The 55,562-nt window shown below is 42.5% G+C and overlaps 1 protein-coding gene across 8 annotated transcripts; it reads right to left on the minus strand.

Annotated features, from left to right (window-relative positions):
- Positions 1–20,447: 20,447 nt before the first annotated feature.
- On the minus strand, positions 20,448–55,174 carry pdpr (pyruvate dehydrogenase phosphatase regulatory subunit). Of its 8 annotated transcripts, none has more exons than XM_078400525.1 (18): positions 53,837–53,916; positions 51,552–51,638; positions 51,346–51,496; positions 49,569–49,650; positions 48,172–48,335; positions 47,130–47,251; positions 45,346–45,463; positions 42,862–43,011; positions 41,822–42,014; positions 41,101–41,225; positions 39,928–40,083; positions 36,670–36,803; positions 32,579–32,727; positions 31,554–31,666; positions 30,072–30,166; positions 28,480–28,569; positions 24,583–24,765; positions 20,448–23,591 (listed from the first exon to the last, which is right to left on the minus strand). In XM_078400525.1, the coding sequence occupies exons 3-18, from the start codon at positions 51,404–51,406 to the stop codon at positions 23,187–23,189; spliced, it is 2,340 nt and encodes a 779-aa protein (XP_078256651.1). In that variant the 5' UTR covers positions 51,407–51,496; positions 51,552–51,638; positions 53,837–53,916; the 3' UTR covers positions 20,448–23,186. The 8 variants fall into 8 exon arrangements, with proteins under 8 accessions (XP_078256651.1, XP_078256643.1, XP_078256645.1 ...); XM_078400517.1 differs by lacking the exon at positions 51,552–51,638 and adding an exon at positions 55,052–55,174 and having other exon boundaries at positions 20,449–23,591; positions 51,346–51,479; positions 53,837–54,178; XM_078400519.1 differs by lacking the exon at positions 51,552–51,638 and adding an exon at positions 55,107–55,162 and having other exon boundaries at positions 20,449–23,591; positions 51,346–51,479; positions 53,837–54,178.
- Between the last annotated feature and the right edge of the window lie 388 nt (positions 55,175–55,562).

Below are 55,562 nucleotides of genomic sequence, written 5' to 3' on the forward strand. Positions count from 1 at the left end.
ACAGTTAAAGTACATTTTAATCATCTTAATCTGAAAGTTTAAGTGCTTCTGGCAGGGACAGGACAAGGTTACATGCTCAGTCCCCTGCTCTACTCTCTCTATACCCATGACTATGTAGCAGACCGTCATTGGATAAATGACGAGTTAGAGTACAGAAAGGAGATTGACAGCTGGTTGAGTTGTGCAAAACAACAATCCTGCTTTTATCATTAACAAGATATTGGAACTAATTTTTGACTTCAAAAAGAGAAAACTGAATGACCATGCACCTATTTTCAATGGCAGGACAGCAGTGAAGATAGTCAACCACTTCAGGTTCCTGGGTATGCACATTTCCGATAATCTGTACTGGATCCCAACACATAGATGCAATTTCAAAGAAAGCTCACTAATTGCAGAATCCTCTATCAAATGTCTATCGTGAAGGGCCAAAGATGATCCTTTTTTTTCAATTCTAGTGGATGATGACCTTGCGAAGTTTGAAGCATCTGGAAGGAACTCTGGTGTTGATATTGAGTAAGTGAAAAAAACCTTGGTGATATGAAATTCTCCTCCTGAAGAAACTCAGTTAATAGTGTTGAGCATGAAACACTAAAGAAGGGAGAGATGTTCCCAAACCACCACGGGCTAAAAGCTGACTCCATGCTAACACAATGCAATAATTAATGAGCTCGGCACACTAACCATGCCAAAAGGGAAAGGGAAGAAATGTGCAAAAAGAAAACATAAGCAAGTATCCTTGGAAATGCACTCAGCAAACTCATCAGTGCAAAGTAATGGAATGTGTGCAAAAAAGAATGTTGCTACATTGACCAGATCCCTCAGTTGTCACTTATTGAGTGAAACGAACAACTTATTTTTCAGTAGCTCTGCCTGTTGTGTTGATGCAATGACTTAAATGGACTTGAGCCGAGCCTCATGAGGAATTATCTATTGGTGACTGATGTGGTCTTTATTACCATGAAATGTAGACTGTGAGTGCATTTCCCGACCCACTGAATACCAATCTGATCAATATAATAAGTGTTTCCCCTGCTGGATAAACTCGATTTATAATGAAAATAATTTGAACGGCTATCTAATCAGGTCTCCCAAGGTCAACAGAATATAAGTTTAAGTAGTGAGAAAAGCAGCAAACTATCCTGCTATATTCTTAGTTTGACTAAGACTGTTCTGCAGTGGTAGTGTGGAGCTCTGAGGTCCAATTCATGTCGGTATAGATGAAAATGGGTGTTTGATATCAAGTGATGTTATTAGATGTGTGTCTTACACCAGGTCCAGGCACACTACATGGAACTACCATTGTCTTGCCCAGACCAATTTCCCAACCAGCATAGTTTCACTCAGAAACTACCATTATCACAATCCATTCAATGTAAACTTAAAATTGGATCTCAGTGCTGAGAAAAGCAGGTGCTATGCAATTCATTTTCTACAGTTAAATATTTTAACTGTATGATTTTTAGTAGACTTTGTAATGCTGGTGAATATCATTTATAACGGTTAAATGTCTTATAACTTTGACCACTGTTTAGCCTGGGAAAATATTTTAATCGGTTAAAACATTAATGGCAATGGGGCTTACTGATTTCATCAGCAAGACCTTGTCCTGCATTGGGCCTTGCAGATTGAGAGCCAATTTCAAGGATTGCATTGTCGATCCCAATAAAGAGCATAGAATCAAACAGTAAAACTGAGGTGAGAAAAAACTTTTTCACCCAAAGAGTTGTGAATTTGTGGAATTCTCTGCCACAGAAGGGAGTGGAGGCCAATTCACTGGTTGAATTTAAAAGAGAGTTAGAGCTCTAAGGCCTAGTGGAATCAAGGGATATGGGGAGAAGGCAGGCACAAGTTACTGATTGTGGATGATCAGTCATGATCACAATGAATGGTGGTGCTGGCTCGAATGGCCAAATGGCCTCATCCTGCACCTATCCAAAAGATCCAAAAGGCTAAATCATGCATCATAAATTTAATTGACCTTTTTGACAAGGCAACAGATAGTAGACATGGCTTGTATAAGCTTGACAATAACTTGGATTTTCAGAAGTCCTTTAAGGTTATACACAAGTCTTGTAACAAAGTTAGTGCAATCTGGACAACTGACGTTAAAGTGATTTGCCTAAATAAAATATAAAACAATGAAGGATGGGCATAGGGTTGTTATTCAGATTGGAAGCAGGAGAAAACCTGTATCACAAGAATCAATGTGAGGAACACTGTTATTCATAAATTACACTTAATAAGTTAGATTCAAGAACAATGAATCAAAATCTATATGTAATGACTCTCAGTGAGGTTAATATTAACACTAAGGAATACAAGAGAACCGTTGACTGACAAAAGAGACATACAAGAAAAATGTGTTTAATAAATTTGGTAGAAAAGATAGACACATCAGCTACACCTTAGAAAATGAAAAGTCAAATGGAGTGAAAGAGCATGAAGGCTGAATATCCATTGTGCTGTAAATTCTGTTACTTTAACAAACCCAGAGGTAAATGAAATGAATGAAAATAAAATGAATAAGGAGGGACAGACAGGTTATGCGCAAAAACAGTGCTATCCAAAGCTGGGATCCATTTAGTCTTCATCAGCTTATTGTCTTCAATACATAGTTAAACTCTGGAATAACAATGTTTAAACAAATAGCTGACTTATTTTTACAGATTTCATGAATCATGCAGTGAAGTCCGTGTTCTCCAGGACATGGTGAAAGAAATGGGCAATGTGGAGGATGTATATTGGCAACTGAAGAAACAAAACTTTTGGCTGGTCAGTACTAGAATAGAATAATATAAGAACCAAACAGGGACAAAGAGATCAGAAACAAAGTCATCCTGGAAAATGGGACAAACAGTAAGAAGAAATTAAATATTACACTAAGAAAGATGTATAACAGCCAACGGATTTGGAACAATAGAAAAGGATGATACAGCCAGGACATTAGGTATTGGGCCAGATGAAGAGACACTCAGACTAAAACAATTGAGTAGTGATTTACAATACTTTGAAGTTCAGATGTATGACATTTGGCCAATCAGACTAGAATTATATGCGTTCTGATGAAGGCCTCATTTGTATCTCTGAGGTGATGTTAGTAAGTGAAATATACTAGTGATGGTAACATTGGATATGCAAGAAATTGTCCTGCCATTGTAGAATTTTCAGATTGTAATCAAAACACTTCATTTGCTGTTGGTTCACTGGAGGGAGTGAGGACATATTTAGACAATGGGAATTAACCATAAGCCTTTTAACCTTGGGCAGTAGTGCATCATGGACAGAAATTGTAGACAAATTGGATAAGACCAGCTAGTTAGGGCTTTGAGATGGTTTTCATATCCCATGTAAGGACAGGAAAACGATCTTCCAAGCTGCGGCAAATGCATTATCACATAAAAACATCTTATTTTTATTAGATCGTTAATTTATCCGTAATTGCCAATTTTTTAAATTAGTCATAAACTGGCACTAATGATCTACAAGTAATTGTTTATATTTGTTCATTCACAAGGGGATGCAAGTATCACAGGTCTGGCTCTTATTTAACACCCACCCCTAATTGCCATCAGCAAGATGGACCAGAGCTCGGGATCCATGATTCTGACTCTGCAATAGAATGGTGGTGTATTTTCCAGTCTGCTCAAACACTAGGTTAACTGTGATTTGATTCTGCAGCTTTGATTCAGTCTGTGAACATAAGGTGTTTCAATTTCATCACAGCAGCAGCAACAGGAGAGTCTCCTTGGCCAGTTCAGTTTCTACGAGCACGAGGTAGGTCAGTTTTAATCTGCCTGCCCCTGTTATCTCATTCCCATTGTTCTCTGCAGGCTGCCTGTACATCAATGTTCTTCCTCAAGTTGTGCATTTTGTATGTGCATGCACTCTCTGGCATAACCTGTGTCATGTGAAAACATTCTGGCAACTCTACGGCTTGTTTCTTTTGGCATGATTTTCAGTGTAAGGCCTCATTCATCATTGCCACTGCCAACAAATACAGCCCCAACAAAAACAGCCATTTTAATAGTTTTAGCAGATGTAGATGTCTGATAGCAAGGAAGTGAATAACATGCAAGATTGTGGAAGAGTTGGGTGGTAGTGCAGTGGTAATTAAGCTTCTCTTGAAAGGCATCCATTTGGCCAGCCAGGTCTAAAACTAAGAAAAATCCAAGGGATATGCCCTCACTAACATGCACCTCTGGGGAAACGTTGATTCCAATCTCTCTCCACTATCCTAGTCAGAATTAAAACTGAAATTTGTGTCGTCTTTGAGATTTTCTTCAGATTTAAGAAGTTCGCCAATTGAAACTGACATGGATTTTGGAGCTTAAAATTACTTTAACATTTCTTCTTTTGGTTTAATTAAGATTGAGAAACTGGAGGATCAGAGATGTCAGCAGGAGCACATTGTTAAGGACATGATCAACAAGGCAAGGTTCCTTCATGTAAGTTGCATTCACTATGCCTGAATTGGATTCTCGAGTGGTGATAATCTAATGTTATTACAGAAATGTTTTTGAAAAAATTCTCCTGAAATCTGATATCAACATATATCTTACAGGAAGTGTTAGATGAGGCCAGAATGTTATCTGAAGACAGAGATCACATCATAACTGTGGTAAAATAACTTCAATCTTTCCATTGATGTATCGTTCTATGCAGACCAAGTCCAGGATTGTCAAAAATACTTGCTGATATTGACTGCTCTGGTCATTGGGTTGTGGGCGTGGAGCATAAATTAGATTTAGCCTCAGCTTGTAGACTGAAGTGATTGAGCTGAGCAAACTAAAATATTTGGAAGGAACAGTTTTATCTCCCTCTGTCTGTTCAAGGCAGCAAAGATAGTTCACTTACACTAGGATGTGTATTTTAAGCATTTAATGTTTTTAACCAGAACTAGAGTTAGTAAGCACAATGGGATCAAACCTAAGAATAAGGAACTTACCATTGCCATCCACTGTAGCTAATGATTAAGGTGGATCCTCAGGAAGCGTGTAGATTTGACAAAGCTATAACATAACTTTGGTCCCATTTCACAGTAGCACTCATGATATAAAGACAAGTATTTCATTAATCTTTTTAATTGTTTAGTGACCTGTCTATGACATTTTAATATTGTGTATATGGCGTTATGCTGACACCATTTGGAAAGTTCCTTTTCACCACTTGGAAAGTACTTTGTCTCTCACTTTTGGATCCAAAGTGCATCACGTTTACTTACGCTGCAATTCATTTGACACTTCCCCCGCCCACCCCCCACCCATCAGAAAAAAAACCTATCCTCAACGATTCCTGGAAACCTCTAATCCATGGCCTCTTAAAATGGGAGGAGCATTTGGGATGGTACCAAGAATTAGCTCTGTAGCAGGTGCACAGACTGCACAAATCTTTCTAAATATCAGTATTTCTTGTTCCTTCCAGAAAAATCTGTACATTGATCAATTAATGAACACTCTTGAGATGATGTTGGAATCAAACATGGTAGGTCAGTGCTTACTGGTATTATGTTAGGATTCACCAGTCTCATAATCAGAGTTATAGCTACTAATGCATTAAATGGGCAATGCTTTACAAGCTTCAGAGACACATTTTCTTCATAACTATTGGAGATGTATATCCGACCAAGAGTGTAGAAGTAATCAAATGTACTTTTTGTAAATGAGTGAAGTTACCAGAATTGTAGTCCAGTTATAAAGGGCATTAGCATGATTACATCTGGAGTATTGATCTCCTTCTTGAAGGGTAGTTGTTAATGCTTTGTAAGCCGTTCAGCGGAAATATAGGAGACAAGAATAGCCTCTGAGGAAAGAATAGGCATGCTCCGCTTGGATCCACTGAAATTTAGAAGAGTGAAAGACTATTTGATTGAAACATACTATAGGGTGGATGTGGAAAGGATGTTTCATCTTGTGAAAGAATTTAGAATTGGGGCTCATTGTTTTAAAGTAAGGGGTCACCCATTAAAGATAAAGTTGAATAAGAAAATAACTGCAGATGCTGGTACAAATCGATTTATTCACAAAATGCTGGAGTAACTCAGCAGGTCGGGCAGCATTTCGGGAGAGAAGGAATGGGTGACGTTTCGGGTCAAGACCTGCTGAGTTACTCCAGCATTTTGTGAATAAAAAGATAAAGTTGAAGCAGGCTTTGATCTCGTGTAAAGTTTTGGTCCCAACGCCCTTTGAGGAAGAGAGTTCCAAAGTCTTTGAAAATAATTATGTCAGATATCTTTTATAAATAAGGAGCAGAAAGGGTAGCATGGGTCAATGGGAATGCAAAGCTGAGGTTATGGTCATATCAGCTATGTATCGGAGCAGGCTTGAAGAAGTGACATTTATCTTACTGCTCTTCAGGATTGTGCAGTTTCTAAATTAGCTGCCAGGTTTGAGCACATTTAAAAAGTGGCTATGAAGCATTTTGAGACTTTAAATAAAGACATGCTTTTGTTTGGCAAATTGAATTCTTAAACTTAAGCTGCAGTTACCATCTGATTTATCAATGCAATTTTCCTTTAGCACCTAAGAGAAGAATGCACTTACCTGCAGAAAGAACTGAAGAGCTTGGAAGTAACTCGGTGAGTAACCAAGGCATAGCCTTTACATGGATTTGTGTAAATAGCACTGTGGCTTGTACAGTCCATGTCCTTTATATACTGAGCAAAAGTGCTTCATGAAATTGCACCAAACTAGTTATCACCAGTTCCAATTCAACCATGAGTTCACTTGTTGCTGCAAGAATCCATTAATAATGGCATTAAAAGGTATCGGATAAATCATCCCCATTTATACTGTAAACCATGATGGCAAGAAGATAGTGTAACATGAGGGACAAGACTGCTTCAGGAAACAAGCATTAGTGATGAACTAATGTAGGCATGTATGTTGGCATCAAGAAAAGACACCTGCTCTGAGTTGAATCATTCCTCAATCCACCTCTTAATCTGAAACTCCCATTTAATACTTTTACTAACAATTGAATTTGATCTTTTCCCCTTTAAATGAGGAATGGTGGCATCCATGCTATAGTGAAACCACTGATACATGATTTACAGGGTTTACAAATTGCTATGTTGAGTTGATAAGATTATTACAATGCTACATTGAGGATCGGATTTAGTGGCATTGTTTGTGCTCCTTTCTTCCCTTCTCTAACTATAACTTCCTCTTTTACAAAATACACAGAACTGTACAGCACAGGGATACACCCTTTGGCCCTCAATGTCCGTGTCTAGTTTAGTTTATTATAATGTGTACCGAGGTGCAATGAAAAGGGCTAACCAGTCAGTGGAAAAACTATACATGATTACAATCAAACCATCTACAGTGTACAGATTCATGGTAAAGGGAATAATGTTTAGTGAAAGTAAAGTCCGATTAAAGATAGTCCGAGGGTCTCGAGTGAGGGTTGATAGTAGCTCAGGAATACTCTCTAGTTATTGATAAGATGGTTCACTTGCCTCATAACAGCTGGGAAGAAACTGTCCCTGAATCTGGACGTGTGTGTTTTCACACTTCTGTACCTCTTGCCTAATGGGAGAGGGGAGAAGAGGGAGTGACCAGGGTGAGACTTGTCCTTGATTATGTTGGTGGCCTTGCCAAGGCAGTGTGAAGTGTAAATGAAAGGGAGGTTGGTTTATGTGATGGTCTGAGCTGCGTCCACAATTATCAGCAATTTCTTGTGGTCTTGGATGGAACAGTTTCTGAACCATGCTGTGATGCATCCCAATAAAATGCTTTCTACAGTGCATCTGCAGAAGTTGGTGAGAGTTGTTGGGGACACGCCAAACTTCCTAAGCCTTCTAAGGAGGTAGAGGTGTTGGTGTACCTTCTTGGCCATTGCTTCGCCATAGGTGGTCCAGGACAAGTTGTTGGTGATATTTACTCCTAGGAACTTGAGGCTTTCAAACATCTCTACTTTGGCGCAGTCAATGCATACCGGGGTATGTGGCCTGCTGCACTTCCTGAAGTTGATCCTTTGCCTTGCACTCGGAACATGATGCTAAATTAAACTAATCTCATCAGCCTACACATGATCCATGTCAAGATGGATTATGAGATATAGATACATTATTTTTCAATAGAAAGAGATATGACTAGTTTCCCCATAACCTTTAAATTGTAAATTAATTTGTCTGTGTCTGTTGAATGTCATTCAGTGTAAATAATAAGCATGATAATGCAAAACCTGGGGCTGTCCACATCCATTGCTGTGAAAGAAAACCGGTTCACCACTGTCACCAAAAAAAAAATTGTGCTGTAAATTCCTTTCAAATGAGACTTGATGGCAAAACCTTTCATACTAATTACCCGAGGGAAGTAACAATGTGGGGTTACAGAGCTTTTGCAGAAACCATCTATTGATTTAACAGAATTAAAAAATGGCTGGCTTTCTAAAGTGTGAGCAAACCATCAGTTTAGCAGCAGCAGTGAAGGTAAGCATCTCCCTGTGGTTTTAGATCAATTTTACAATCGAAACAAACATTAGGTACATAGAAATGTACACAAATATTTATTAAGAATTTCTCCATTATAATTTGTCTCCATAATTAGCACCACACCACCTATGTAAACATTTGTCACATATAATTACTATTGATGAGATGGTGTAATTAATCATGAACCATGCAAGTTATTTTTTTCACTATCTGAAATAAAGAATATAACCTCTGACTACAAGTGATAGTACTGGAAATTAATTAATTAATAAACATCAATAGAAATCTTGTAGTGTGATAAAATTCCAAGGATTTCCTAATAGTTAAAAAATCTTGGGACGGGGAAATATATGCAGTCAAAAAGAAACAACATTTCCAATGTACATGATCCTTTAAGAGGACGTGCAATGCTACATAAGGACCAACAATAACTCATTGTGTATTCCATAGCAATGCAGCAAATGGCATCATCAACCAGCATACCAAGGTAATTAGGGATTCAAACATCTCTCAAAATCCACGATTTTCTTAAGTTATTTCTCTTTCACTTTTATTTTAGTCTAAATGGACTGGAACAAAACCAAGAGATGGATGTCCAGCCGGAAACACCAAGAACTTCATCCTTCATCTTTTGCTTCCCATTTTTTCACAGAAAAAAATCCAAGGCACCAAAGGACAGGGTAAGCAGGGGTTTCAGAACTTAATGCTATTCCACAGTAATAAAACAGAAAATGCTGGAAATGGTCAGCAAGTAAGATAGCATTTGTGGTGAGGGAGCCATTATTTTATCAGGCTGATAACCTCATTTCAAAACCTGAGACATTGTTTCTCATTCCACAGATACTGCCTGACCTGTTCAGTATTTCCAGCAACGAACTTTATTGCAATTGCTTGAAATCCAAAATATTTTGTCTTTAGATTATTCCGGTGGACTTTTCAATTTAAGATAGTTTGTGTAATTAATCTGGGTTAGTTAGCAGAAAATGTATATAGTAATAGAACTGTTTAAATAGTAGAAACAAGAAACTGCAGATGCTGATTACAAAAAAAGACAAAGTTCTGGAGTAAATCAGCAGGCCAGGCAGTATCTCTGGAGAACATAGATAGGTGATATGGGGGTGGGAAGAAAGCTGGAAAAGGGGTAAGAAAGGGTTCAGAAAAGATTTACGAGGATGTTGCCAGGACTAGAGGGTGTGAGATTTCGGGAGAGGTTAAGTAGGCTGGGTCCCTATTCCATGGAGCGTAATAATAATAATAATAATAATAATAATATTCATTTATTGTCATTGCAACGAGTACAACGAAATTAAAAAATAGCCAATCCTGACGGTGCGTACAAACATATATGCAATAAATGCAAAAACAAATAAATACATAAATACAATTAAATACAATTATGTTAAGTACAAAGATTTTTTAGTGTTGCCTAGTGCAAAGGTAGTGTTCAGTTCTCGTATGGCCCTGGGGTAAAAACTGTTCTTAAGTCTGTTTGTTCGGGATTTTATCGACCTGAAACGTCGACCAGAGGGCAGATGAACAAACAGACGGTGGCCGGGGTGGGATGGATCTTTTATTATTTTGCCTGCTCTACTGAGGCAGCGTAGGCTGAACAGGTGCTCCAGGGAGGGCAGTGAGCAGCCGATGATTTTCTGGGCCGTCGTGATGACCCTCTGAAGGGCCTTCCTGTCCTTTTCTGAGCAGCTGGCATACCATGTGGTTATACAGTATGCCAGCACACTCTCGATGGAGCAGCGATAGAAGGACAACATGAGCTTCTCCTGCAGGTTGGTTTTCCTGAGGATCCTCAGGAAGTGGAGTCTCTGCTGTGCCTTCTTTACTGTGGTGATGGTGTTGGTAGACCAGGTGAGATCCTCTGCGATGTGCGTACCCAGGAACCTGAAAGCTGGTACCCTTTCCACACAGACCCCATTGATGTAGAGTGGGTCGTAATCTCCACTGGTTTTCCTAAAGTCAATTATAAGTTCCTTTGTTTTGGAGGAGTTCAGGACCAGATTGTTCACTGAACACCATGCTGCCAGCCTTTGGATTTCATCCCTATAGGCTGTCTCATCTCCTTCTGAGATGAGTCCAACCACAGTCGTGTCATCCGCGAACTTGATGATGGTGTTGGTGGGATGGGTGGGGGCGCAGTCGTGAGTGTAGAGGGAGTAAAGGATGGGGCTCAACACACAGCCCTGTGGTGAGCCGGTGCTCAGTGTAATGGTGGGTGGAGGATGAGGGGAGATTTTATAGAGGTACACAAAATCATGAGAGGAATAGATTGGGTAGATGCACAAAGTCTTTTACCCAGAGTAGGGGAATCAAGGACCAGAGGACATAGGTTCAAAGTGAATGGGAAAAGATTTAATAGGAATCCGAAGGGTAACATTTTCACACAGAGGGTGGTGGGTGTATGGAACAAGCTGCCAGAGGAGGTAGTTGAGGCTGGGACTTTCCCATCGTTTAAGAAACAGTTGGACAGGTACATGGATAGGACAGGTTTGGAGAGTTATGGACCAAATGCAGGCAAGTGGGACGAGGGTAGCTGGGATATTGTTGGCTGGTGTGGGCGAGTTAGGCCAAAGGGTCTGTTTCCACATGTATCAATCTATGACTAAGACATAGCCTAGCAAGTAACAAGTGGTCCTGGTGAGAGAGGTAACTGGAATTGATTCACCACATGTGCATTCTGTAATAAATCTTGACCAAACAATTATTATTGTTGACTTTGTTCCATATTTAATACAATTCACCAACCTGTTCCAAAGATATTGAGTGAGCTCCATTTGCATTGATTACTCAATGGCTGTAGGGTAAGAAATTAACTGCAGATGCTGGTACAAATCAAAGGTATTTATTTCACAAAATGCTGGAGTAACTCAGCAGGTCAGGCAGCATTCTTTACATCGGCGAAACCAAACGCAGGCTCGGCGATCGTTTCGCTCAACACCTTCGCTCAGTCCGCCTTAACCAACCTGAGCACTTCAACTCCCCCTCCCACTCCCAGTCTGACCTTTCTGTCATGGGCCTCCTCCAGTGCCATAGTGAGGCTCACCGGAAATTGGAGGAACAGCACCTCATATTTCGCTTGGGCAGCTTGCAGCCCAGCGGTATGAACATTGACTTCTCCAACTTCAGATAGTTCCTCTGTCCCTCTCTTCCCCTCCCCCTTCCCAGTTCTCCCTCTATCTTCCTGTCTCCACCTATATCCTTCCTTTGTCCCGCCCCCCTGACATCGGGCTGAAGAAGGGTCTCGACCCGAAACGTCACCCATTCCTTCTCTCCTGAGATGCTGCCTGACCTGCTGAGTTACTCCAGCATTTTGTGAAATAAATACCTTAATGGCTGTAGGGAGTAAATTTTGGGATTTGCAGCAGAAATCCTCATTGGACTTTGTAGACATTTAGAAGAGATTTCCAGTGTTCATGAAATCAGTAGGCCACACAGCCCCTAAACCATTCAATCTCCAAGACCAGGCATGGAAACCTCAATCAATTCTGCAAATCCTGCCACAGGGCAATGATTGATTGAAGTCGGATAATTGGAGTTGGTGGGGGATCAAAGCTGGAATATCCTTGCTAGGAAAAAAATATTCAGAAAATTCTCAGTCATCTAGAGTGCCAAAATTCAATAAAAATAATAATAAATAAACATGACCTCTTACAATACTTAAATTCCTGGGATTATGATGCTCCTTTTTTTCCATTTGCAGAGTGCTCAAGGACTGAAGAGCAAATGAAGAGTAAAGAGGAGAGGAAATGGTTTCATTTTGCATTCCTTTTATCCTCTGTTCTGTATTTTGAAACTTTAAAAGTTTCCTTTTACCATGAAGGCCTGTGTGTATTTTTCATTGAGGGGAGGAATGGCATTTTTTTAAAGAGGAAGGAAGGAAAATATAAAATGGAAACAACGGCATCTTTTGATAACAACAGAGTAATTCCTGCAGACTAAAATGAAGAGAATTGGAAATAGTTTTTCTATGCAGTATGTAAACGCACTCTCAATGACTTATATCAGTCCAGTCACTGCATTGAGCTTATTGATTATGGCCTTCAGTCAAAGTAGGATTGTGCTGCAAGTGGCCAGTGACTCTGAATATATTTGCATGAACACTCTGTTACCAATATTTCAACAGCTCATGAACTTAGTTGGAAGGGAGTGCAAAATCCGAGTACTCTGATTGTAATTCTTTGCTACCTGTAATATACAGCAGATGGGATATGAATGTGACCTCTGATTACAGACTTGTAGCAATGACTAAGGTACTACTACTCTATACAAACACTCCACTCACCCCCCCCCCCGACTTTACAATCTGCAATGCTTCAAACCTGTCTCACACCTTCCTTATTTCTGATCTTTGTTCCAACCATCTGCCAATCAAACATCCCCTCTCACCTGTGTTGACCTATTACCTGTCATGCTCTGTCCTCCCTTTCCCCTTTTCCAGCTTCCTTCTCTCCCCAGGCTGAAGATTCGCGACCCAAAACATTACTTATCCATGTTCCCCAAGGATGCTGCCAGACCCACTGAGATACTCCTGCATTTTGTGTCATTGGGTCATAAGTGATAGTAGAAGTAGGCCATTCGGCCCATCAAGTTTACACCGCCATTCAATCATGGCTGATCTATCTCTCCCGCCTTCTTCCCATAACCTCTTACACTTGTACAAATCAAGAATCTATCTATCTCAGCTGTAAAAAATATCCACTGACTTGGCCTCCACAGCCTTCTATGGCAAAGAATTGCACAGATTCATCACCTTCAATTCCTCCTCATTTCCTTCCTAAAAGAACGTCCTTTAATTCTGAGGCTATGACCTCTAGTCCTAGACTCTCCCACTGGTGGAAACATCCTCTCCACATCCAATCTATTCAAGCCTTTCACTATTCTGTATGTTTCAATGAGGTCCCCCTCATTCTTCTAAACTCCAGCGAGTACAGACCCAGTACTGACAAACGCTCATCATAGGTTAACCTACTCGTTCTTGGGATCATTCTTGTAAAACTCCTCTGGTCCCTCTCCAGAGCCAGCATATCCTCAGATATGGTGCCCAAAATTGCTCACAATATTCCAAATGTGGCCTTACCGGCAGCTGCAGTTCTTTGATTTTGCCCCTGTACATCAGCAAAGCATATTGGAAAATAGATCCATTTTCTGTCCTCTCCCTTCTCCCACCATATTCTACAAAAGACAACCATTACAATCACACACGTTCTCCATTTTGTGCTTCAATCTGTAATGATCAATCAATTGCTGAGTGGATTCCCCATTCATTGTCTCATTTCTATTTCTGAGGCTATGTTGCGTTGACCACTGTTTATTTTTTTCCCTTGCGAACTTAGGGATGCCTCACAACTGGGTAAGTAATGTCCTTTGGATGAGGTAGTTTGCATGAGTCCCGAAACGGCACCGTTATATAGCAACATTTTGCAAGCAGAACAACAAAGAATCAAATGTAGCAGTTCTGAACTTATTTGTATAAAATAAACAGCACATGTCAGTGCTGTAACTGACAACCTGCTAGTCCATTTAAATGGATTAGACCTATTGCGATGTACCAACAGCAACAGAGCTTCCGATCATAAGGGAGTCCTCCATGGCAGGGAAATCCCGGAGCTCGCTGTTGCAGTCAACATGGTGACAGGATTCTCTGGAGAGGCTTCCATTGTGCCTGGAAACGTGGTTGATGGAGCAGTTTGCAAGTAAGACTGAAACGCAAGGGACTACACCCCCTTCATCCGCCTGCCACCACCCCACCTCCACTTCCCTCAACCATTCTACTGGCCAATGTACAGTCCCTAGAAAATAAAGCTGGGGACTCAAGGGCAAAGCTACTCTATAAGAGGGATGAGGAAATGCTGCGTGTTCTGTTTCACATAAACTTGGCTCACTTCCAGCATCCCAGCCTGAAGGTTTCACTATTCATCGCATGGACCAAATGGAAGCATCAGAGAAAGAGAGGCAATGGCGTCTGCCTCATGGTAAACTTATGGTGCCCACATGTGGCAGGTGTCCAACTCCTGCTCTGCACCTGAAACACTGGGTGATAAAATGAATTCGCCATCATCATGACCGTGGTCTCAGCCCAGGCAGACGTTCATCTAGCACTAGAGGAGCTGCACGCTATGGTCAACAAACACCAGACTATTAACCCTGATGCGTTTCCTATTGTAGCTGGGGACTTCAACACCGCCAGCTTGAAGACACCAATCTAACCTACCACCAGCATGTGTCCCGCAGCGCCAGATCGAACACCCTCGACCACTGCTATTCCACCATCAGAGATGCCTATTGTTCCATCCCTCGCTCTCACTTTGGGAATTCAGACGACCTGGGTGTGTTGCTTCTTCCTGCATATAGGCAGGGACTGAAGAGTGCAGCCCTAGCATTGAGGACTGCACAGACAAGTCAAGGGAGGCAGAGGCACGACACCAGGATTGCTTGGAGTCAGTAGACTGGGCAACGATGAAAGACTCAGAAATGGACCTGAATGATTATGTCACAGTTGTTACCAACTTCGTAAGATAATGTGTGACAATAGACAATAGGTGCAGGAGGAGGCCATTCGGCCCTTCGAGCCAGCACCGCCATTCAATGTGATCATGGCTGATCATTCTCAATCAGTACCCTGTTCCTGCCTTCTCCCCATACCCCCTGACTCCGCTATCCTTAAGAGCTCTATCTATCTCTCTCTTGAATGCATTCAGAGAATTGGCCTCCACTGCCTTCTGAGGCAGAGAATTCCACAGATTCACAACTAGTGTGGAGGAGTGTATTCCCATGAAAACCATTCAGATGGTCCCCAACCAGAAGCTTCGGATAAACCAGGAAGTTCACAATCTTCTGAGGGCCAGAACGTGGGTATAAAAGTCTGGCGAAGCAGATTCATGTAAGAAGTCCTGATACAACCTCGATAAAGCCCATCAAAAGTCACGTGTGGCTGCGCCTAACGGCAGCGGCTCGCTGGCAGTCTGTTTGTCTTTTTTTGTTTGTGTGTCGGTGTTGGGATGGTTTTTGTTTCTGTTTTTGGCTGTGTATGTGTGGGGGGGGGGGGGGGGGCAGGGGGTGGTGGGGGGGGTTGGGGTGGGGGAAACCTTTCTTTTTTTAGGTCTCTTCCCCGGGGCGCAGCTTGGCCGCGGGGCCTTCCATCGCCCGCGGGGCCTTCCATCGCCCGGCGCAGCTCGGCCGCTGGACTTAACATCGCCGGCGCGGCTCGGCCGCGGGACCTAACAGTGCCCGGCGCGGCTCGGCCGCGGGGCCTTCCATCGCCCGGTAAGGCCGCGGGACGTTTCAGCGCTCGGTGCGGCTCGGCCGCGGGGCCTTCCATCGCCTTGCGGGGGCTGTGCGTGTCGGTCGCCTCGTTAGGGGTCGAGCTGCCTGTCCGTGGGCGTGGGGGGGAAGAGAGTGGAAGTTTTGTTGCCTTCCATCAGTGAGGGGGTGTTTGGACTCACTGTGATGGATGTTTGTCTTGGGGTCGTGTGTCCTGTGTTCTTTTCTTTTTTGTTGTGTTCTGTGACTGCTGTAATTTCGTTCGGTATTTGTACCGAATGACAATAAAGTTCTGTATTGTAAAAGGGACATTTGCTTTAAACGAGAGCATGAAACAGACATTGTGTACCTGTGGCAGGGTTTGCTCACCATCACTTCCTACAAGGTGAAACCAGAGGGCATCTGAAGAGACAGCGAGCTCAATGTGTTCTACGCACACTTGTAAAGGGAGAACACTTATGTGCCTTTCTTGAGCCACATAGCCCTCGATGGTATGGCAATGTCAGTCACCAAGACTGACGTCACAAGATCCTGCAGGAGGGGTGAACTCTTGGAAAACATCTGGACCCGTTAGTATAAATGGTTGCTTTCTCAACCAACTAGCTGGAACTTTTTCGGACATCTTCAACTTTTGTGGACATCTTATTCATGGTCAGAGGTTTCCACCTGCTTTAAAAGGGCATAAATAATACCAGTTGACATGCCCCAAGGACTATCAACAGGTGGCAGTAACATCCGTGGTAATGAAGTGCTTTGAGAGGTTGGTTATGCTGCTTATCAACCCTGACCTAAGCAAGAACATGGACCCACCACAATCTGTCTACCACTGCAATAGATCAGAGGATGCAATCTCGCTGGGTCTCCACTGGACCACTTGGACAATAAAAATGCATTTGTCAAGCTGTTGTTCATAGACTGCAGCTAGGTGCTCAACATCATCATCCTCCCCCCCCAAACTAGTTACCAAGTGCAGGGAACTGGGTCTCTGCGCATCCCTTTGCAACTGGATACTCGACTACCTTATGAACAGAATCAATCAGTACGAATTGCCAACACTTTCTGCTTAATAAATATAATCTCAGGCTGAGTGCTCAGCCCCTTGTTAGTCATAGAGTGATACAGTGTGGAAACAGGCCCTTCGGCCGAACTTGCCTATACCAGCCAACATGTCCTAGTTACACTAGTCCCACCTGCCTGCGCTTGGTCCATAATGTTCTACTCACTCTATACCTATGAAGTCCAACTCCATCTTTAAATTCACCAACAACACCACCGTTGTTGCACAAATTACAGATAATGATGAGTCAAAAGTATTGGAGGGAGATTGCCTGGCTGAATAGTGCCAGAACAACCACCTTGTTTTCATCGTCAGTAAAATTAAGGAATTGATTGTTGATGTTAGAAGAGGAAGGTCAAGGATCCACAAACCTGTTTTCATCAATGGACCAGTGGTGGAGTCTAAACTTCAGGTTCTCTGAAGATCTGTCCTGAATCGTCAAAAGAGTCATCAGTGAAGGATGAGTTATATATGGCTCAATCTCCAACATTACAATCCTTGAAATCCAACTTTCAAGGCACTGGTGCACAAAATAGCTGTTATTCCCCTCCTCCCCACTCCTACCACTGGCATCTCCATTACCATTTGTGTCCTGCCCTCAGTTTAATTCAATACCATTTTAGTCTCCAAGGTCAATGTGTGCTTCTTGTGGAACTAGGCCAACAACTGAAAGCATTAATTATACCAATTTCCAGCACTTTCAATAAATCTCTCCAAAATATTCCATTACCATCTTTCATTTTGATTTTCCTACCAGTCTAGTCAGTGCTATATTTAGTATCTTAGAACTCTTTCCTCATCCACATTTTCTAGCATCCCATTATTTAGAAAATGCTCTGTTCGCTTTTATGTTGATGTTGAATTACATCTACCACAGGCTTTCCCCACTCGTTCTATCAAGGCTTGTTGATTACTGGATACATTCTGTCAACTGAGACGCATAGCCATCGTCCTCATTCACTGTCTTCTTGCTCCTAAATAACTCCCTGCCATATCTCCAAGTTATGCTCAATTTTGTTTACAATCTCATGTGGAACCTTACAGCATATCTTCTGGAAGTTTATAATACATGACATGAATTGTCTATCACATTAGTTATTGTCTCAAAATATTCAAGATTCGTTACAAATCTATGCTGGGTCTTTCTGATCACATTTGTCCTCGTGCTCAGTGATTTTGATAATTTCCCCACAAGATGTTAAGACCAGCACTCTTCTTATACAGTTCATCCAACGTTTCTTTGCTTCTAGGCACGGCCTTTCTTTCAGCTCCTAAGTCTTGGAACTGTGACATCCGACTCCTGCAAGGCTGCAAGAGCACCTGAAAAGGGAGGGCAATTGGGAGAAGAGCAACTGTTGAGTGCCAACACCAAATCTGATGAAACTTTACTGTCCAATTCTCTCATACCTTCACTCTCCACCCAACTTTCAAGTGCCAGAGTCCTGGATTCAACTACTTGCTCTTTGGTCTTGCTTTGCACCAACTTGGGATCCCTGTTGGGATCATATCAACTCTATCCAACAATCAGCCTTGTTTGGTCAGTATCAAGGATCCTCCTTGCCTGAGGTCATCTGTTGTCGGCCCTGATTTGTCCTGTTTTTTTTCTCGCTTCCAGTTTCTCCTCCCCCCCCCCCCCCCCCAAACACTACAATCAGTCTGAAGAAGGGTCCTGACCCAAAATGTCACCCATACATTTTCTCTAAAGATGCGGCCTGACCCACTGAGTTACTCCAGCATTTTGCGACTGTGTTTGGCACAGTCTGAGTTCTCAGTTCAATAATACGGCAGGACTTTTAATGATTTTTTGTTCTCGTCACCCATTACAATTTCCCTCTGCTGCACAGTGGAATCATAAAGAGATAGAACATGGAACCAGGCCCTTCAGACCAATAGCTCTGTGCTGACCATCAACCACTTATTTCCACTAATCTCACTTCTTATTCTTTACACATTCCCACTCCCCACAATACCAAATAACCTACCAACTGATATGCCTCAGGGAGACCATGAAAACTCCATACTACACTGGTCAGGATTGAACCCAAATCTTGTTTGCCATCAGAAGGAGAAAACAACAAAAACATGACTGTTGTAATCTGCAGAAAGACATGATAGAAATACTGCTCATCCTGAACTCACAGCATGCAAGGAGATGCAAAGGCCAAAGGCCAGCGATGTTTTGAAATGTTCTCTATTAAAAAGCTAGAGGTCCAAATTTTTATTTTTACATTCATTCCAGAGAAATATCCAACACTGAAGTGACCAACATTACATAGTACAGGATGTAAATATGTATAGGTTTTTTTTAATACTTTCATTCCTTGTACAAAACAACCCATTGTTAAATATTCTCAATTAAAAAAAATCACAAATGGAGAAATCTAATGTGCATTTCTCTCAAAGTCTCCCGTTGCTTAACTTCAGCTAAAGTCATGGTTCTTGCATAATCCATAAATAAACTATACATCCCACTGCAAATTGCAGGAAACAAATACAATAGACAATAGACAATAGGTGCAGGAGTAGGCCATTCAGCCCTTCGAGCCAGCACCGCCATTCAATGCGATCATGGCTGATCACTCTCAATCAGTACCCCGTTCCTGCCTTCTCCCCATACCCCCTCACTCCGCTATCCTTAAGAGCTCTATCCAGCTCTCTCTTGAAAGCATCCAACGAACTGGCCTCCACTGCTTTCTGAGGCAGAGAATTCCACACCTTCACCACTCTCTGACTGAAAAAGTTCTTCCTCATCTCCGTTCTAAATGGCCTACCCCTTATTCTTAAACTGTGGCCCCTTGTTCTGGACTCCCCCAACATTGGGAACATGTTTCCTGCCTCTAATGTGTCCAATCCCCTAATTATCTTATATGTTTCAATAAGATCCCCCCTCATCCTTCTAAATTCCAGTGTATACAAGCCCAATCGCTCCAGCCTTTCAACATACGACAGTCCCGCCATTCCGGGAATTAACCTAGTGAACCTGCGCTGCACGCCCTCCATAGCAAGAATATCCTTCCTCAAATTTGGAGACCAAAACTGCACACAGTACTCCAGGTGCGGTCTCACCAGGGCCCGGTAGAACTGTAGAAGGACCTCTTTGCTCCTATACTCAACTCCTCTTGTTATGAAGGCCAACATTCCATTGGCTTTCTTCACTGCCTGCTGTACCTGCATGCTTCCTTTCATTGACTGATGCACTAGGACACCCAGATCTCGTTGAACTCCCCCTCCTCCTAACTTGACACCATTCAGATAATAATCTGCCTTTCTATTCTTACTTCCAAAGTGAATAACCTCACACTTATCTACATTAAACCGAATCTGCCATGTATCCGCCCACTCACACAACCTGTCCAAGTCACCCTGCAGCCTTATTGCATCTTCCTCACAATTCACACTACCCCCCAGCTTAGTATCATCTGCAAATTTGCTAATGGTACTTTTAATCCCTTCGTCTAAGTCATTAATGTATATCGTAAATAGCTGGGGTCCCAGCACCAAACCTTGCGGTACCCCACTGGTCACTGCCTGCCATTCCGAAAGGGACCCATTTATCCCCACTCTTTGCTTTCTGTCTGTCAACCAATTTTCTATCCATGTCAGTACCCTACCCCCAATACCATGTGCCCTAATTTTGCCCACTAATCTCCTATGTGGGACCTTGTCGAAGGCTTTCTGAAAGTCGAGGTACACCACATCCACTGACTCTCCCCTGTCAATTTTCCTAGTTACATCCTCAAAAAATTCCAGTAGATTTGTCAAGCATGATCTCCCCTTCGTAAATCCATGCTGACTCGGAATGATCCTGTTACCGCTATCCAAATGCTCAGCAATTTCGTCTTTTATAATTGACTCCAGCATCTTCCCCACCACTGATGTCAGACTAACTGGTCTATAATTACCTGTTTTCTCTCTCCTTCCTTTCTTAAAAAGTGGGATAACATTTGCTATCCTCCAATCCACAGGAACTGATCCTGAATCTATAGAACATTGAAAAATGATCTCCAATGCTTCCACTATTTCTAGAGCCACCTCCTTAAGTACCCTGGGATGCAGACCATCAGGCCCTGGGGATTTATCAGCCTTCAGTCCCATCAGTCTACCCAAAACCATTTCCTGCCTAATGTGGATTTCCTTCAGTTCCTGCATCACCCTAGGTTCTCCGGCCCCTAGAACATTTGGGAGATTGTGTGTATCTTCCTCAGTGAAGACAGATCCAAAGTAACGGTTTAACTCGTCTGCCATTTCTTTGTTCCCCATAATAAATTCCCCTGCTTCTGTCTTCAAGGGACCCACATTTGCCTTGACTATTTTTTTCCTCTTCACGTACCTAAAAAAACTTTTGCTATCCTCCTTTATATTATTGGCTAGTTTACCCTGATAACACACAATGAGTTATCAGTGTTCGTTGGACCCACTGGGTGAAGAGGTGAGTGCAACAAATGGATTAGTTACAAAAGGTTACTGACAGACCCCGCAAAACAATGACCCCATTCCTCCCCACATATTTTGTCTAGGAAGAAAAACATCAAGCAATACTTGAAACTATTTTTCTTCTTGTAATATGAAGTATTTTTTATTGAAGAGATCTTCAATGCACACAGTAAAAAGCACTAATCATTCTACAATCCAAGAGGGTGGGCCCCTCATTACCAGTGTGCAGCAGAGGGATCCTCTGGAAGAATAAAATTAACCCATAAGAAAATAAATCTTTTTTTTTTTTTCCAGCTGAATGTAAAGTTGCAATACAGGACCTTCCACGTGTTAAACCAAAATGAGAAACACTAGTAGGTTATGGGTGTAAAAAGTCAGACACATAGGCCTTCCTCACTATCCAGATATCCCCTTTTCAGCAGGAGTCAGTATCCCATATCAAAATATTTTCCTATCAAGTTCAGGGGCTAGAGGAAAACTCTAGGCTGATCCAAGGTCAGCCAACTCTATCAACATAGCTTGAACTTTCTGGTCACCAGGCCCTGGTTCCTCACTGGGCAGTACGTGTGCCTACTGAGGCTCTGGGGGCAGCAACTCACCTTTAACAAGTATGGCAGCGGCCATATCATGGAAAGAATCCAATCCATTTCCATATTCTAGCCACGGAGTGCACTGCTCATTCAGCAGCGATGTATTGGAGGTCAAGAGGTGTTGCAGTTATGCCTTGACACTCTCCCAGAGCATGACTCGTGTTTGCACAGGTTCTACAAAAATGCTAAATGAAAATCACTAAATGAAATCTGACTTGCCTTTCCCTGTGAATAAACCTGTCCATTCCAAGCTCAACCAACACATTAAGTAAACAGCAAACGTTGCAGTAAATAAATATCTCCATAAATTCCATCTAAGATACCCAGGTGGAGCTTAATACTTTGGCATTATTTGAACACAGTGACTGACTCCATCATCTGAATGATGTAATTAACCATACTTGTAGAAATGCGTTTTTTGCGTAATACCAAATTAATCGTAATCAAATCAGTCCATGGACATTCAAACATTTGCCTTCTCACCTACAGGGAATAATATCCTTAGAATCTGTACCCTTACAAGAGGCATACATACCTTATCTTTCCTTGGTGAACACTGCCAGTCACTTTGGACCTTTAGTTTCCTCAGGAGACCACCAAAATTATAGATAAAAGAAAAAACATATCCGCTACACTGAACCAGATAAGAGTTATTGATATACCCTGTGCCCATATAGAAAAACCTATGTTATCTAGTTTCACTCAGTAAAAATTCAACGCAAGAGATATTCTACACAAAATGGACATGCATGGTTGGGTTAATGGCAGTCAGCTAAATATCACAGCAAAGCTCCTTTTTAACAAGGAGACCAAGGACCTCATAATTGAGCTTACTGACATTGAAATGGAAAGGAATTGCATTGAGTTAACAAGTTCTTAATTAAATATTTAAGGTTATAAAGATTTGATTTTTAGAAGCCAAATAAAATTAGTTCGGACCCCCAAGATAAAATTGAATATTTTATCGAGATGGTGCACCCCTGCTATCATTTATGAAGTCAAGGGTGGTGAAGAGAGGCTCACAAGATCGAAGCCTGTGCCATCAGCGAAAAGTCTGTACGCATCATCCGCTGCACTAGCAGCAATGCCAGGCCTGGATCTACCTCCAAAACGTACATGTTCATCTGAACAAAGGAACCAAAATCTCAGGGGCTTTGATATTTGTTCACAGACAAAAATAATGTGACATCTTAATGCACCAACCCACGGCATCATTTTCCATTGTTGGTTAAAAACCAAACCCAAATCCAGTGCCTTCAGGTACAGAACCATCTTTAAAACTAAGATTATATACAGACAATGAAAGACCAGAGAAATGACTTTGCACACCACAGCCTGTAGCAATGGCCTCTGCTTCCTTCCTAGAGTGTGTGTTGGTGGAAGGAACTGCTGTGTCTCATTTCCCTTGAAAGCTGCTCAATTCCATCTCATCCTTCCTCCGCTTCTGTGTAAGCAGGGAGCTGAATGGGTAAAGTTTGGCCTTGGCACAGAAGCGTTGTCTGGCAATCTCAATCTCATAGTCTCCAGCATTAACGTACTCTGGGGTCACCACCAGTTTGGCTCCATTGTCATCTTGATACTGGTGAACAAAACCCAAACAGACATGGCGGGCCAGTGTGTAACTATAGGCACTGCTCGTCGTCATGCCAACATAGCGGCCATTTCGGTATATGGGCTCTCCCCACCAGGGCCAGATGTCAAGGTCCATGTCGTGATCATCCAAGATAAACATGGTAAACCGACGACAAACTCCTTTCTGTCTTTGCTGCAGCAATGCCTCACGGCCAATGAAGTCAATGCCCTACAATGAAATAATGAGCAACAATACAGAAAGAAGAGATATAAAATAAGCATTAGCGTGTATATAACTATATAAACATGTTCAAATGGACATTTTGTTAGCCTAATTAGATCACTTCATGTTGACTAGATTACACCCTTACTGAGGTCCTGAAGATGCACACAGGCTCCTTTCCAACACCTCAGGAACCCCTCATACCTGTCTGCTGGGCCTTCCATTGTCTTTCCTCCACTCTCTTTGTCAGTCCGATAAAGGATGAACAGATTAACAGGCAAGCTAACACAAAACAAAAGCACTGTGGTGAGCAGGCAGGACAATCGGCCCCATTCACCTCTGGAGCACAGTGGTTGCTGTATGCTTATTAGGTTTCCGGCGCTGGGGAACACCCGCACTTATAGGTCCCCCTCCCAAGTTTCACACTATCCTGCCGGGGGAAGGAATAACGGAGGCCTCGGCATGAGGGGACCGCTGTGAGGGAGGGGGTACAATGGAGGACCCGGCGTGGTGGGACCACTGTGGTGGGGGGGGGGGGGGAAGAAGAAGAGGAGAACAAAGGGGGTCCTGGCGAGGGGGTACTTTGTAACTTTAAACGCCCTTTATGGGGGGACAATTTGCATTCCTTGGGTATGCAAGCAAAACATTTCACTGTGACTTGTCACATGTGACAATAAAGCATTCATTCACTTGGAACATATTATTGTTCCTTCATTGTTTTTGAATCAACCCACCCAACAACATTCAATGGCAGAATTGCAGAGATTCAAAGCAGCAGCTCTGACCCACCTTTTCAAGGGGAATTAGGGATAGGCAATAAATGTCAGCATTACTGAGGTCCTATGAAAATGGATCAATTTTACAAAGCACACAAAATAACTACACATTTCCAATAATGTGACTCCTAAAATATTTAACCCAATCAAATGAATTTCCTCCAAAATTAATTTAAAAGTTAAAAAAGAGATTTGGTTAAAAATCCTTGTAGGAACATCACCTTGTCAAATTTGACTCGGAACTCACGACCACATTCCAGTGGTGTCGATAAAGCATCCAGATCCTGACCCCAAAATGCAAAGAACTTCTCGATCCTCAGGCTGCGCAGTGCATAGTACCCAGCATTCCGGATCCCGTACTTCTGCCCCACATTCATGATTTCATTGTAGACGTGAAGTGCATACTGAAAAATGGAGCAAGAGTCATAACGATTGTCTGCCACTGCTGCATTTCATCAAGCTGCTCAATCTCGATGTAGACGTGGGCTGCAAGTGGAGACCTCCTTCAACTGCTCACCCAAAGAACCATTCTATCTGCTGTTTGTGGATTATTCACCAATGGCAAGCACCATTATGAAATATAATTCCTGGTTTTATCTAATGTTGGAGATTTTTATTTCCTTCCATTGGTCTCCAGAGATTAATCTGGAGCAGAAACCATACCTGATTTCTTAAACCAACCACCATCTAATCCATGCCATCAAGTTCAATGACAATGTCTTGACTGCCAGCCCAGTGAAAATTAGCAGCACAAGACTGGATCAAACCACTCTGAATGGTTCTTTCCCCACCGAACCATGAGCATCCCTTGGAATATGCCAAAGATAAATCTGTATTTGTGTAATAATCTCACTGATGAATACCTTCAGGTGGACATGTAGTTGTCAAGATATATTTATATTTTATTATTAATTTATAATAATATATTTTTTACAGCACTAGGGGGAGTGTTTGCTAGTGCTGTCGGGGAGGATTTAAACAAATGTGGCAGGGGGATGGGAGCAGGAGCAGAGAGACAGAGGGGTGTAAAATGAGGGTAGAAGCAACAGGTAGCAAGGTGAAAAGTAAAAGTGGCAGGCAGACAAATCCAGGGCAAAAATCAAAAAGGGCCACTTTTCAACATAATTGTATAAGGGGTAAGAGAGTTGTAAAAACAAGCCTGAAGGCTTTGTGTCTCAATGCAAGGAGTATACGTAATAAGGTGGATGAATTAAATGTGGAGATAGTTATTAATGATTATGATATAGTTGGGATTACGGAGACATGGCTCCAGGGTGACCAAGGCTGGGAGCTCAACATCCAGGGATATTCTATATTCAGGCGGGATAGACAGAAATGAAAAGGAGGTGGGGTAGCGTTGCTGGTTAGAGAGGAGATTAAAGCAGTGGAAAGGAAGGATATTAGCTTGGAGGAAGTGGAATCGATATGGGTAGAGCTACGAAACACTAAGGGGCAGAAAACGCTAGTGGGAGTTGTGTACAGGCCACCTAACAGCAGTAGTGAGGTTGGGGATGGCATCAAGCAGGAAATTAGAAATGCGTGCACTAAAGGTGCAGCAGTTATAATGGGTGACTTCAATCTACATATAGATTGGGTGAACCAAACTGGCAGGGGTGCTGAGGAAGAGGATTTCTTGGAATGTTTGAGAGATGGTTTTCTAAACCAACATGTCGAGGAACCAACGAGAGAACAGGCCATTCTAGACTGGGTATTGAGTAATGAGGAAGGGTTAGTTAGCAGTCTTGTTGTGCGAGGCCCCTTGGGCAAGAGTGATCATAATATGGTAGAGTTCTTCATTAGGATGGAGAGTGACAAAGTCAATACAGAAACAAGTGTTCTGAACTTAAAGAAAGGTAACTTTGAGGGTATGAGGCGTGAATTGTCCAAGATAGACTGGCGATTGATGCTGAAAGGGTTGACGGTGGACATGCAATGGAAGGCATTTAAAGGTCGCATGGATGAACTACAACAAGTGTTCATCCCAGTTTGGCAAAAGAACAAACCAGGAAAGGTAGTGCATCCGTGGCAAACAAGGGAAATCAAGGATAGTATTAAAACAAAAGATGAAGCATACAGATTAGCCAGAAAAAGTAGCATACCAGAGGACTGGGAGAAATTCAGAGTCCATCAGAGGAGGACAAAGGGCTTAATTAGGAAAGGGAAAATGGATTATGAGGGAAAACTGGCAAGGAACATAAAAACTGACTGCAAAAGCTTTTATAGATATGTCAAGAGAAAAAGATTAGTTAAGACAAATGTAGGTCCCTTGCAGTCGGAAACAGGTGAATTGATCATAGGGAACAAGGAGATGGCAGACCAATTGAACATATACTTTGGTTCTGTCTTCACTAAGGAAGACATAAACCGTCTGCCGGAAATAGCGGGGGACCGGGGGTCTAATGAGATGGAGGAACTGAGGGAAATCCAGGTTAGTCGGGAAGTGGTGTTAGGTAAATTAATGGATTAAAGGCAGATAAATCCCCAGGGCCAGATAGGCTGCATCCCAGAGTGCTTAAGGAAGTAGCCTCAGAAATAGTGGATGCATTAGTGATAAATTTTCAAAACTCTTTAGATTCTGGAGTAGTTCCTGAGGACTGGAGGGTAGCTAATGTAACCCCACTTTTTAAAAAGGGAGGGAGAGAGAAAATGGGGAATTATAGACCAGTTAGCCTAACATTGGTAGTGGGGAAAATGCTAGAGTCAGTTATTAAAGATGTGATAGCATCACATTTGGAAAGTGGTGAAATCATCGGACAAAGTCAGCATGGATTTACCAAAGGCAAATCATGTCTGACGAATCTTATAGAATTTTTCGAGGATGTAACTAGTAGAGTGGATAAGGGAGAACCAGTCGATGTGTTATATCTGGATTTTCAGAAGGCCTTCGACAAGGTCCCACATAGGAGATTGGTGTACAAACTTAAAGCACACGGTATTGAGGGTTCAGTGTTGAGGTGGATAGAAAATTGGTTGGCGGACAGGAAGCAAAGAGTAGGAATAAACGGGTCCTTTTCGGAATGGCAGGCAGTGACTAGTGGGGTACCGCAAGGCTCAGTGCTGGGACCCCAGTTATTTACAGTGTATATTAATGATTTGGACGAGGGAATTGAATGCAACATCTCTAAGTTTGCGGATGACACGAAGCTGGGTGGCAGTATTAGCTGCGAGGTGGATGCTAGGAGGCTGCAGAGTGACTTAGATAGATTAGGCGAGTGGGCAAATGCATGGCAGATGCAATATAATGTGGATAAATGTGAGGTTATCCACTTTGGCGGCAAGAACAGGAAAGCAGAGTATTACCTGAATGGTGACCGATTGGGAGAAGGGGAGATGCAACGTGACCTGGGTGTCATGGTGCACCAGTCATTGAAAGCAAGCATGCAGGTGCAGCAGGCAGTGAAGAAAGCGAATGGTATGTTGGCATTCATAGCAAGAGGATTTGAGTTTAGGAGCAGGGAGGTTCTGCTGCAGTTGTACAGGGCCTTGGTGAGACCGCACCTGGAGTATTGTGTGCAGTTTTGGTCTCCTAACCTGAGGAAAGACGTTCTTGCCTTAGAGGGAGTACAGAGAAGGTTCACCAGATTGATCCCTGGGATGGCGGGACTTTCATATGAGGAAAGACTGGATAGACTGGGCTTGTACTCGCTGGAATTTAGAAGACTGAGGGGGGATCTTATAGAAACATATAAAATTCTTAAGGGGTTGGAGAGGCTAGATGCGGGAAGATTGTTCCCGATGTTGGGGGAGTCCAGAACCAGGGGTCACAGCTTGAGGATAAGGGGGAAGTCTTTTAGGACCGAGATGAGAAAACATTTCTTCACACAGAGAGTGGTGAGTCTGTGTAATTCTCTGCCACAGAAGGTAGTTGACGCCAGTTCATTGGCTATATTTAAGAGGGAGTTAGATGTGGCCCTTTTTGCTAAAGGGATCAGGGGGTATGGAGAGAAGGCAGGTACAGGCTACTGAGCTGGATGATCAGCCATGATCATATTGAATGGCGGTGCAGGCTCGAAGGGCCGAATGGCCTACTCCTGCACCTATTTTCTATGTCTCTATGTTTCTATGTTAACTGTAATGAGAAATCTTATAAACCATTACATTGAGTGTCAAACATTTACCTCGATGGGAATGTACAGCATAAAACCAGGTTCTCCTGTATGTGTCATGCTCATCACCCGGATACCATTAGCGTAACCGACACTCATCTCCTGTTAAATGGAGACAGAATAAATACAAGCACATCAGCTTTCAGCATGGCCCTTCTCATGAAAAACATACACAATTGGTAAATCTGACTGTCCAATCCGACTTGCATCACTCCCACTGCTAAATTTGCTACCCAATCTTAACTCTTGAAATGAAGACAAGGAAAACCCAATTCTGCAGCATTTACAAGGAACTGCAATTGATAATTACAGGAAGGAAAATGTCTTCCTTCTTTCCCAATAACCCGATACAACAAGACGGCAGAATTTCCTTTGAGGAAGAGGAGTTGTTGGCCTGTAGAAAAGCTTGGCAGGAACGTAACAAGTGCAGCTCCATAAAGGTTACAGTAAACCCTCTTTTTAACTGATCCCTTTATAATGAATTTTGGATATAGCCAATGCCACCCCAGGTCACACTGCCTGCCCGGCCGCTTACAGCCCCGGCTTCCGATGACACTCCGGACTCGCCAGGTGCAGCAGCGAGCCACTTCCTCGGCCACTGCACGGTCTGGTTGACTCAGTTGTTGTTGCTGCTGCTCACATAGTAGCCCTTGGATACAGCAATTTCTTCAGTCTGCCACCACGGACAGGATGCCCTTGGACACCATCCCTCCCCTCACCAGCTGCTGCTTCTTGCTGTCAGCATCCCTTAATCCACTTGACCACCACCTCCTCCCATTGCACTGTTCACTCGGTCTCTCCACCCACCCACCTCCGCCTCCTCCTCTGGAGACACTTCACTGGCAGCTGGTGAGAGGGGAGGGAGCCCCATGGTGACTGAGCGTGTCCTGTGGTGGCTGTGGCCTAAAGAAAGCACGGTCCCCCATGGGTTACATGAGCTGAAACAACAGCCCTGTCACCAGACTGTGCAGTGGTTGGAGAAGGGCTCATTAATATATACCAGCGGCATCGGCGACTACTTTTAAGGTGAAATGACACAAAGTGCTGGAGTGAATCAGTCTGTAGAAGGGTCACAATGTCACCTATCCATGTTTTCCAGAGATGCTACCTGACCTGCTGAGTTACTCCTGCACCTTGTGTATTCACCATTATTTGCAGTTCTTTATTTCAACTACATACAATAACTCGGTTATAGTGGATAATCAACAATTATGAACACAATTTCTCCCGACCTATTATAACGAGGGTTTATTGTAATGTTGTGAAAGCACTGTTATATTCACAAACATAAGGATCCACAACAAAACATTTGATAAAAAGGTACAGGTTCATTCCCTTCACATCACTGCAAATCATGGGAAAAATTGAGTACACTGCTGTTGTCAGCTGGAACTTCCCACTTGTTGATACATAGTCAAGGAACCTGGCGTGCAACCGTGGAAATGTCTCAAACAGTAACTGGAGAGAAGAATATCATGGTACAGGCAAGACTCCAATTTCTCAGAGGACCAATTGGCCATCAGTTTCATTGCAAGCAGGTAACTATTAGAGCCTATTCTTTGATGATACTTGGTTAATGTCAGTGATTCATTTCTTTAACCCACCTTACAGAACAGCGAGGGGAAGTGATCAGGAGTCATTGGGACATAGGACAACTCAGAAAGGACATCCACTGCCCGGGGACCAATCAAGTTCAGAGCTAGAGGGGAAGAAAACAATTTCACCATTATAATAATTGATTTTCCTGCACTAATACCCCCAAACCCACTATTCTCATCAGCTTTATTAAACCAATGTGAGATACTGGTTTGGTCCCATTTCAGCTGCCATAGACTTGGGGCGTTTCTAGCTTTAGAAAGGATGCAGAGAAAAACAAACTAAACTTTGGTAATTCCAAAGACGTGTAATAAACCCAAGGAAAAGGATCTCATCTTCCACCTAAGCACATCACAACTCCCAAGGATGTACTCAATCCCATACCTGACTCATCCTCCTTTTTCCTGACCAGAGCCTTAATTTTACTTGTCAGCCAGGGGTTCTCATACCTGCATGACTTGCCCTTCACTCCAACACAAACATGCATACTTGAAATCTCAATATCACACTTTTAAAAGCTTTCCACTTTCTGGACAGCCCTTGGCCTGCAAACAACCTACTGCAATCAATTTTGGCAAGTTCCTGCTTGTACCATCAAAGTTAGCCTTGCCCTAATTTACAATTTTAATTCGTAGACTAGCCTTGTCCTTTTCGATACTATTTTAAAACTAACAGAACAGTGGTCGCTGGTTCCAAATTGCTCGTACACTGACATTTCAGTCACTTGCCCAGCCCTATTTTCTCATAGGTCAAGTTTTCCCTTCTCCCTTGTAGGGCCAGGGAATATTGTGTTCAGTCCTGGGCACCATGTTATAGGAAAGATACTGTCAAGCTTGAAGGGGTTCAGAGAAGATTTACGAGGATGTTGCCAGGACTAGAGGGTCTAAGCTATAGGGAGAGGTTGAGTAGGCTGGGTCTCTACTCCTTGGAACGCAGGAGGATGAGGGGTGATCTTATAGAGGTGTATAAAATCATGAGAGGAATAGATCGGGTAGATGCACAGAATCTCTTGCCCTGAGTAGGGGAATCGAGGAACAGAGGACATAGGTTCAAGGTGAAGATTTCATAGGAATCTGAGGGGTAACTTTTTCACACATAGGGTGGTGGGTGTATGGAACAAGCTGCCAGAGGAGGTAGTTGAGGCTGGGATAATCCCATTTAAGAAACAGTTAGACAGGTACATGGATAGGACAGGTTTGGAGGGATATGGACCAAGTGCAGGCAGGTGGGACTAGTGTAGCTGGGACATGTTGGCCAGTGTGGGCAAGTTGGGCCAAATGGCCTGTTTCCACACTGTATCACTCTATGATTGATTTTGAGAGAGCCTTTATTCCCCAAGCAGCAAAACCAGGACACTTTACAGCTGAAGATCAAGAATATAAGTTGATCAGAAAATGCTCCCCTGAAAGTAGCCGAGTGACAAACATGGTATATGACTCCAGGGACAGCTATTGGTTGTGGTGTGCAACCAACCTACATGCATGCAGTACCTGTGTACTTCCACGTTACATCTTCAAGATGCAGCTGATTGTCTTTGGGAATATGCTGCTTGAGCCAAGACCAACAGTGCACCTGCTGGTCAGTGGGGGAAATGATAAAGAAGCTGAAATAAAACAAACATTCTTGTTAAATTCCACACTGAAGAGCATCAACTGAAAACACCACTTCTGTCTGACTCCCGGCAGTCAATGGTGTGGAGAATAATGAGGATCGCATCTCAACTTCTGAAGTTATTTCGGTCTCCAACAGAAATTTTATCTTGGGCCTCTTTCATTATTTAAATATTCAGTCCCACCAAATATAAGCACTCCTCCCATTTGTGCCTTTTGTTCTGCTACTGAACCCTCCTCATTTATGTAGGTTTGCAGAAAAATATAAACTGCAGCACGATATACTAAAACTTTACAAAACTAAAGAATCAGACGAGTTTCAACCCAGCTGGCAACAAATTAATTTTTTAAAATGTTTACTATCAGACAAAACTTCAAAACATAACAAAAAGTCTAAATGATTGTTTTACTCTTTTATTAGGCAGAGTGCTAAACTCTCCAGAAATCAAAGTACAGTGAGCCTAGCTCCTTGTTGGCAAACGCAACTGTTGTGGACTGGAATGTGATGATGTGGCTAAGACAAACAAGGGTGCCAGCAACAGATGAGGTCAACTCAATATCATCACTACAGAATTCACTGCTCAGCAAGACAGGCTGACTTTGAGTCAAATTCTGCAAGAAGTGCAGTGAATCTGGAGGTGCTCAGTTAAAACAGCAGTTGCCTGGATATGTGCTCTGCCATATCAACACAAGGTTCTCACTCAAGTTGAACAGAATCTAATCAAGCATTCCAGAAAAAATATTTTACCCTTGGCAACGAGTTTAATTCCCAAATCAAACTGCAAAATTGTCCCACTTTCTGCTAAGATTTCTTCAGCCACTGAGAAAGAAGATGGGGCAATGATATTCAATTGTGATTTTAATTAACAACATGTATCCCCATGTGCAGTCATCCGAAGAAGTACCTGCGTTTGCTGAGCCGCACAACACTGCAGTCGTTCTGGTAGCCACCTCGATCATTCAGCATTCCCGTATGTACAATGTGTCCCACAGGAACATCCAAATCGTTGGAGCAGAGATGCTGCAAAATCTCAAGTGCCTGATCACCTGAGGACTGGATTAGATGTTTAGATTGGAACACAAGATCACAGTGAAAAATATTTAGTCAGATTTGCAATGGTGCCAGAAAATGGGGCCAGAATCGAAGTGCTATGTGCAAATAAATTGCTAAATTTGATGCTTCATTTTCACTCCTTAATTTCAGGTCCGTGCAACCGATCTTACTAACATTTCTGCATCAACCACCGGCATCAGAAACTGTCACACCGGGGAAGAATAATTGGGATCTTCCACTGGGAGATCTTGCATTTTACAAAATTGTTGCCACTGCTACCAACGAAGCTTGTTGAGTGAACATGAAGTTTCAAGTTTCAAGAATTGTACATCATTCTCAATCAGAGACATTTGGTCCACAATATGAGGTGCAACACAGAAATGGTTTATGGTGTCAGTCGCAAGTTCTCCAGTACAAGAGAAGTCAAAGTAACCCAAGCAGTCATTGTGCAATCAATGACTAGAATTACTTGAATAGTTACACAAAGCATTTTAAAAGCATTTTGTGCTCAATCCGGAGCAAGTTTTCTTAACTTCCTATATGACTGACAACTGAAAAACTTGAATTCGACTTCACTGATTTAGGGGATATTAGAGGAACGCAAATTGAAGGAGGCAGGAAATGACACACATTTGGACATATCTTTACTGTGAACAAATTTTTATTGTTTATAAAAGACGAGAGAATACCATGAGGGAAATAGCTATGGTGAATGCACTGTCTTTTACCCAGAGTAGGGGAATCAAGAACCAAAGGACATAGTTTTAAGGAGAGAGGGGGAAGATTTAATAGGGATCTGAGGGATAACTTTTTCCCCACACAGATGCTGGTGGATATATGGAATAAGCTGTCAGAGAAGGTAGTTGAGGCGGATACTATAACAACATTTAAAATACATTTGGACAGGTATTTGGATAGAAAAGGTTTAGAGGGATATGGGCCAAATGCACAGTTGGGACTAGCATAGAGGGGGCAACTTGTTTGGGATGAACAAGTTGGGCCAAAGGGTCTGTTTCTGTGCTGTATGACTCTATGACCAAAGTAGCTAATCAAGAACAACGAATGGTTTGTGAAGGACAAATTAAGACAACCAATTTAATGGAATTTATTCAGGAAAATAATGAGAATGGAATGGAAGTATGTGATAGGTCACACCAGGGTGAGAAATTAAGAGTCATGGGCATAAAAGAGAATATAGTTGCACGGTTCCAATGAGACCAACTAATTAAAGATGTGATTATGATAAATGTTTTTGATACTATTTAATTTTCAGTAGACAACTTTAGGAATACTTAACGCTGTATGTATATATTTCTATAAACATCCTCCATGAATATGCTACAAATAAAGGAGCTCTTAACAATCAAAACAGTCTTAAACATACATATTGCAATTTCACCAACAAACTCATAAACAAGCAACACTAGACACAGGACTCGTGCAAATACAAATTGGAGATCATATGCCAGATGGTGCTTATTACTCAATTTTTTATGTACTATTTGTAACTGCAATTAGCCACAACTAGATATCTAATGTACAGGATGATATTGGAAAAAAGAGTAGATGAGAGCACACAAAATAGTGCGTAGATATAAATGGCTGCTTTGCAGATTACTGCTGTATGGCTGGCACTGTGCAGCAGGGTCCCAGAACCAGGAGCTCACTTCCATTTATCCAATCAATTTTGGTGGGCACTGAAGGAATGATTGGTATGCAAACTTAAAGCACACGGTATTGTGGGTTCAGTATTGATGTGGATAGAGAACTGGCTGGCAGACAGGAAGCAAAGAGTAGGAATAAACGGGTCCTTTTCAGAATGGCAGGCAATGACTAGTGGGGTACCGCAAGGCTCAGTGCTGGGACCCCAGCTATTTACAATATATATTAATGATTTGGACGAGGGAATTGAATGCAACATCTCCAAGTTTGCGGATGACATGAAGCTGGGGGGCAGTGTTAGCTGTGAGGAGGATGCTAGGAGGCTGCAACGTGACTTGGATAGGTTAGGTGAGTGGGCAAAGGCATTGCAGATGCAGTATAATGTGGATAAATGTGAGGTTATCCACTTTGGTGGCAAGAACAGGAAAGCAGACTATTACCTGAATGGTGGCCGATTAGGAGAAGGGGAGATGCAACGAGACCTGGGTGTCATGGTACACCAGTCATTAAAAGTAGGCATGCAGGTGCAGCAGGCAGTAAAGAAAGCGAATGGTATGTTGGCATTCATAGCGAAGGGATTTGAGTATAGGAGCAGGGAGGTTCTGCTGCAGTTGTACAGGGCATTGGTGAGACCACACCTGGAGTATTGCGTACAGTTTTGGTCTCCTAATCTGAGGAAAGACATTCTTGCCATAGAGGGAGTACAGAGAAGGTTCACCAGATTGATTCCTGGGATGGCAGGACTTTCATATGAAGAAAAACTGGATAGACTCGGTTTGTACTTGCTGGAATTTAGAAGATTGAGGGGGGATCTTATAGAAACTTACAAAATTCTTAAGGGGTTGGGCAGGCTAGATGCAGGAAGATTGTTCCCAATGTTGGGGAAGTCCAGAACAAGGGGTCACAGTTTAAGGATAAGGGGGAAGGAAGTCTTTTAGGACCGAGATGAGAACGTTTTTTTTCACACAGACAGTGGTGAATCTGTGGAATTCTCTGCCACAGAAGGTAGTTGAGGCCAGTTCATTGGCTATATTTAAGAGGGAGTTAGATGTGGCCCTTATGGCTAAAGGGATCAGGTGGTATGGAGAGAAGGCAGGTACGGGATACTGAGTTGGATGATCAGCCATGATCATATTGAATGGCGGTGCAGGCTCGAAGGGCCGAATGGCCTACTCCTGCACCTATTTTCTATGTTTCTATGATATTTGTTAAATCTATCATCTTAAGTGAAAGGTCAGATTGAAGAGGAGTAAAATCTAAAACAAAATTCAGTGGAATGTCAGATGATTTCTGGATTCAGTTATAGCTTTAAAAAGCATTAAAGCTTTACAAGAATTGGAAAAAAAAGTATCACATCCGACAAAGTTCTACGAATGTCGATGTAGGGGAGACACCCACACAGCTAAAATGTTGCTGAGGAACGGATTGTAACAGCGGAAAGCTGTTTAAAGAGTACAATAATGTTTCTGCACGCTGGAATAGATTGTGCAATTCCAAGTATCCGATTCTCAGGAAGATATTGCACCTTGGGACGGGTACAAGAAACAGAACGCCATGAATGAGACATTATAGCATTTCAAAAAACAGTTTTCCACTGCAACAATGTGTTCGGATGGAATCTAATTATGACTACAGAATTCTGGAGATTTTGGGAAGCTGGATAGGAACCAGTGCTTGAGATTACTCAGTGCTCTGACACCACCTCTATATCTAAGATCATGGCCAGTACATCCGCAACTAACACCTAATTTTCCACAACAAATGATGTGTTACATCTGGACCTGGTGACTTGGTAACTTTCGAGTGTAAGCTCCACTTTAAATTTTTCACCATTCTTGTATTGCCGACATTTCTTTCACTGTGACAAAGTAGTTATCTTGTCCCACAGCCATGACTCATCTCAATAAAGTGAACTGTTTTTGTTGATCATCAACCACACTTCTCCCTTTACTACCTATTTGTACATCTATCAAAGACTTTATGTTAGGTATTGCCCATTCTCAAATTCTTTATTCGTCCTTAATTCCACAACCAATCCCCATGATAGTTTTCTTTATGCCACCTGGTTCTCATTCAGTTAGAATGCAGCTAACTGTCCCATCGTGATGTTTTAGCCACAGATATATTTTAATTCTATATTTTTTAAGACTCCTGTTTATGATACTTTGGTGTGTCTTCAACAAATGACTTTTGAAAATACACAACTTTACTATCCATCACATTCCCTTCATCAAAACAACCAGGGATTTTGTTGATCCAGTTGTTTCAATGTAAACTTACACTGAGTTCAAACTTGGTGAAAGACGACATGTCAATCACACAAACAGCCTCCTTGCAGCATGTAACCTCTGCTCCAACAATGTCAAACCAATCAGGTTTGTAGAAGGTCTTCCTCTTGTCCAATTCCAGCAAATCTGGGAAGATAGGAGAATGAAATTCAGACAGATTTCAAATTACATGTTGCAAAAGAAAGAGGAACAGATGGAGGCCACTCAGCTCCTCACACTTGCCCTGCCATTTGATATGATCATAGTTTATCGGCTCCAATCCTCATGTCCTCTTCTGCACTGGTCCATCATACCCATCAATTACCTGATCTTTAAATACTCGGCCAGAAAATACCATTCCTCAACCTCAGGACCAGACACAGAGGCCCAGGCATCTCCATTAACCAAAGCCCCTCATCGCTCAGCTGTCCAGCTGTTAAAAGACCCCTTGGTGGTGCTGGTTTGCCAAATGGTGAGGAGCTACCCACTGACAAAAGCCAGGAGTTTCCTCCGCCTGATGATAAGGCCTTTTACTAGCTTCATCAGAAAGCTGTCAATTGGAAGATCGTCAGCTCACTGATCAGCAGTCATTCCACTCGTCCATCAACCAGCTAATCAGAAAGAGAAGCAAAGACTCGCAGTTACTACCCCAAATGCCAGAGCATAGATCAGATGATCCAGCACATCCTGAGATGTGGGCATCATTGGCAAAACCATTCATTGCCCTTTCCCAGATGCTCTCCGAAAGCTGCTGCTGTCTCTCTGATGAATGTACTCTCTCAATTATGAAAGTAAAGTATTCCAGGATTTAGATCTAGCAAAAGTGAAGAACAGCGATGTATTTCCAATTCCAGGTAATGTTTAACTTGAAAAAGCATCTGCAGGTATTGGAGTTCCATGCACCTGCTGCCTCTGCCCTTCTTAGTGGTCTTGGGGAGGTCACTGGGAGGACCCTCAGTGGGTGGTTGTCCAAGTGTAGCATCAAAGGGCATTAGCTTCGGGATGATTGCTATGGAGAGGAGACGGTTGCCCACTTCTTCGGAGTGTGTGAATTTGCGAAGATGGTTTGGAGAATGATGCAAAGATCCTTGTCATGGCTCACCTTGATCAGCTTCACAATTTACAGGCTTTTCCAAAGGACTATTCAGAGACAGACAACTAGTGCTGCGGGAAGATCATCAACTCGATGAAAGACACTCTTTGGTCGGCCGAAATCATTTGTCCCCCAGCACAGCGAGATGTCTCACTCACTCCAGACTACAAAAGTATGTACTGAGGGATGCACTGAACGCCAAGGATCTGTGCAGCCAACACCAAAGATCTGTGGGGGAGAACCACAATCCAGGGTCCTTCTGCTGCTGGAATTAAGGGCAGAATCCAGTGGGGACACCCCTCACACAAGAAAAGGTATATCACCCCAGGGGCCACTAATGGCAAGGCTGTTTTGTTTAAAGAACACTATTGAGTTTAACATTCTGAGAATGTATGAGGAGTTTTTTCAGTTTTGTTCAGTATATATTTTTTTATTCTGATAAAGTTTGTTTTTGGGAAAACCTGTGAGTGACCAAGTGCTGCCTGATAGAACCTTCGCCAATGACATCCACCACATTGCTATTGACTGATTGGGTGGTAAATAGCTGTTTGAACTTATCTTTTTTGTGGCTGGGCAATTGCGCACATTGATTACAGTGTTGTAACTAGACTGGAACAGCTTGCTTAGAAGTATGAGTAGTTTTGGAACAGAAATCTTCAATAGCACAAGCGGAATGTTGTGGGGTCCTATAACCATTCAGTGTATCCAGGCCTCAACCATTTACAGATATCATACAGAATAAATAAAATTGGCTGAAAACTCAATTACTGTGATGGCAGGGATCTCGGGAAACAGCTGAGAAAACTCATCCACTCAACACGTTTTGCTATACATGATCGAAATACTTCATTACGACAAGTGGGATCTATCCTCAGAGAGGATAGGAGATAATCTTAGAGCCACCTCCTCTTGTTAGTTGTTTTAAATGTCCATCACTATTTACAATTGTGTAATTACTGCAGAGGTTTTGATCTGCTCATCAGTAGTGGGTCATTTAGCTCTGCATAATGCTTTCATCCATTTAACACATGCAGCTACATGTATTACAGCTTCACAGGTCAGCAACTCATTTCAAGGTGCTAGTGCCAGTCCCACCATGGCCCCCTGCATTCCTCAGAGTTGATCTCCCATCTGATTATAAAGGTAGAGCAATGGATGGGCTGCTCCACAAGGTCAGATTGTGATAGTGTGGACTTTTGCTGCTGACAGTACACAGTGGCAGAGATGGCCTGATTTGAGCTTCCAGATCAGAGTCTAACCCATTTAACACAACACCATTGAAGCTTTTCACTGTACCTCATTATGGCAAGTGGAACAGGACAATGTTTAGAGTGTAACTAATATAGACCATCTGGAGCAGGAATAGAAACTGGATTAGAGTTCAACATTCAATGCAGACAAATGTCACGTTACTGCAGCTTCTATTATATCTCCAGTTACTCGAAGGGATATGTACGTTTGAAATAGTTCATCTGATGCAATGGAAACTAGAAAGGTGACAAATATTTGATTTGAAAACATTGTCCAGGCTAGCCTAAAGCAAAAATAAAAAGCTAAGCAGGTTACCTTCAAGACTTAAAGAGAGTAATAAAAACATATAAGACAACTTTTCAGACTTGGTCACTTTATATTTTTTAATCTGAAAAGGTGCTAGCTGAGACTTAGTGGTAGTACCATTGCCTTGCAACCAGAAGAATCAAAACCCACTTGAGAAACCCGAGTACAATGGTTAGGCTAATACACCACTACAGTACTGTTGGAGAGCCACATGCCATAACATAAGACATTAAAATACATGTACTGCTGATCAAATACAGATGCTCCCCGCCTTACGATGCTTCAACATATAATATTTCGACTTTGCGATGGTGCAAACAGCAGCGACCGGTAGCAAGCCGCAGCTCGCTTCCGGCCACGTGATCACGTGTATTCAATGCATTTCGACTTACCATATTTTCGGTTTCCGATGGGTTTCTCGGAATGTAACCCCATCGTAAGTTGAGGAGCACCTGTGTACAAGATCCCATGGCACAGTACTGAAGACCAGAGAGTCCTGCTTGGTGTCCTGATATTTTTTTATCTTCATCTCATTACTACCTTGCGACTTCTGTCACAAATTATCTGCTGCATTTCCTGTCCAATTCATGACAATTTACTAATCACACTATATGCACTTACCTTTCCCAGGAGGGACGAAATGTTTGGCCCTCTCAAAGCCATGTTTTTCCATCCAGCGGGCGCCCTGTGCATCTAAACGATCATACAAGGGAGAGGTCCTGAGTTGCCGGCCAGTTTGGAAATCCCAGCGGGGTACCTTCAGTTCGTACATTAGAGCTACAATTGGAAAGGGAATCAAAAATGTAGTGTATCTTTACAAATAAATTCTTTGGTATCTGCTTTTATTTCCTTTCATCTCCCCCTTTCTGATCTCCCAACAAGACGCCAGGCTGGAATTCTTCCATGTTGAACAACAGATCGACACTTATAGCTACATTGGGAATTGCAGGGTCAACAGGACACTTCACATTGGTTGAAGGCCAGAACTAAAGGGCTAGACAACAGGAACCAAACAGAATTCTGGAATTCAATGTGTGGAGTAACAGGCAGGAATCTGTATTCCAACACCCCATTTAATTTGTATCTGGCAATACTAGAACACAGCAGAGCATCAATTACACCTTCCTTGTTCTGTCCTAGTCCCTCCACATTCCCTCTCCTCATGAACAGCTTCTTCACCTCTGTAATCAAGCTTCTGAATGGCCCTTCCATAAGCTAGGGTACTGTCCGATTCACTCATTATGGACATTGGACTTTGTCAATGCAACTGATGTACTACAATGTGCTACAATGTCAAGAACAATATTCTGCAATCTGTATCTTCCCCTCTTCTCTATCTATAGTACAGACTCTCCCCGATTTAGGTATGGGTTACGTCCCGCAGACCCTTTCGTAAGTCGGATGTCACACAAGTCGGAAACGGAAGTACTACTGTCAACGCGTAAATTTACTGTTCGACGCGGAGACCACATAGGAGCCCCTACGCGGAGAGCACATGCACGTCAGTGGACTTAAAGAATTGCTTACGTAAGTGCGAGTTTATGTAAGTCACATATTACACAGGTCAGGGAGTGCCAATACTTGAGTTTGACTTGATTGCATTTATGTATATCCGATCTATCTGGTTGGCATGCAAAACATAGCTTTTCACTGCACCTCAGGACACGTGACAATAATAAACCCAAATCCACATTTGTCATCCAGTCTGTACTGAAGGCCTCCAAATGTATTATCAGGCCAAAGTTCCTCTTTTCAAACACTCTTCATTAACAAATAGGCTGCCTCTAGACTTACGCATCACCTCCATGACACGATGTCGAAGGAACGTGCGGCTGCTCTGGAGCACTCCAAAGCGTTTGATGTCTACAGGCCAGAGGTTTGTGGAGGGGTATCCATGGACCATCCATTCAGCCAAGTATCTGCAGAATGCAAGAAAGCATTGGATCAGGCAACCGAAACATAGCTGCCAAAAGACTACAATGGGAATTATTTGTTGTATGCAACTTCCAAAATTTAGTTCCCCTGAAGTAAAATAACTGTACAGCAAGTTGTATCTAAATATTTATTTTTCCATCCCCAAAGCAGCAGCAGATCGCAACCGATAGATAAACCCAACTTTATTCACCACAAACTCAGACTTCATTCATTAGTGTTGAGCTCAAGACATCAATTACACATTATGAACACAAAGTGCTGGTGCTTGACTCAGCGGGTCAAGCAGCATCTCTGGAACATGGAGATCGGGACCTTTCTTCATACTAATGTTTTAGCCTCTTCAATCTAAGTGAAGCTTAAAGCTGGTTCTGCTGAAGGTACAGTGGAACTCTGGCGGTCCTCTACCAGAAGATTTGGCTGTTTTTTGCTATGTCTCTGTGACTCAATGGTACCAGTTCTCCTAAAAATAGGAATCATCCAATAACTCCCTTCAGATTAAACCCATCACCTTTTGCCTCTGCTGCGTGGATTCCCACTTATGTCCAGAGCATTCTAAGATCACACCCTCACTTTCACTCACTTCCCTGCTCCACCAGCGAAGGATGAACCACTGGAGTTCATTCCTGCCAACACAAAGTAGTTTTGTACTGCTGCTGACTCTCCCATGATACACCTCATGTCGGCAGTGAAAGACTCTGGACAATTCACCAGCTGCAGGATCTCTGTTGCCTCCAGGGAGGGCATCCGCCGCAACAATGCACTTAGCAGAGGCTCTGGAAACACATGACAGTAACACCAATAAATCAGCGCAAACACATTCATCCTGCAACTTTGCACTTATACTTAGCGTTATTCCCTTATCATGTATCTATACACTGTAAATGGTTTGATTGTAATCATGTATTGTCTTTCCATCTACTGGTTAGCATGCAACAAAAGCTTTTCACTGTACCTCAGTACACATGACAATAAACTAAACTGAACTTCTAGGTTCTGGTGCTGAGAACTTCACAAGTATCACATTCAATAATTTCCCCATTCTCACTCACGGAGCCATTTTCTTTACCCTCAACACTGCCTGAAGATGCTTATTCTTATAAGTATAAGAAAATAACTGCAGATGCTGGTACAAATGCCCAACTCATGCTTCATTTTCTGAATGTAGACGAAAATAGGAACATGGCACCCTGCCAATTCAAGGTCATCACTTACACTGTAATTTGTTATATTGGCTTCGTTATCTTAATGGCTTTGAGACAAAGCAGGGTTAAAAAGAAAGTTTGGGTAGCACATGCATTCTTTTCAGGATTGAAAACAAACTCCTCTGTATTAACAACATCTGCAACACCTGTTAATCTCATGATTTTTTTGTCCACACATTGGCCTTTCCTCTTCCAGTCAGCTTAACCATGCACATAAAGCTGAAAAGCTGATATACACATCTCCAATGTGCCTAAATCGGGCACTCATCCAAGTTTGACTGAGCTGCCATTTTCCACTTTCCATTCCCTGCATTTGTCCATAGGGCCCTGCTTACTACCTCCTCCCCACCAACCCTTCCCTCTCTCTCCACCCCCCCCCCCCCCCCCCCTCCAATCTTCTGACCTTCAGCCTACATACCGTAATGATCCCAATCCTCAAGCATGCTTTGGAACTCCAGCTGGTTCCTGCCCTCTGTGAAAATAGGTTTCGGGTTCTTTTCAAAGCCTCCAGATAGCACGCCACCCTGCCAGTTGCGGATATAGATCCTACCATCAAGATCCATGATCACTGGGAAAGGAAAAACGTAGCTGATTAATAAATACTTAACTCCATGAATCGTATGTGGAAGGGGAAACTCAAAGTTAGTATAGATGAGAATTTGGGCAAACACAAACCAACATAGCTACCGTTTCAAAGACTGTTCTGTAAACTGCTGTAAATAATGCTTGGTGTGGGGATCGATCAGAATATGGGGGGTGGGGGTTAGTATAGGAGTAATCCAATTGGGTGTTTAATGATCAACACAGAAACGAAGGGCTGAAAAGTTGTCACTCTTCCAAACAACATGGTATCAAAAAGAAATACAACAGTTCAGAGGGCTGACGGCGGCAATGGGATACTGACCATTTCATTAGCCATAGCCTAGAATACAACCGGGAGGTTATGGTACAATTTCCTAAAACATTGGTCACGCCATAAGTGAAATTCCATGCACTTATGGTCACCAAACTAAATGAGGAATGTGCACAAAAGACGCATCTAGAGCAAATGAATCGCCAAAGTATATAAGACTGTGGACCAAGTGTCTATAAATGGGGATTACTGGGTCAGCAGTGACATGATGGGCCAAAGGGCCAGTTTCTGTTCTGTCTAAATCTATTAAAGTAGTTCAGTACTTAAGGATGGAAAATAAATACTGACCTTGTCAGGAATGCCTGCAACTTACAAAGATGTTTATTTTCTTACCACAGCAGTGCTCAATACCAGGAAAATTGCAGTCTACACCTAATATTGAAATGCACCATTTTTTTTTTTATTGTACCTGTACTTCACCATACTTGTACAATAAACTCAACTTGATTTGTTATATTAGTAAAATATGGACCAGATAAACTGGGGCCGCCAATAATCTAGACAAGTTAGATGCAGGAAAATGTTCCCAATGTTGGGGGAGTCCAGAACCAGGGGGCACAGTCTAAGAATAAAGGGGAGGCCATATAAAACTGAAGTGAGAAGAAGCTTTTTCACCCAGAGTTGTGAATTTGTGGAATTCTCTGCCACAGAAGGCAGTGGAGGCCAATTCACTGGATGAATTTAGAAACATAGAAAATAGGTGCAGGAGGCCATTCGGCCCTTCGAGCTAACACCGCCATTCATTGTGATCATGGCTGATCGTCCCCAAACAATAACCCGTGCCTGCCTTCTCCCCATATCCCTCGATTCCACTAGCCCCTAGAGCTCTATCTAACTCTCTCTTAAATCCATCCAGTGATTTGGCTTCCACTTTATTCAAAGACTGTGTCCCCTGGTTCTGGACTCGCCCAACATTGAGAACATTTTTCCTGCATCTAGCTTGCCCAGTCCTTTTATCATTTTATATGTTTCTATAAGATCCCCTCTCATCCTTCTAAACTTAAATTTTTTAAAGAGAGTTAGATGGGCTAGTGGAATCACGGGATATGGGGAGAAGGCAGGCACAGGTTACTAATTGTAGATGATCAGCCATGATCACAATGAATGGTGGTGCTGGCTCGAAGGGCCAAATGGCCTCCTGCACCTATTTTCTATGTTTCTAACTCAAACTGGAATTATTCCTTACAGGTAGAAAGGAAAAAAGCTCTTTTGGAGTGCATGAACTATTGGCACAGTTCTCCCCTCATTTGATCGTAAGCACCATTGCACCATCCTAGGTATGTTCCAACTCGTGGTGGTGCCCTCAATGTAACAGACCTTCACTGATATTTTGCTGCGGGAAAAAGTTGAAGTTCACACATTTTTTGACTTTCCTATTGCAGCATCATAAGCAGATTCATTTTAAACTCGTCACTAGTAGAACCGCATCAGTGTGGGTTAACTTATTAGTGCTTTGTCTCTTTTGTGCTTCAACTGCAAAATACCACGTCTAACGATTTGATAAACACAAGACCTTGGCTTTAACTGTTATTATGCCTGGTTGGTTATGATGTGGAATGTTCAGACCTGGCTACCTTATCCCTATTATATACCTATTACCCTATTATTTAACGAAAAGTTAAACTCATTAAAAATAGAGTTAAAGCTATGTTTCCCAGTTTGATTTATGCCAGCAGTTTGCACATAACTAGTTGTTTTAATTGGTCGGCTAATACCTATTAGCCGACCAATGAAAACAACTAGTTATGTGCAAACTGCTGGCATAAATCAAACTGGGAAACATAGCTTTAACTCTATTTTTAATGAGTTTAACTTTTCGTTATAAGATTTAGTTGGTGGTGTTTTAATCATTATAATAATGTAAATCATCTGTTCCAACAGAAAAGAAGCAAAAAATCATTGTTTCTCGCAAAATATTGTCACAATCTTCAGAATAGAATATTAATATTTAACCAAGCTGCTAATTACAGTGTGAAATGAATTGCCCACCTGGCGAGTCATGGGGCAGTGCCTGCTTGAGGGGTCGTGTCACCAGGTAAAAGTGCTCACATGGATGCAACGGGACGGTTACTGGCTCCTCACTCGCTAAACCAAGCTCGTAGGCCCACTAGCCAAAGACAAAAGTGGAGACATTGAACAATGTTAGCTTCAAGCATTTTACTTACATGAGCTAGACTGCAAGTCAATGTATTCTGTGTTAATTCGTTCAGACTCTCTGATGCTACATTGTGTGAAGCCAAATCTAGAAACTGAAGTAAACTGCTGAAATATCAGACTAACATTGGAGCAATCCATGAGCACTGCCGCTTCAAATTGCTTTATGAACATTAGGTGCATAATAAAAACATTCAATTTACAACTGAAAATTAGGATGAATCATTCTGCAGCTACAAAACATATCCTGCAGTCAAGACAGTCATATTTAACAGGGAGACATCAGCCAAAACATTATGACCACCTGCCTAATATGCTGTTGGTCCTCCGTGTGCCACCAAAACAGCGCTAACCCCCCCGAGCCATGGACTCTACAAGACCCCTGAAGGTGTCCTGTGGTATCTAGCACCAAAACATTAGCAGCAGGTCCTTCAAGTCCTGTAGGTTGCGAGGTGGAGCTGCCGTGGATCGGACTTGTCGATCCAGCACATCCCACAAATGCTCAATCGGATTGAGATCTGGAGAATTTGGCCAGGGCAACACTGTTCATCATGTTCCTCAAACCATTCCCAAACAATGTGTGCAGTGTGGCAGGGCGCATTATCCTGCTGAAAGAGGCCACTGCCATCAGGAAATACCATTGCCATGAAAGGGTGTACCTGGTCTGCAACGATGTTTAGGTAGGTGACACGTGTCAAATTGAAGTCCACAAGAATGGCCGGACCCAGGGTTTCCCAGCAGACATTGCCCAGAGCATCACACTCCCTCCACCAGCTTGTCGTCTTCCCACAGTCGGTTAGCGCCAGACGGGATAGCCTTTGTTGCCCTCGCGCATCGATGAGCCTTGGGCGCCCAACACACTGTCACCGGTTTGTGGTTTGTCCCTCCTCAGACTACTGTTGGTAGGTATTCACCACTGCTGAAGGTCCATAGCACCCCACAAGCCTTGCCGTTTCAGAGATACTCTGACCCAGTCGTCTGACCATAACAATTTGGCCTTTGTCAAAGTTGCTCAGGTCTTTACTCCTGCCCATTTCTCCTGCATCCAGCACATCAACTTCAAGAACTGACTGTTCACTTGCTGCCTAATATATCCTACCCTTTGACAGGTGCCATTGTAACAAGATAACCAACGTTATTCACTTCACCTGTCAGTCATAATGTTTTGACTGATCAGTATATCTTGCCATCCAACTTTCTAACATTAACCTTTCATCCCTAAAGCACCAGCCCCATGCATACATCATCTCAGACACTACATGCCACCTGCACATCTTCAAGCTATTTCACATCAAGAAAAACAACCATATTCAAATCTTAAATGTAAAGCTGCCGAGAACTATGGACCTTCACTGTGAAGTTGTTAAGATGCAAGGAATATTCCCGCCTTCTACTTGAAATTAACAGAATATTTAACAATCCATACAAATTAAATGGTCTGTTGAGATATATGTATTAATGAAAAGAAATATTTATAATTTCTATTGGTTTGCAACTAAGGTTGAACGGTACACTACACTACATTTCCTAGGTGTAGGCAGAGCAGCGATCAGAAGTTTACTAGCAGAAGGAATGAAATGCAGAGTATCATAGATCCACAGCCAGTCTGGTTTGCTTACCTGCCCTGCACAATTGACAAAGTATTCACACTCAATGTGCCCTCTGTCAGTTTCAACGCCAATGACATGACCATCCTCGACTACCACATGATTAACACTGGTGCTTTCATATATCTTGACACCTGTGTCAAATAACACGTTCAATCAAAAATTAGCTTTCACAATTCAATATTGTTAATACACAAGAAAAAAAAGAATAGGCCGTTCAGTACTTCTCTTCTCCATTGTTCAATATGATGAAAGTTGATTTATTCACAAAATGCTGGAGTAACTCAGCAGGTCAGGCAGCATCTCAGGAGAGAAGGAATGGGTGACGATTCGGGTCGAGACCCTTCTTCAGACTGATGTCAAGGGGGCGGGACAAAGGAAGGATATAGGTGGAGACAGGAAGATAGAGGGAGATCTGGGAAGGAGGAGGGGAAGGGAGGGACAGAGGAGCTATCTGAAGTTTTTTTACTTCATTACCAATTTCTTGCAAACACCCCTCATCCCTTGATTGCCCCAATACCCAAATATCTATTGGTCTGTCATGAATATGTTTAGTAACCGACTCCAAAGATCCACTGCTCTAAGTGAAGAAATCTCTTCCCATCTCTGTCCAAGCTGAATTTGAGATTGTGATTCCTGGTTCAAGACTTGCTAAACAAGGAAAACATCTCCACACCTTCCCGATTAAGAATTGTGTACTTTTCAATGAGATTGTCTCTCATACTTCCAAAGTTGAGAGCAAAGACCCAGTCTATTTAATTTCTCATCATATGACAAATGCGGCTTTGATATGGGCCGTTTTCTAGGAACGCAACTTCTCTTTAACGCTGTATGCAATTGGGGTCCCAACACAAGCCCGATGGCACCTTACTGGTCACATCCTCCCAGCACAAAGTCAGCTCATTTATTTCCCACCTACTTTCTATCCACAAACTAATCCTGACAGGCAATGTTAACAAGGAAGCAAAAGTTTTTATTAAAACAATAATTTAAGTGCATTGCTTATCATTAAAAAATAATCAAACTGTAATGAGTCAATGATTTGGAAACTTGCCATTGTTTGCAGCAATTCTTGACAGTGCCAGAGCAACATCTGGGGGTGAGATGACCGCATCCCCTGGCACATGCATCGCTCCAACCAGGTCATGGATGTTCACCAGAGGGTGTAGTTGTGCTACCTGTTTTGGACTGATAATGTCACAGGAGATCCCCATTACCCTAAAATAAACATGAAATGACACATTTTACACATCCTATGAAGCAAATCTTACAGATCACACACCTAAAGGAAATTGAGAAAATGATGTGTATTTATGAGTAGGTGTTAAACTATCAATACAAGGCATAGGTGACATTTCGGGTCGAGACCTTTCTTCAGACTGAGAGTCAATTTACCCTTTAGCGAACAACCCGCAACATCACTTATTTCTTTTCTCCAGGGATGCTGCCTGACCCGCTGAGTTACTCCAGCTTTTTGTATCCAACTGGTGTAAACCAGCATCTGCAGTTCCTTCCTACACATTTTGTCCAAATTCCTGGACCCCCTTTGCACTGGATCTGTGACTTTCTTATCCATAGGCTACAATCAATGAGTGTAGGCTACTGTCCTCCAATAATAATTCTTAATGGATACTTCCCAGTTCCTTATTAAGCTCCATATGCACATACCACTGTGTGACCAAATTTTGCTCTAACTCCACCTACAAGTTATGTAGATGAGACCACTGTAGTAGGCTAAATAATGAAGAGACATAGTTCAGAAAAGAGAAAGAATGTTTAGTTACATGGTGCCAAGACACAACATCTCCCACAATGTTGACAAATGAGTTAGATATTGACTTCAGGAAGCATGGTGGAGTACATGCCTCAATCAGCATCAATGGTGGCCAAATGGAAATAGTCATTCAAGTTCCATGGCATTAATATCACCAGCAGTCTGTCCTGGACATCCAACCATATTGAAGCTAGAGCCAAAAAAGCATGCCAATGTCTACTTCTTCTGAAAACTAAGGAGGTTCGGCAACTATTACCAAATTCCACTGATGCACTGTAGAAAGTTTAGTTTGGGAAGAGCTCCGTCCGAGATCACAAGAAATTGCAGAGTTGCAAATGTAGTCTAGTCTGTCATGCAGACCAGACTTCCTTTCATCAACAGAATGTACAAATGCTTGAAAGCACATACAGGTTAAATACTAATTTCCCGACACCAAACTTTAAACTATCTGACCGTTTTTTTTCCAGATTCTTGCAATCCAGCCCTAAATCTCTGATTGCATTTATGCTTTAAATCATAGCCCTTTCATATTTAATCAGCTGTGAATGGCAGCCCTACCAGTTGCCACGTGACAGGCACTTTACGGAGTACTTTGCCTGAACTTCTCATTAAGTGCTCAAAGTGGACATTCAAATATATCACCCAAAACTGAGCAGTGTGCAACTTGCTTTACTTACTGTAATCGGGAAACAAGACGGCGCAGGGAAATGAGCCGATCCTGCGTATGAGCCAGTGAGATCGATCCGGTTTGCATATAACCTGGTAAAGGCAATAGATCAGATTGAAGCTTCAATTCTGCATTCATTCTCTCTGCAGATGTGCAACAAGTAACAGGAACCATGCAGCCCATCCTCTACACATCAACATTGAGAACAAATAAGTATGGAAATGAAAGGGATAAACAAATAAAACTGCAACCAATCCCCAAGTTCGCATATAAATAGTGTTAGCTGAAACACTACAGATCTCTGATCCCGAGCACAGAAATAGGCCTTCACAGCTCACCTCATCTGCTGCCAATCTATGATAATCCCATTTGCTTGCATTAGACCTGTATTCCTCTGTGCCCTTCTTATTTAAGTGCATGTCCAAATGTCTGTCAAATATTCTAATTGTATCTGCTTCCACTTCCTAACCACAGCCCTCCACTCCAGCAACGTACTTGCAAATCTCTTATGAACTCTCACTATTTCTACCACATAATTCCTGTCGTTTGGTGACCAGAACTGTATACAATACCTCAAGTGAAGTCTAACTAACGTTTCATACAAATGAAAAGACGGCAAGCAAACCAAATGTCTTTTTCAATACCTTATCCATCTGCCTTGCCACTTTCAGGAAGCTGTAGACTTGCACCCCAAGAACTCATTGTACATCGATGCTTCAAATTCCCCTATCATTAACTATGTGCCTTACCAGAATTGCATCTACCAAATTACATGACATTACTTTGGATTAAATGCCACATGACAGCTGTCCACTTAACTTACCAGCTGAACAATGTCCCGCTGCATTATTAGACAAACTTCTTTGCTAGCTAAAATATTGATTTTCATTTTGTCTGCAAACTTGCGAATAATCCCACCTACAATCTCATCCAAGTCATTTAATAGACATTCCAAAAACAACGGTCCCAGCACCAATCCCTGCAATACATCAGGTTACAAATTTCTCGTGAAGGAAACATCCATCTACCACTACCATCTGCCTCCTATCACCTAGCCATCCAGTGTGCCGACATGCCTTGGATCATTTGTGCCTTAAATTCTGGACCAGCCAACCACACAAGACATTGTCAAAAGCCTCTCTAAACTCCATATAAACCAAGTCTACTGCTATGCCCCCATCAATTTTTCTGGTCAGCTACTCAAATAAAATACTCCCAAATTTGTGAGACATAATCTCCTCAGGATAAAACCATGATGACTTCTAATCAGACCCTGCCTTTCCAAAGTGAACATAGATCCTGTCCCTACATCCAATAACTACCCCAATTATCTGGTGAATTAATCCTACTCTCACAAAAGTTACATTAATTGACATGCTTCCATAAATGAATATTTAGTCTTTTCAACAATTTGAATCTGTCGAATCAATCCTCCAGAAAGTAGAAGGTACAGCGTTCATAAAACCTAATCCGCAGAAAACAAGTAGCGGTCTTCACCAGGTTACAAATGCCTAATTTATGCACAGGCTGAACATACGAGGGAGCATTTGTGAGACCGGTGGGATGGATTTGCCGGCTTTCACAGGACCACAAGTGTCTTCAGCCATGATTCTTGCTAATATCTGAATGGTTGAATTAACTGCCCTGGTTAGCCTATGTGTTTTTATTTAAATATATTGCTAGCTGGCCGCATTTTCAATTTTCGAATGGTTTGGGTTACAAACAGTTTTCAAGAAGAAAATGCTATCACAATCTGGGGAGGACCTGCAATGTCAAAACAGTCTTACCTGTTTGGATACCAGTTTCTTGTGCCAAATGCTGATAAAGTTTGTTTGAATAGTCTGCCATCTGGGTTTCTATGCTGATATGTTTCACAGTGCTTACAATGCCACCACAAAGACGGGTAGTTCCTCCAGCTAACCTGCCAACAGGAAGAAACTGAGAGGGTCAATGAAATACAACAGGCTGGATCAAAGCCATCTATCACTCTCACCTCCCACACCGTGCCACACACCCATCAAATACATGGAGCTATTCATGCATGCTTGCAAACAGCATACTTTGAAGTCATCTTCATTAACTGAAAGAAAAGCAACAAAATGATATTAACAGAAACAAACACGGAGGAAATGTACCCCACTAACAAAATGGAAAAGTCAGCACACATCAACATTCACGTATAAAAACAGTTAGCAGTGGAATATTTTAGGTTCAGTCTGCTGTTACAATATAGAACTGCGAAACTAAAGGCCTTATACAGCATTCAATCCTATTATAACATCTCCTTCCACAGCTGCCTGACTTGATGAGTGTTTCCAGTATCATCTGCTTTTGGTTTCATCCAAAACAACATTGTACACTCATTGCAGTATTATACCATAGAGCATAATGCTAAATGTATCATAAATTAGTTTATTCAATACAAAGGCTTCTTTATTGGCGCAGTTGATAAGTGCACCACATTGTTTGATCAAAATATGAAAGGTCATGGATACAATGCCTAGTTTGAAATTCAGATGAGTAATCTTAGATGATTCAAATAAAAAAAAATTTAATCTGCCGATACAGGAAATTCAAAATTAAATCACAAAATTCTGTTAACACTCAGCAGGTCAGGCAGCATCTGGGGAAAGCGAAACGGTGTTCATTAGGTAAAGGATCTCGGACCCAAAATATTAACAGTTTCTCTTTCCATAGTAACTGCCTCACATGGTGAGCTTTTCCAGCATTTTATGTTTTATTTCAGAAGGTCCAATTGCACAAACAATAAAAATGACAACCACACTGGGTGATTAAGGAGGACAGGGAAGACAGCAGAAACTTAATAGTACTTTTTCTATGTTAAGGTTCCACCATGTATTTTGTTTTGAGGGGGCTGGGAGTTGAGGAGATTCTCTCCAACAGCCTTCATTCATCTTCCTTTATTTTCAATACTCCAGGTGGATCAACCGAATGAAACCTAACGCAACTGTCGCCTGGGCAACCGCTACTTCCACCTCATCGCTGCACTTCACCACCCCCACTTCTGCCAGTGAAAGATACTTTTCCAGTTCTGGTGAAGTTTAGAGATGGAACCCAATTTGAAAGCAGCAGTGGCAAGTTACTTAAGATTGAGGTCAGGAGAAAAAGATCCTTTGTTTAATATACTTGGTCACAATGGATTGAATTGGGATGGGTACTGAAGGATACAAAACATAAGCATTTAATGTCCGGAACTTCATTTCAAGGTCTTATTTACTTCCAGCTTTGCAGCCTCCTATTGCAAAAATGTGGCGTTTCCCAGAGCCATAACACTCTCTGTGCAAGTAGATATACATAAATTGAGGCATTATCCTAGTGTCCACATACTCACTGAAGGTTCAATAGGTATAGTAAACAGGTAACCTGGTTTGTATGATCCGTTTCCAGAATTGAATTGGGATTAGGTTCCTCTGTACAAATCAAGCATCACACTCAATTTCCACATTAGGAGACCTCCTCATGAGAGCATTGTTTAGAAACAGAAAATAGGTGGAGTAGGCCATTCGGCCCTTCGAGCCATCATCACCATTCAATATGATCAAGGCTGATAATCCAGAATCAGTACCCTATTTCTGCTTTCTCACTATATCCTTTGATTCAGTTAGCCCTAAGAGCTGTATCTAACTCTCTCTTGAATACATCCAGTGAATTTGTCTCCACTGCCTTCTGCGGCAGAGAATTCCAGATTCACAACTCTCTGGCTGAAAAAGTTTTTCCTCGTCTCAGTCCTAAATGGCCTACCCCTTATTCATAAACCGTGACCCCTTGTTCTGGACTCCCCCAATATGGGGAACATTTTTCCTGCATCTAATTTGTCCAATCCCTTCAGAATTTTGTTTCTACAAGATCCCCTCTCATCCTTCTAAATTCCAGTGAATATAAGCCCAGACGATCCATTCTTTCATCATATATCAGTCCCACCATCCCGGGAATTAACCTGGTGAATGTACGCTGCACTCGCTCAATAGCAAGAATGTCCTTCTTCAAATTAGGGAACCAAAATTTCGCAGAAGGAAAAGATTTTCTTTCCACATACAACATAACAACTGGCAGCGGCATGCAACAAGGACAAATTAAACCAAAGTATAATCATAGCAATGGTATATCATTAGCTGAAGACAAGTATTTATACTTCCCACTTTAACTTTGTCAGGATTGTACCATGCCTTTACCTGGTATGAAGCATCACAGGGCTCTACAGGATCTGTATGCAACTCGGTAACAAAAATATTTTTTCCAATAGCTTTCTTTTCTTACCGTCCTTGCTCCAGCAACACAACATCGTTCCACCCGAGCCTGGAGAGGTGATATGCCACCGATGACCCTACAATCCCTCCACCACAAATCACAACATGGGCCTGACTGGGCAGAGGCCTCACATGTGACTCAGGCACGGTCGAACTGCCCCTCTGGCAGCTGTTGGACACATGGCGCTGCAAGGGCTGAACAATATTCGACACCAGGCGGGGAAACATCTCAGCTCGAAGACAGCTCCGTCCTGCCACAGAACAGCTCCTCATTGTTCAGTGAGAGATGGACAGCTGTTTACTAATACCCAAAAGACAATTTCCATGTATGAAAATGAAGAAATACGTGCATCTAAACAAAGAAAGAAAATATTTCATGAATATTTAAGTAGTTGCAAATGCTGGAAATCCGAAATAAAAACAGAAAATGTTAGAGCACTCTGCAGGTCAGGCAACATATGTGGGAAACAGGTAACATTTCAGGTGAAAGACTATTCTTCCTTTCTGCTGAAGATTCCCATACTTCTCATTCCATGGATGTTGCATGGCCTGCTGAAAGTCCCCAGAAAATATAATTCAGATTAAAATGCAGTTTTTCTCTCTCCATAGACCCTGTGTGAATTGTTGACCAATTCCGCCATTATCTGTTGCTATTTCAGATTTCCACAGTCCATAGTATTTTGTTGTTGAATCTCATTAACATCCAAAGGGTAGCGTGCCAAGGCGTTTTAAAGGTGTACCACCTTACAAAAGTTAACATTGAACCAAATGAAGAGGTGACAGGTGGATCAAGAGGCGTTTATTCCAGAGCTCACTGTCATATGAGCGGCGATTCGGGGGAGGGAAGGGATAGAAAGGGGAGGAAGGGTGCAGAAAATATAATTCCTGTATTAGATGGGCTGGAGGGCGAGGTCACTGAAGCAGCTCGGCAGGGAGGGTGACTCCACTGTCGCCTCTTTTTACAAATGTACACGGCTTGTGCGACACGATTCTCAAGTGTTTACTCCCACCGAGCCGTCTCCGCCCAGACCCCCATCGCCTCACGCAGGACCCGACGCCTCGGAGCCTCCATGGCGACGGGGGCCCGGCCCGCCTGACCTTCCCAAACCCTGGCCAGGCCTCCCAACCTGACCCCTGGCTCACCCGTGGGCCGGGCCGGGCAGGGCTACGCCGCCATCTCTCGGTGCACGCACGCAAGCAAGTAGGCCCCGTCTCAATCACCGACCTCGACGGCGCTACATGAGCCGCTCCAAGGCGCTTTAAGACCAGGCATGCTCTACCGGTTTCAGGCTGCCTCCGCACCACCTCATTGCGTATCCACCTCGCTGGCTCCTCCCCAACGGCGCGGCGTCCCATCCTCTCCCAGCCCCCGGCTGGCGAGGTGGGCGTGTGTAGGAAGGAACTGCAGATGCTAATTTACACCGCAGATATACAACATGCTGGAGTAACTCAGCGGGCCAGGCCGCTGGGAATGTGAAGGAGTGTTGAAAATTGCATGCAACCATGAACTCAAGATGGCCTTTGTGGATAGTGAAGAAACTCTGCAGACCCTTGAGAAGGGTCTCGACCCTGAAATTTCACCCATTCCTTCTCTCCAGAGATTCTGTCTGTCCCGCTGAGTTATTCCAGCATTTTGTGTCTATTTCAGATTTCCAGGGTCCATAGTATTTTGTTGGTGAATCTCATTAACATCCAAAGGGTTGAGCAAGTTCAGGTACACTAGGGGAAGAGGAGCT

This window comes from Rhinoraja longicauda, chromosome 6, assembly GCF_053455715.1.
Source record: "Rhinoraja longicauda isolate Sanriku21f chromosome 6, sRhiLon1.1, whole genome shotgun sequence".
NCBI classification, from domain to species: domain Eukaryota; kingdom Metazoa; phylum Chordata; class Chondrichthyes; order Rajiformes; family Arhynchobatidae; genus Rhinoraja; species Rhinoraja longicauda.

What these genes read in the sequence shown, in the direction of transcription:
- pdpr (XM_078400517.1), bottom strand. Translation starts at nt 54,099, where the DNA reads ATGAGGAGCTGTTCTGTGGCAGGACGGAGCTGTCTTCGAGCTGAGATG. An exon ending in ACTGCCCCATGACTCGCCAG is followed by an intron (nt 43,012 to 45,345) that starts GTGGGCAATTCA and finishes TTCCTTTCCCAG; the next exon opens with TGATCATGGATCTTGATGGT. An exon ending in TGCTGTACATTCCCATCGAG is followed by an intron (nt 24,766 to 28,479) that starts GTAAATGTTTGA and finishes TCCATTTTTCAG; the next exon opens with TATGCACTTCACGTCTACAA.